The sequence below is a fragment of the Mustela nigripes genome, chromosome 2, assembly GCF_022355385.1.
Source record: "Mustela nigripes isolate SB6536 chromosome 2, MUSNIG.SB6536, whole genome shotgun sequence".
Classification (NCBI taxonomy): domain Eukaryota; kingdom Metazoa; phylum Chordata; class Mammalia; order Carnivora; family Mustelidae; genus Mustela; species Mustela nigripes.
In genome coordinates, this window is record NC_081558.1 from 106,812,020 (window position 1) to 106,884,108 (window position 72,089).

At 34.5% G+C, this 72,089-nt stretch overlaps 2 protein-coding genes across 2 annotated transcripts in view; one reads left to right on the forward strand and one right to left on the reverse strand.

The window, feature by feature from the left end:
* Positions 1-6,060, forward strand: part of UTS2B (urotensin 2B) — a 17,692-nt gene extending 11,632 nt beyond the window's left edge. The window contains 1 exon segment of the mRNA XM_059388021.1: positions 6,035-6,060. Coding sequence (XP_059244004.1) covers positions 6,035-6,060 — 26 coding nt within the window.
* Positions 6,061-13,189: 7,129 nt separating this feature from the next.
* On the reverse strand, positions 13,190-48,958 carry OSTN (osteocrin). Its single transcript, XM_059388022.1, has 4 exons — positions 48,884-48,958; positions 36,535-36,633; positions 34,061-34,275; positions 13,190-13,274 (listed from the first exon to the last, which is right to left on the reverse strand). Exons 2-4 carry the CDS (start codon positions 36,631-36,633, stop codon positions 13,190-13,192), a joined length of 399 nt encoding a protein of 132 aa, XP_059244005.1. The 5' UTR covers positions 48,884-48,958.
* Positions 48,959-72,089: the final 23,131 nt, after the last annotated feature.

Here is a 72,089-nt window from a genome sequence, read left to right on the forward strand (position 1 = left end):
GCGACTAGAGTATAAGATATTTTGAGAGAAAGAGGCCAATTTCACATAACTTTTATTGCAGTGTATTGTTATAATTGTTCTAGTTATTAGTTATTAGCTATTGTTATTAATCTCATTGTGCCCAGTTTATAAACTGAACTTTATTGTAGTATATATGCTTAGCAAAAAACATAGTATTTATAGCATTCTGCAGTATAGAAACTGCAATACTATCTGCAGTTTCAGACATCCACTGGGGGTCTTGAAACATGTCTCCCACAGATAAGGGGGGACTTCTTTAGTGATCTGAGTAGACCATTGAATATATTAATTTGAAGTTTAAGGAAGCAGCTCATATTGGAGATATAAATTTGACAGTTATCAGCATATCAATATTGCTTGTTATTGTGATCAAACCATCTAAGAAATGACTCTAGGTATAAAAGAGAAGACAGGGGCGCCTGGGTGGCTCAGTGGGTTGGGCTGCTGCCTTCGGCTCAGGTCATGATCTCAGGGTCCTGGGATCGAGTCCCGCATCGGGCTCTCTGCTCAGCAGGGAGCCTGCTTCCCTCTCTCTCTCTCTCTCTGCCTGCCTCTCCATCTACTTGTGATTTCTCTCTGTCAAATGAATAAATAAAATCTTAAAAAAAAAAAAAAGAGAAGACAGCTCAGGTGATTCCAAGGTTAGAGGTTGGGCAGAAGAGAGAATCAGCAAAGGAGGCTTAATAGAGTGGCTACCAAGGAAGAAAGTGACCAATAAAGAAGACTTCACAGTTTCTAGGAAGTAGTGTAAGTGTATTTAAAGCTATAATAGGCCCATTAGTTGATGACTTCAACTTTCCTTCTGAACAGCAATAAAAGATAATTAACAGCTTTGACAAGAATTGTTTTGTGGACTTTGGCTAAAGAGAATATGATAAAGCAATATTTTTATCATTTCTCTGGTACCACTGACAATAGACACCACTTTTGAGAAATCTTGTTCTAAAGGGTATAAAAAATTAGAATATTAGCTAGAGCACTTTGAAGTCTGATCAAAGAATCTTCTTTGTTTTTAAGCAAGGATATATTAAAATATATTTGTATGTAGTAGGAATAAAATAAATATTTGTGGTGATAAACATGAAGTAGATGCCCAGGTTAAGTCACAGAAACAACCCACCTTATAGTTAAAGTGTTGTTCTATTGTGTAACTAGAAGTTGTTCTACTATGAATTCCCTTGTGTGAAGGTAAAATGGACACAGAGATCCAGCTAATGCTAAAGTAAATTATACTTACCGGGAATATTATAATTTGCTTTAATCGTTTAATATATAATTGATAGACACCTGCCAAATTCACTAAGAATGGTGCTGTCTAATGTGATAAAATACAACATCTTTTCATGATAAAAACCCTTAACAATATTGGGTATTGAAGGAACATGCTGAACTTAGTAAAGGCCATATATAACCAACCCACAGCTAATATCATATTCAATGAAGAAAAATAGAAAGGGATTTCTCTGAGTTTGAGAACAAGACAAGGTTACCCACTCTCACTACTTCTATTAGGTATAGTACTGGAAGTCCCAGCTAGAGCAATTAGAAAAGACAAAGAAATAAAAGGCATCCAAATCAGGAAGGAAGAAGTAAAACTGTCACTAATTGCTGATGGTATGATCGTATGTATATAAAATCCTAAAAAGTCAATCAAAAACTTGTTGAAATTAATTAATGATTTCAATGAAGTGGCAGATTAAAGAATCAGCTTACAGAAATCAGTGGCATCCCCTTATGCTAATGATGAAGCATTGGGAAAAAAAATCCCAATCACAATAGCATCAAAAATAATAAAATACCTAGTTAATAAAATGTTATTGAATTAGAGTTGATATACAATATTATTTTAATTTCATGTATGCAGCATTATAATACAACATTAGGAAGTGGTCACCAAAATAAATCTACCTACCATCTGTTACCATATAAAGTGTTTAAATATTTTTAACTACATTCCTTATTTTGTACACTGTATCCCCATGTCTTACTTATTTTATAACTGGAAGTTTGTACATTTTAACTCCCTTCCTCTATTTCACTCCCTCCCCTCTAACAACTGCCAGATTATTCTCTGCATCTAAAAGTCAGTTTTTGTTTTCTTTTATTTATTCATTTGTTTTATTTTTTAGAGTCTACATATAAGTAAAATCATATGGTCTTTGTCTAACTTATTTTATTTGGCATAATACCGTTTAGGTCCATCCATGTTGTCATGAATGGCAAAATTTAATTTTTAATAGATATTCCATTGTGTGTGTGTATAATCAATCTTCTTTATTTATTCATCTATTGATGGACACAGGTTGTTTCTATATCTTTGCTATTGTAAATAAGGCTACAGTCAACATAGGAATGCATGTACCTTTTCAAATTACTGCTTCCATTTTCTTCAGTTAAATACTCAGAAGTAGAATTGTACCATATTGTAGTTCTATTTTTAATTTTTGAGGAACATCCATACTTTTTCAGTACTGGCTACACCATTTTGCATTCCCACCTATAGTGTACAAATATTCCTTTTTCTCCACATCTTTGCCAACAGTTGTTATTTATTTATTTATTTTGATAACAGCCATTCTGACAGGTATGAGGTGATATCTCATTGTGGTTTTGATTTGCATTTTTTGGATTATTAGTGATGTTGAACATCTCTTCATATATCTGTTGGCCATTTGTATTACTTCTTTGGAGAAATGTTTACTCAGGTCCTCTGCCCATTTACTTAGGAAAAAATTTAATCAAGGGAGTGAAGGATCTGCACAATGACAACTATAAAACTGTGCTGAAAGAAATCGAAGAAGACACAAACAAATGGGAAGAAATCTGTGCTCATGGACTGGAATAATAAATATTGTTAAAATGGCCATATTCCCCTTAGCCCTCTACAGGCTCAATGCAATCCTCACCAAAATATCAAAGGCATTCTTCGCAGAAATAGAAGAAAGAATCTAAAGTTTATGTGGAACCATAAAAGACACCAAATAGCCAAAAAATATTCTGAGCATAAAAGAACAAAACCTGATTTCAAATTACACTGTAAAGCCATAGTAATAAAAACTATGTGGTACTGACACAAAAATATACATATAGACCAATGAAACAGAACAGAAAGCCCAGAATTAAATCTCGGTATGTACAGTCAACTAATATTCAACAAGGGAGCCATGAACACCTCTGGGGGGAAGGATAGTCCTTCAACAAATAATGCTGGGAAAAACATGCAGAACAATGAAATTGGACCCTTATATCACATCACTCACAAAAATTCACTTGAAATGGATAAAAGACTTCAACATAGACTTGATAACATAAAACTCCTAGAAGAAAATATAGATCAGAGGCTTATAAATATTGGTCTCAGTAATGACTTTTTGCACATGACACCAAAAACACAAGCAACAAAAGGAAAAATTAACAAATGGGACCACATCAAACTCAAAAGTCCCTGCACAACAAAAGAAACAATGCAATGAAATGACAAATTATAGAATGGAAGGAAATTTTATTTTCTTGCAAATATGGAAGAAATGGAAGAAAATTTTGTCAAATTGTATATTGGATAAGAGGTTAATATCCAAAAAATATAAAGAATACAACTTAATAAAAAATATAACTTAATAACAACAGGAAACCCCTAAAAGCATCTAATTGAAAAATGGACAGAACTAGATTTTTTTTTCTAAAAAGGATATCAAAATACCCAAAAAAGCACATAAAAGATGTTCAACATCACTAATCAGCAGGAAATGCAAATCAGAACCACAGTGAAATGTCATCTCACACCTGTTAGTATGGCTATCGTCAAGAAGACAAGAGACACTGAGTGAAGTTGAGAACATGGTAAAAGGGAGCTCTTATACACTGTTGATAGGAATGTAAATTCATCCAACTGCTATGGAAAACAATATGAGAGTTCCTCAAAAAAGTAAAAATATATGTACCATATGATCCAGCAATTCCACTTCCAGGTGGATCAATGGATGAATGGATAAAATTTATATATATATATATTTTTTTTTTTCAGCCATGAGAAAGGAGGATATCCTGTCTTCTGCAACGACACAGATGACATCTGAGCCCATTATGGTAAGCAAGATAAGTCAGACAGAGAAAGACAAGAACCGTATGATATCACGTATACGTGGATCTAAAAAGGTGAAACGCATGAAAAAATGGAGTAAAATGGTGGTAATCAGTAGATCATGGAGGCAAGGGGCTTGGATAAGATTGATGGAGTTAAAGTATACAAACTTGTAATATACAGTAAATAAGTTACAGAAATCTAATGCACAATGCAATGAAAGGGGACAATAATATTGTACTCTAATGATGTAATCTGACATAGACTACTTCAATGGCAATCATATTACAAAACATAAATTTATCAAAGTAACACACTGTATACCTGTATACCTTAAATTTATGAAATATAATGTCAAATTTATTAAATTTTTTAAAAAGGAAGAAAAAAAAGTCTCCTTAGCTCTCACTCTGGTCTATTTACTTAGTTGTACTCCTAAGGACTTTAGTTTTTTGGATTCATAAGCTGATGTAGGATAGAAGCAGCTCATTTGAAGAAACCTGGGGATGGGAGGTGAAAAATAAACATATAGCTGTCTAACACATAGCATCCTGCTGAAAACAGGGTTACAAGAGTGAACCGGAGAGACGTCAAATGACACCAGAATGCTAGCAAGAAGTTTCCTTCAAACAGACTAAATATAGAATAGATAAGCATTGAAGAATTAAGCTCTACTGGGGATATCATTCATGACACTTCCTTTCATCCAGTTCCAGAAAGCTTCCCAAACTATATTCCATTGCATACTTAATCGAGCCACTCATGAGTAATTTTTGGATACGTGTGCATTTCTATTTTCCTGACAGATACTCAATGATATCTGAAGGGCCAGAAAAGGTAGTGATGGTAACTTTCCAAAGCACACTATAAAAAGAAGATTGGATTAATGGGCCAGGCTCCTCAGTTTAATGTCTGAAAATAAACTCCTTTCATAGGATTTGAATATGGTTTCATTTAAAGGAAGCTGTGGCTCTTGTAGAAATGAAAAGTAGACTCTGAGTGCTGTCACAACACTGGATGTGTAGGTGGTGATGAGCTTGAGGGTTACAGTTTACAGAGTGAATAGAGAGGGAGGGAAACCTGGCCAGCAGACAGACTTTTACCGTTTATTTCAAAGAGGATTTCAATGAGTATCTTTTTTTTTTTTTAAGTCTTTTTCATCAATAGTAAATCAAAAACCTGTCTCCCTGAGGTCTTAATTTTATAAACCACTTAGACTGAAGGAAATTAAAGAAATTTATAATGAGTCTATGAAGTTACTTTAAGTCAGGCGATTGGGAATAACCTACAGAAGATTTAAAATGACTCAGTCCTGCATTTGAAGATTAAAATAATGTTAGAATTGGTTTGATTTTTCTGAAGCATCATTTCTATGATCAGAATGTGAAGACTGAATGTGACAATTAAATTACTTAAATAACAAATGACCTGCAAAGTGAACGTTAAACTCTCTCCCTACTTTTCCTCCCCCAGTAAGTTGAAACATATTTATCACAGTTTTTACTCATGTGACTTTCTTTTTGGGATTTCAGTTACCCCAGATATAAAACAGAGGGTTGTATCTAATAGGACAACTGTATTACATGCATTATCTGAACTGTATTACACACATTATCATGTAGAAGAGTACTATCCAATAGAACTTTCTGTGATGAGGTGACTACTCTGTAATGCAGGGCTCATTATGGTAGTCACTGGCTACAAATTACTAATGAGTAATCTAAATGTGGCTAGTGTGATGGAGAAGGTGAATTTTCAGGTTTTATTTAATATTTATCAATTTATAGATTCCCATGAGGCTGATAACAACTGTATTGAATGTTCCTTTTACAAAACTCTCTCATGCTGAGGCACACATAACCTATTTTATTCAAATGTAATGTTTCATCAAATATCCTCCTAATAAAGAATGTATTTTGCTTTCTTTTTTAGCATGCTTTTGGAAATACTGTGTCTGAAGTTTTTTCCTCTGGATACAAAAAGAGAACACTAGAAAAAAAGAGATACAACCATTCCCTACTGCTTAAGGGTTATAGCTATTTTAAGCATAAAGAAACAGTGGCATTTATTCTGCCTGTTATATACTTGAGGTTTAAGGTGTGAACAATGACAAATCAGTTGCACTTTTGCCTGGCATGGGCTATCAAATGGCCTTGTAGCGCTCAAGTTGACAGTGTTGTATCTATTATTGTATGCTGTCTATAGATTCATCCTCTACATCTGATTTTGTCTGGTGATAACTATGTTATTGAATGAACAAAGTATTTTAAAAAGCATCTTGGAAATTAAAATAAATTATATTGTCTCAATTTATGGAAAAATATGCATCATTGTCCTTTCTCTTTCTTATGATTTTGCTAGCTATTATTTCTTTTCTGTTCATTTGGACAACTGTCACTGAAACTACTACAACCAAATGAATATATTACTAGCAGGCAGTAATATATGGTTTATTGGACTCTGAGAGAAAGTAATATTAGATGTCTCAGAGATAGATATTAAGAAAACTTTCTTACAAAGCAATTTGCCTTTTCATTTCTTAATTCTCTTCTTTGCCTCCACAGCATCATGAACTATTTGAGACACAGCATGTTTGGAAGAGATGACACTCATTGTGGTAAAAAATAAAACAAAGCAAAAACTCATTGGCTTTCTCTTGATTCTTTTTTTTTTTTTCTTCTTTTTCACATCTGTGCATCAAACTGCTCGTGCTTTCATCTGCACAAGCTTATTTAATCAACTCAAGGCTGGGAGTTCAACTTCAATCTTGTCTGTTAACTGTGATAGCACAGAAACATCGCCAAAGTAACTTGAAAGAATATTAAGGGCTAGAATAGATGGTCAGATGAGCCTATACACAGTTCCTTAATACACAGTATGGGGGAAATGCAGCTTGTCTACATAATTCTAATTTTGTGGTGCTTAAAGAGAAAACTATCTCATAAGAGAGGATGAACAATATTAAGTTAAAAAAAATAAAACAAACCAAGTTGAGTCATATCTCTATAGTGCTATTTATATACTTGTTAAGAGCCACTCAAATGTGCATAAATACCAGTTGCTCAGTAATATCTAATTATTCTTATATATTTACATTTGTTGTAAACACAAATATAATATTGTTATAAAGAAAGACAAAAACTCCTGTGTTCACCATCTCATGTTTATTAACTTTGGAACAGTTAAACAATATGCAGGCATTTTGAACCTTCAAGGGTAAGGTCACTCAAAAAAGCCTTTGCTACTTCTTCCTTTTAGAAGAATCCATTAAATCAACTTTTAATAGTTTGCTTTGAGAAATTTAATTCCCTAAAACTATCTGTAGATTAAAGGTGTTGCTAGACTTTTTGTAGTGAAGATTTTAAGACGATGTAACCAGGAAAGAAATACCTCATGAAAAATTAGTTATGTGATTGATGCCAGAACACGGAAATCCATGTTTACAATGTGTTCTGTGAGCTTCACAAATGAATGAGATGACTCATCATATCCTTAATCGAAATTATGTTTTAATTTCTTGCAGTGTTAAAAGAATGCCTTAGTTCAAACAAGGGTACTGTTGACTTATTTTCTACTTTGTATAAAATAGTGGTAAAAATTAAAATATAAAATTAAATGGTCTTAAGGGGAGAAAACATTTTTCTCATTTTGTTCATTGAAGACTTGAGTATATATTATGAGATAAATGCATTATAGATTAGAATAGAGTATAAATCCATATAGTGTGACCTCTGATTTTAATTAGACTGAATGCCATAACTATAACTTTATTAAAAAATAAAGATGAGAGGAAATCAATTTATTTAATTTGACTTTAAATCTTCACCATGATAAAATTTTAGGCTGAAGTAGGCTTTAATACCTTTTGTCATTGCAGGAAGCAGCAGCACCCAGTTGGATTAGAACCTTACAAATATCCAGATGGAGAAAAAGGGAAGAAAGAACTTCCAAGGAATATAACATATTTCTATAATTCAATAAAGTTTGGGGAAAAGTGTCAAGAGACATTCTAACTTCTTAAATAGTTTTCAAATAATGAGTTCTACAGGATATTTGTCCCTGTGCTCCTGCTAAGTTTATAGTTTATGAAAAACAGAATTAGTTAGCGCTCTCAAAATTCATTTCTCTTTGCTATAGCCCATCTATTACAGTTAACAGAATTGTTCATTTATTGTGTTTTTTTGTAAACTTAAATTTGAAGATTTTCAGTAGTTGGAAGAATTTTCCCCCAAACACATTATACTTTTCAATGCCTTATGAAACAGAGTATATGAAACCAATCAGTTTCTTGAGTGAGTCAGTACCATCAAGATGACGGCTTATTGTACTATGCCAAAAAGTACCATGCTAAAATTATATGTATTTAATTGCATTCCAGACTATTCTAGTGGTTTACTACTGAGTGATTCTTTGCTTTTCCCCAATAATTTCATCTGTTACTCCTGTGTTCTTTACAATCTGCTGTTCTCGTAATTAGCTGCTGCTGCTCTTAATTAACTACCAGTTGTAATTTAGAGAAAAGAAAAGTTGTTAGAGGACATGAGATCTCCAAACTTGACAAATGAATGATATCCTTCACTTCCTAATTTGGTCAATATGCTCTGACCTTCAAGTATTTTCTCAATTGTTTCGAAGAATAACATTGATGGGTTTAATTACTAGCTGGGTTTTTTTTTTTCCTTGCTTATAAATCATTCTTCTTTTATTTCTAGAACTGGAGCTATGTTTTATGTGCCGGAACCTCACTGAAATGTGAATATGCGAAGACAAGCCTAATTTCATAATCATTACCCAAGAGGCTCACTGACAAAGTATACAAAAGAAATCAAATATATAAGAGAACATACACAACATTGTCTTTCCTCATCTCTCAGTAATGAGCAAACAGACTGTACCTAAGTTGTACAGAAAAAAAAATCAGTCTTCAGTTATTATTCTTCAACTGCATAAATGTAAATGGTAAATGCATATAGAAAGCATTTCATGTATAGTGTGTTTTGACTGTTTCTTAGAAAAGCAAGGTTTGGAGCTAGGGAGCCATTCCCGTTAATTAAAATATATATTTAAAAAAATATCCATGCATTGAAGTGGTCTGCATAATTTAATTGAAGTTATAACAATACTGTGATATGACTGACTGAAGTTCTGACTGTGGAAAGATTTGCAGAAGGTCAGTTCTTTGAATGTTGAATCATTACTGAGTGTAAAGAACTTCACTGAAGCATCTTCCATGTTTCTGTGACATTTCACCGGAGAGGCTGTGTCTGTAAAAAGGAAAGTTGAAATTGTTACAGCTACGGGAAACTCCATAGATAAGGGGAATACCATCAACTTCAGTTGAGAAGAGCTGAAACTCTAAATGATGTTTCATTATAGATTTTTTTCCTGGGACATATTTTAATTGCAAAGACAATAGTGCAAAGTGATCATTTCAGATCAAAACACATTAAAAACACCATCTTCAATGTATAAGCCATTTGCTATTCTCAAGCCATGGTTCCTTTCTTTGGGTAACTGCTATATTCTATTTCTTTTCAGTTTTAAATCTTGGTTCAGGGATGTTGCCATGACATAAAAAGGAAATAAAGAAAATCTAACTATTACTTTGTTTATTGCTATAACACATTGATAATTTTATATATTTTGCTCTCCTTAAAGGAACCAAGTATAATGCTGGCATTTAAACATAATTTTTTCTGCTCTTCAAGAGTTCTGTTAATATGTTTGAATGATAGTGCGTCAATATTGGTCTAAAATTTAAAAAATTATCAGTATAATACATCAACATGTGCCTTGTATTATTAAAAATCTTAGCGCATATGGTAGCAAGAGGTAGCATAATTAGTAGTCCTATTTCTACCCAATTTCGTCAGGAAGGTATCCTGTTTTCAATTGTAGAGACTTAGAACTTGTTAACCGCGTTTAGACAAGCTGCAAAATCTTAGACAAAATCCCTCTCTGAATTTGAGTTGCTTAGAGCTGACACATATAAAAAAACTCAAAATTGTGGTCAAATACATTAATGATTTGAGGAAGACATTGTTGTAAATACAGGTTATCTTCTTTTCCAAAACACATATTGAGAAGAGGTTAACATTTGTTCTGAAAACGAGGTAACATACAGCAGCTGTATCTAGATCTAAACTCAAACCACACAAAACTTCCACGATTAGAACCAGTTTCACTTTTAGTGTGAAGACTTGTGAAACCCAGAAGGTGAAAACCCACAAATAAACCTTCTTTAAAAGAGTATACATTAACTCCCACAGAAGTGGAACAAAGATTTTCACAAAGTCTGACACACTGCTTCTGTTTGTTTTAGAAATGCGTAAGCCGAGAAGTTGGCATCCAGCAATGACAACTTAACCTCCCGAAGACCTTCTAGGTCATGAAGAGAATGCTGACTTAGAAGTCCAGAGACCTGGGCTCTGGATCTTGCCTGTCTGAGAGTGTAAAATGTTGAGCAAATCGTTTTCCTCTCACAGACCCAGTGTCCTCATTTATTAAAAAACAAAACAAAACAAAAGGGTAGGATTAAATGAGACTATGTTCTTGAATCTCTTAGTGATTTTATCAGTCATTAAGAATAAAAAACAGTGTATCAGAAAATGATTTTGAAAAGTTAAATGGAAATTAGACATATTTATTTATTTATTTTTATTATTCATAAACTGAAAACCTAAAACTTCGTATGAGAAAGTAAGAAAGCGTCTGAAAAACCTCGGTGACAGTGGCAGGAAATAATGACTAGAAACCTAATGGTTGATGGGTGCCCCCTGCAATGATCGACAAAGGGAAAGAAAAAAATACATGGTGTTAGGTTTTATTCTAAATCTATTATGTTGTGGTATGACTATCTTGAAACTTCAGTAATAAGGACAGTGGTTGTCATCATACTTACCAAAGCCTATTAGATGAAGGATATAATATATGAATTTGGATTTTGCCCATAGTGATCCAGGAGACATTATATTAATTCAAATACCTTGCCGTAGTTCAGTGGCTATCAGGAGTTTACATGGTCTGAAACTTCATATGAAAACGTAAATGAAAAGGAGTTTCCTGCATGTATTTTTTTAAATCATAACCTGTTTTGATTTAATTCAGAAATACTAGAATGGTGATAATCCAGGGTATCCAAGGTGGTAGAGTTCCTATGGAAACTAATCAAACCTAATTGTTTTAATCTCAGTGTCAGAATGTTCTCAACACATCAAGAAACTGGAGGATTGTGATCCTGATTTCAAGGAATTACTCAGTTTTTAATAACAATTAATTAGATCCTACTCAAATATAATGTGGTGATTTTTAACAATACTAAAGAGTAACCATACTTGGTATATCTCTAGACAAAAAGAAAGTTCAGTCCGCATTTTGAAGATGGCACTACTCAAAATACATTGTTCTTCACATACTAAGTAAGTCCTCTTATATCTGTGGACATTCAGTAACTTCATAACTTCATTGATCAAGAGCTCCATGGTGAAAAAAAATTCTTCTAACTAAGTCATTCTGAGAATAAGAAAGTTGAAGTAAAATATTCACTTCTCACTGTGGTTTAGGGCATTTGATGAAGAGAACAAACAGGCATGACCTAAACTGAGAGGTTCAGGGTTAATGTGATGTTTTGGGGGACTCTGCATCCTTGGTCAAAGGATCATCTGGAGAGAAATAAAAAGCATGAAAGTCATGCTTGAAACTGTCAAAACAGTTCCCGTTTGTCTCATCTGCCTGGGATGGAGGATGCATCCTCTTGTAAGCTTTACTGAGAAAAAATACATTGCCTAGATTTTATGTTTAGCATTTCATGTTTAAAATATATAATATGGGGGTGCCTGGGTGGCTCAGTGGGTTAAGCCTCTGTCTTTGGCTCAGGTCATGATCCCAGGGTCCTGAGATCGAGCCTTGCATCCGGCTCTCTGCTCAGCGGGGAGCCTGCTTCCCCCTCTCTCTCTACCTGACTCTCTGACTACTTGTGATCTCTCTCTGTGACAAATTAAAAAAAAATCTAAAATATATAATATGTATGGCTAAATATACTTTTAAAAATATAAACTCAGAATTTGACCTTTCTGGATTTAAATGCTACTTATGTCACTAGCTATATGGCATTGTGAGTTAATATATCTACGCTTTCTATTATTGTATAATACTAATATTATATAATATAGTATAATAATAATGATGATTATTGAATATTTACATGTCAGACACTATTCTAAATGTTTAATACGTATCAATGCATTTAGTTCTCTGGACAATGTAGTGTGATGGAACTTCATTATTATCATCCGTTTATGGAGGGGAATTTTAGAATTTAACCAAGGTCCCACGGCTAACAGGTAGAACAACCGGGATTTGACCCACAACACTGGCCTCTCCTGCTGTCACCTTTACCCCTTAGACTGTACTACTTCTCAAGATACTGGAGACAGCAACAGGATCTACTTTAGGGAAAAGGTGTGTGCCCAATACACATCTAATTTAATTCTCACGATACTAGTGTGTTACTATTTAAATGAACAAGATGTAGAGAAATAAGATATGGAAACAAGATAATGAACAAATGAGTGACAGAGCCAGGATTTGGAGTAGGTGTTATGATTCCATGACCAATACTCTTCTTGCTACACCATTCTCTCTCCTGTGTTCTGTGTTTTCATAAATCTGGGAATGTAGTTATTGGCAACAAAATGCTGTGTGACACTGAAATGTGTCTTCCTTATAATAGAGGGGTTACTACACAGTTATGTGCATGTATGAAGGTGATTAAAACATCAGTTAGAATTTTAACCATTGTTCATATATTAGTATCCCCTAATTGTATAAGAATCTGTGGGGATAATTGAATCTTCTTTTTAATGGTGAAGTAGATCTAGGACATTCCTTTGCTTTTTAAATGTCATTTAAGTTACTTGCATCAATATACTAATTGAGTACAGAAAAGCTGAAACAGTGAATTTATAAGCTAGGAAATTAAAAGGGCAATTTATAAATCAAGATGGATCAATGAACTCATTGTGAAATGTTAATCAGAAGCTTGAATATACTGTTACATACCCAAATTGTACTCATGGTTAGAATCAATTAGCCTCTGGAATTTGAGAGACGGCTTCCACCAATCCGATCCACAGGAATACCAAATCGTCTTTTTGGATGATCTACTACTTTCCTGAAACAAACCAAGGAGATTATTTTTAAGCTAAACTCTAAGTTATCAATTAATGAGTTTTGCTCTTTTATTTCTTGCAGATTTAGGTGTTTTATTTGGGAGTTGGAATACACATGATAGTTTTCATTCACTACCACCCACTATGTGCCAGACAGTATCTCTTATTCTTTGGATATCGGTCAAAGTGGGTCTAACTGCCTCCATTTTATATCTGAGGAATCTGAAGCTTTGAGAAATTAAGTTACTTATCCAAAATCAAACAGTGCAGATGAAAAGCGGGGTCTTATTAGCATACCAATCTGTTAAGTGTTTAGCTTGGGTAAGTCCCTTTCTCTCTTCAAATGTTGGTGTATTCCTCTGGTGATGGATGACAACTACACTAGCTCAGTGGTTTTCCCCAATCTCTGACTCAAAATGGTTCTTCTTGGCAAGAATGGTGGTGGGGGAGGAGAAAGTGCTGATGCCAAGACTGACTGTAGACGAAGTGTGCTTCTCAGGTCTTCACTTGGATTTTACCCAGGGAAGCTTTGTACACAATGGTCTCTGTCTGTCACATATTCTCTGTGTCAAATATTATTTGGAAAAAATTAGTTTCATTATTAAGATGGGAGGATTTCTGGCTTTTATGTTTTGTAAAATCTCCCTTTAGAAAGAAGAAACATATTCTTTTGATTTGCTATCGTCATCCCTTTGTTCTACCAAGTCAAAATCCTAGTGTTCTCAGATGAGTGATGATTTGATGTAAATAGGTAGAGGGGAAAAAAACTCTCATTTTTACTGACACCAAGTTTTTACCTTAACTACCAGGTCTAATCAGTGTTCCTCATATCACTATTAGGTAAATAATTGATTTAAAAGCTTTGAGAAATATAGAGAATAATGGAAACATGGAATATTTTTATTACTGTATCTTACACATAGAACATTCCAGAAACACAGTTTGACTGTACTCAAACTAATAAATTTGATGGTTATTAATATTTACTTAATGCTTTATATATGTCAGGCACTGTGCTTAGTACTGTGTATACAATGATGATAAAAATAGGCAAGAACCTGATTTGGAACTTATCCCTCAATGATACTGCAGGAACCAGGCACAGGGTCATGTTATGTGTTTTATTTGTTTGATTGTTTGTTTTTACTTAATTCAGCGTTCTTTTCTGTTGATTCATATCCATCTGCCTTTACAGGCTGGCTCTTGGTTTTGCAAGTCAATGCAGATAGCATCATATATATGATTTTATAAGGCTGTCTGTTAAACAACAGTTTGATCAATAGAGGAAAATCCAGGAAAAAAATATTTAGTGTTTATCCTTAACTTAGTCATACCTCTGCTACTCTTCACATTTCTTTTTTTTTAATTTTTTAAAATTTATTTATTTGACAGAGAGAGATCACAAGTAGGCAGAGAGGCAGGCAGAGAGAGAGAGGAGGAAGCAGGCTCCCCGATGAGCAGAGAGCTGGATGTGGGCCTCGATTCCAGGACTCCAAGATCATGACCTGAGCGGAAGGCAGAGGCTTAACCCAGTGAGCCACCCAGGTGCTCCTACTCTTCACATTTCTGAAAAACATACCCTCTTCAGTGAGGTCCATCATTTGTACTTCTGGATTTTTGGATACGATATGCACTACAAATTTTTCAACTTGATAATCAAAGGGGATTAGTAAAATTAGTGTAAAATAAATGTGTAAACCTGGTGATTCACAGACCTGTACCCCTGGGGATAAAAATATATGTTTATAAAAAATAAAAAATTAAATGTTGATGAGACAGAGGAAATATGTATATCACCAGTGCTTAAGTATGCTGATGTAATTATAAATAATTATTACTGGAAAAAGAAAAAAACTCATATTTTTTTATTTTTATTCATATAATTTATAGACTTTTATTTTAAACAGTTATTTTCTTTGTGGTAGTAAGAATAAGGTCTCCTCAAGGATGTCCACTCCATAATCCACAGAATCCACAAGTATGTCACCTTACACAGCAAAAGAGACTTTACCGATAGAATTAAAAAGGACCTTGAGATGAAAAGATTATGCTGGGTTGTCTAGGTAGGTCCAATCTAGTCCAGTCTCTGTAACAGTGGAAGATGACTGAAGAAGAGTGGGTTGGTTGGAGAGCTGCACTCTGAGAAGGACTTAACCCACCATCCCTGGCCTTGAGGATGAAGGAAAGAATCAAGAACCAAGGAATGGTAGGTAGGAGCGCCAGGGTGGCTCAGTCAGTTTGGCCTCTGACTCTTGATTTCTGCTCAGGTCATGATCTCAGGGTTCCTGTGTCTGTTCTGCCCTCAGTGGGCAGTTGCTTGAGAATTCTCTCTCTCCCTTTCCTTCAGCCCCTTCCCCTCTTCTTGTATATGCTCTCTCTCTCAAATAAATAAATCTTAAAAAAAAAAAAAAAAGGAATGCTGTGACTGCTAGAAGTTCTCAAAAGAGAACCAAAACAGATGGAATCCTGTCCTATAACCAAAACAGACTGAAGTCTTCCAACAACCTGAATGAGTAGGAACTGGATCCTCCTCTAGAACCTCCAAGGAGAGCAGCCCAGTGACCTCTTGACTTCTTCCATAGCTAGCTGGCAAATCAGGCAAAAGAAAGCACAGAGCAGCTAGCAGGGACAATTTTAGAGGCTACAAAGTGCCTAACAATCAATCACATGGCTGTCCCTAATTGGAAAGGAGAAAAGTTGTATAGATTGGTATATGGCGACTGCCATATACCATATTGGTATATGGACGTCCGGCCTATAGAATTGTGAGACAGTATACCACATCTTCTTGATCCATTCATCTGTTGATGGTATATATACACAATGGAATACTATGCAGCCATCAAAAGAAATGAAATCTTGCCATTTGCGACAACATGAATGGAAATAGAGTGTATCATGCTTAGCGAAATAAGTCAAGCAGAGAAAGACAACTATCATATGATCTCCCTGATATGAGGAAGTGGTGATGCAACATGGGGGCTTAAGTGGGTACGAGAAGAATCAATGAAACAAAATGGGATTGGGAGGGAGACAAACCATAAGTGACTCTTAATCTCACAAAACAAACTGAGGGTTGCTGGGGGGAAGGGGGTTGGGAGAAGAGGGGTGGGGTTATGGACATTGGGGAGGGTATGTGCTTTGATGAGTGCTATGAAGTGTGTAAACCTGGTTATTCACAGACCTGTACCCCTGGGGATAAAAATATATGTTTATAAAAAATAAAAAATAAATTAAAAAAAGAATTGTGAGACAGTAAATTTGTGTTGTTCTAAGTCCAGAAGCTTAAGGTAATTTATTACCATAGCAATAACTTATGAATATATCTGTGTAATTTAGAGCTTACGTCTGAGGGTAACATTGTTGATATATATTTTTAAAAAATCAGACTTGATAGGATTTTTTATTCTTTGAACCTTTCAATTCCTATACTGACTACCTCCATCGTAAGTCCAGGAAAAGGGTAAGATAGAAGCCGCCTCAGGGTGGAGGAGAGTGCTCAGGAGAAGTTCCAGACAAGTAAGAAGAGGAAGTGAGAAACCAACCCCTTTGGGTGTTTCAAGGACTGGTGTGAAGGGGAAGGAAATGCAGCTGGGATAAAGAGTAGTGCCGCACATGTGAACTAACCTCCCAAAGCACCTGCGGGTTGGATGGTGGCAGGAACAGTCACACTTCTGCTTCTTTAGAGGAAAGTATGATGGTCTCATGCATCATTATAAATTAGAACAGAACATTTACTGGTTAAGAGTACTAATGCACACTAATGAGGTACTACATCTTGGCTAATTGAATGTAAATAAAAAAAGAGTACCAATGCATTTTTTTCAAAAATAAAGGTAAAATAAATGAAAACAGCATTTTTTCATTCTTTTCTACAATGGATCTTTTTTGCTCAAGCAACTAAGAGGCAGCTGTAGTGGTGGAAAGCAAAATAAATTCTTTTTTCCCTCCTTTTTCCCTCATTCTATCTTCCTTCCATTGATCCCCCCAAATTTGATTAAGAACCAGGATATGAAAGACAGATTCTACCTGATTCTTCTACTGTAAGCATTTGTAGGACCGTTGTCATTCTGATCTTCTCTTTCTTTTTTGATGAGATTTAGATAATACCTGCTCTGCCTATCTTTCAGGCCAGTTTGTTTATTTAACACTTATTCCTTAAGTAAATTTGATTGCTTTATGCACAATCATTGATATTTTTTCTCTGTACTGGGGATACAGTGGTGAATAAGACATACATTACCTGATAAAAGCTAATGAGGTAACACACCTGAAATCATTCTACACATTTTAACCGATTCTACTATTATTTCCTAACAGTCCTGTCCACTGGTTTTAAAACTATTTGTAGTTTATTATGTCTACAAACAAAGGCTTTATAAAAGGGTTCAGTACCTAAAATGTTCAGTGAAGAGCCGTCCCTATAAAGAAATGCCCCACCTTCTCCTATATTGTGGACTCTGTAAGAGCTTCCAGAAACACTTAAGAGTGCTTAGAGCAGAGTTTGAAAACCACTGGTCACGTGGATATGAACGTTTTTGTCCTAACCATAGATCCATAATTACTTTGATTCATTTTCTAAAATTTGGGACTGGTTTCAAATGCTCACATGTATCTTGATATCAAATAAGAAAAGTAAATAAACAAATAAATGTGAAAAGCGATTCAGAATTTAAAATATTTAGCACTAATACAAAATGAAAACAATTATTCCTGTAAAGCAGTTAAAAAAAAAAAAAAAGACCATAGCTCTGTAAGTTAAATAATTTCTATGCAGTCTCCATCCATTTAGAAGTAAAATGGCATACTAGTACTTATCTTAAGGTTTTTGCTGATATGAAATATATATCACAGTCCTATACTCTGTAACACATACCCTTATAGGAATAAACAGTGTGTAAAACATAAATGTTAAGACAGTGAAATATTCTTAAGACCAAAGGGGAAAACTACTTTCTGACTATCTAGTCCCTCTTGTGACAAAATAATGGTATGACATGGCTTATATTATATATCAATGTTACCTTTTACATTTTAAAAGATTCTGAAATAGGTTAAGGATACAAAATACCTGCCAAACTAATAAAGAGAATGCATTGGTTATTTCAAATACTACCTTAAACTTTCCACTTAAATATACTTCTTGTGTTGATAGGATTTTTTAAGCATTTATATCCTTTGATAACCCCTGAAAAAATTCTTACATTCTAAAACAAGAGTTAGGAAATGTGTATTTAAATGTTTTATTGAGAATCACGTCACACATACAAAATAGCCTATAGATTTATCTATGATCAGTTAAATGAAAAATGAAATGAACATTCCTTTGGCACCAGATGAAGAAATAGAATATTAGCGACACTATAGAACTCTCCAGTGTTCTTGCTCCCAAATTGTATCCCTTTTATGCCTCAGTCCCAGAAGTAATCTGTAGACTGAATTCTGGTCTAATTATCTATCCCCTTGCTTTTCCTTATAATCTCTATGTATCATTCAAAACTCTCTTGTTTTAGTGTAAATGGTTCTGTAATTTTATTTTTTAAAAAACCATGTATGAATTCTTCTTGACTTCTTTCAGCAAGTATTTTGTTTTGATATTTGTCCATGTTGACATATACAGTTGCATTTCTTTATTTTCTCCGCTATATGATATTTTATTGTATTTATATACAATACCTTATTTAGACATTTTGCCATAGAGGGAAATTTGAGTTATTTTCTTTTATGGTGTTAAATATTCTTCAGATGAAAATTTTCTTAGGGTTGCCTTTAGTGCACATTTAAGGATTTCTCTCAAGTGTGTTTTTAGAAGTACAATCGTCAGCTATGCCTACACTTAATTATATTACATTGTGCCAGACTGTTCCAAAGTTGTACCAATTTACATATCCAAGAGCAGAGTATGGCAGTTCCTATTGTTTCAAATCTAGGCCAGCCCTTGCAATGTGCGGTTTTTGTTTTTCCTTCCCTTCCCCTATGTTCATCTGTTTTGTTTCTTAAATTCCACAATTGTGTGAGATCATATGAAATTTGCCTTCCTCTAATTTACTTCGATTAGTGTAATACCCTCTAGGTCCAATCACATTGCTGCAAATGGCAAAATCTCAAGCATTTGTAATTTTGTCTCACTGTGGTTTTAATTTGCTGTTTCTGAATAAGTTTCTCCTCTTCTCCTTTGTTTACTGATTACTTGGATTTCTTCTTTTGGAAGTGTCTGTTCAAGTCTGTTGCCTGTTTTCTATTGTTTAGTTTTTGTGTTGTTTTGTTCTGTGCTTTGTTTTTTTAGAAGTGAGAGAGGGAGAAACATGGTGGGGGACAGCAGCAGGCAAGGAAGAGACTCTTAAGCTGCTTCCACGCCCAGGGCTCAATTTCAGGACCCTAAAATCACGACTTGAGCCAAAATCAAAATTGGGATACTTCACAAAATGAGCCACCCAGTTACCCTCGTTAGTTTATCTTTTAAATTTTGATTTGTAGGAGAGTTACAAATACTCAGAATGTTAGATTTTGTCAGTTACATGCAAATATCCTTGTCCATTTGTGGTTACTCTTTATTGTGTCTTTTATGAAAATCTTCACTATTTTTAAATTTATTGGTATTTTTACTTTTTGTTTATTAATGACTTCTGCTCTAATGTTATGAGGATATTCTCCTATTTCATACTAAATTCTTTTTGTAGTTTTGTTTTTCACATTTATGTTCTTAATTCTTTTGAAATTGTATTTTTATTTATGGAATGAAACAAAGGTCTTTTTTATATTCATATTCAATTATTTATAAATGTTAGATTCAGCTTATTAAGTCTCATGGAATATCCTTTTGCAATTTTACTTTGGATTGTTTTGAATCTAAGGTATAAACAGGTCTGGAGAGATTTGAAATCTTAATGCTATCGAATCTTTCTATCTAAGATCTTTTCTTTAGGTTATCTGTCATGCCTTCTCAAGAATAATTGCAATTTTCTTCATAAAGACTTTCCATAGTTTATTGGATTTGTTGTTGTTGTGACACCATTTAAAAACATGTGCTGTAGGTTTTTTAATAGGTGTCCTTTACTTGGTTAAAAAAAAAAGTTTCCTTATATTTCTATTATTAGTTTATCAGTGATTTTGATCATGAATAGATGCTTAATTTTATTGAGTGCTTTTTCTGCATCTATTGAGTGATGTGGCTTTATTTCTTCAATCTATTAACGTTGTTAATTGACCTTCCAAAGCAAATCAACCTTATATTGTGTTTTTGTGATGAATTGGACAGGATAATGCTGTATTCTTCTTTTAATACATTACTTGAATTGTTTTGTTAATTTTTTTTGTAGGAATTTGTATCTGCTCTCATTAATGAAATTGTCCTATAATTTTTTTTCTTGTTCTCTCCATATACGGTTTTGGTGATCAGATAATGCATTCTCATGAAGTGAGTTGAGAATTGCACCTTCTTTTTTGGTTATCTTATTGTTATTTAATTATATCATGGTGTGAAAATATGTTGCATATGGTAACCAGAACTTTAAAAATTTTAAGGCTTATTTTGTGGACTGGAACTTCATTGATTTTAATAGTTATTTCATGTGAATGTAAATTTTTTTCCCCAATTGTTGGTTACAACTACAACTTTTACTGATCCTGCTTATGATTTTGAGTTCCAAGGAAAGAAACCTAAGAATCAGAGTGTGGAGAATGTTCCTTAAAAACAACAGTCTGATTTGCCAGTACATCTTAAATGGGCAATAAAATACTAGGCCCTGTCAACAAGGGCCTGCCCCTCCAGCAGCTTTGAGTAATATGTGGAAAGGGAAGATACGGTAATGGTTAATAGAGGATGTTCTTTTAAGTAGTTCAGTAATTTATTTTATTTTATATTTTTAAAGATTTCATTTATTTATCTGAGAGAGAGATAGAGGGAGGACAAACTCAGGAGAAGGGCAGAGGGAGAGGGATTAGCAAGCTCCCTGCTGAGCAGGGAGCCCAACACAGGGCTTGATCCCGAGACCGTGGGATCATGAGCTGAGCTGAATGCAGATGTTTAACTGACTGAGTCACCCAAGCGCCCCTTAAATAGTTCCATAATCTAGATTAGTAAAACATATTATTAAATTATTATACTATAAGCTTAGATGAGTACAGTAGCCAGGCTCCAACACGAACCCCAATAATATCACTATAATACAGTTTCCCTCTATACCGAGCAGGGTTGACCTCTGTAGCCAGCAGTATATTGTGACTGATGTGTGACTCCAAAGCTAAGTCATGAAAATATTGTAGCTTGCCCTGCTATTTTGGATCACTTACATTAGCGAAGTCATCTGCCTTTTCCAGAAGACACTCTAAGAGCCCTATAGAGAGGTTTATGTAGCAATTAACTAAAAGCCTCCTGCCAACTGCCCATGAAGAACTAAGACTTCCTGCCATCAGCCATGTTGAGTGGGTCATTTTGGAAATGATTAATCCAGCCCTGGTATACCCTCCAGATGACTGCAGCCCTGGCCAGCTTCTTCACGGAAACCCTTAGAGAGACCTTAAGCCAGATTCATTCAGACAAAAGTTTTCTGGATTCTGATGCACAGAAATTATGTGAGAACATCAATGTTGATTAGTGTTTTAAGATATCTAATACTGTGAAATTCGAAATGCTCTGGAATTCCACAAGAGAAGAGATCACATCTAGTTTGGGGGTTCCTGGAAGAATTTATGGAAAATGTGGAAACAGTAAAACAAATGATGGTCCCAATCTTGGTTATTGCAATTTATAATTAAGGCATAGAATTAAGTAATGACTGAACGAGGGGGCACCTGGCTGGCTCAGTTAGAAGAACATATGACTCTAGATTTCAGCGTCTTGAGTTCAAGCCACGCACTAGAGATAGAGATTACTTAAATAAATACATAAACTTAAATAAATACATTACTTAAATAAATACATAAACAACTCCAAAGAGTTGTGTTTAAAACAGAAAATTAGCCTTTTAAATTCAATTCCAGAATATCAGGATGAGGGACCACAATAAGTCTGAATGATGATGTAGTTTTTAGGGGCCAATATACAATGTCCCCTCCACCACAGAGTCCACATTCAGAAACAATAAAGAAATAAGCTATGATCAATGTATGAGAATCATGATGTCATTTTTATTAGTGATCCGACTGAACATAGGATGTGGCTTTACCACTTGCATTTGAAAGGGCTTCTTTCTATTTCCTGCATGGATTAGACCAATTTATATCACTAGTCATGGTTATCATGTAGCAACAGGAAGAAAGGCAATCAATGAAATATGCTTGACTCTTCCACAATAACTTGCTTGTTAGATAAATGACTGCTTTCTCTTCCAGAAGGGAGTGAATCAAGGGTAAGACAAGAAGTTAGTCTTTCCCTACCTGGAGTTCCTGTACATGTAAATTTGTGGCTTAATAAATGGGATCTGTTTAGGAAGATGGAAGAAAGTGCTACTCTTTGCTTAGCAGAAAGTTGATGTATGACTTGGAATTCTATTTCAAAGTAGTAATTCAATTTTAAATGGATTCTGTTAAATTTATGGTGATGGTGCTTACTAAGCATAATGTCACCTTCTAAAGTATTATCCCAAGGAATGGGTGGAAACAAACCATGAGCACTGGAATAAATAACGAGATTGAGGTTTTTGTAAGGTAACATAGGCATGCTTGATTTGGAAATTGCCGTAAAGCACTAGGATAAGGCGTAGGGGGTCTTCATTTGCTTGGCTCATGAACCTCTGTGAAGGTCTAATGAAACTTTCAGAACTTCTACCCAGCAAATAGATTTACACAAAAATATCTTCTAGAATCTTCTTTTGGGGATGGGAGTAGATAAGGTACACATCAAAGCCTATCCATGGAATCAATATTGCTGAGAATCAATATTGGAGAAGGTTTTAAACTCATTCAGATACTAGTTAGGGTAGGGAGCAAAGGCAAAGGGACAATCTCAGTCTGTGGTATTGAGCTGCAGTGATGAGAGGCCAGCAACAGAGAACAGTTATGAACAATGGCCCTGGATCATTATGCTTGAGAGCATCTTCTATTACATAGCCAGGCTTTTCAAGTAGGAGGAAGGAAGTAGGGAAATGACACAACATTCTTTGAATCATTTTCTTGAATTTCTTCTCTGAAATGGAGCCCATTTTGAACTATATCTTTTGGGCATCACCAAATAAGAGCTGGAAAGGAATAGCAAAAACCATAAGATTTCTAGATTGGCTTACGTCTGTAGCATTGCTTCTCAATTAATTAGGAAGGAATGTGAAATGTTAGGATTTTTATCTTTAATCTTTGAGACTGTCATCAAGAAGGGCAATCATATCTGACATGAAACTGCATTTGCAATTCTCAACTGTACTCTGAATTTAATGTCTGGCTTAGGATAGAAACCCATCTATCATTGGTATAAATTTTCTAAAACTATTTATTTAATGCATACATTCTAAGTGAACCTTGCTGTTCCAGTTCTTGGATAGGTACCTTTTTTTTTTTTTTTTTAAAGATTTTATTTATTTATTTGACAGACAGAGATCACAAGTAGGCAGAGAAGCAGGCAGAGAGAGATGAGGAAGCAGGCTACCCGCTGAGCAGAGAGCCCGATGCGGGGCTCGATCCCATGACCCTGGGATCATGACCTGAGCCGAAGGCAGAGGCTTTAACCCACTGAGCCACCCAGGCGCCCCGGATAGGTGCCTTTTTGATGCAGAACTTTAATTTCTTCATCAGAAGAACTATTTATCTGGAAAGTCAATGGACTTGGACTTAAACATCTAACATTCTAGCTGATAATCTCAGGAAAATCATTTTTTCTGCCTGAAAATATGCAAATAAAATGAGGATAATAATATCTTCTTAGGGAGTTATAGGGATTAGAAAAAAAATATATACCAGGATGTTAAAATGGGATTTTTTTTCTATCTTAGTTTTGGCTGTGACCTCAAAAAGCTGAGGAAAAACAGAAGTAGGTGGCAAGCATTTCTTCTTGCATTCCAAAGTGAAACACTAGACTCTTGCAGTTGTTGAAAAGGGGTTTCCTAAATACTGATTATCCCAAATTGAATCCAATAAGAGGATAGATGTAGATAGAGTAGGTGAAGAAGGAGAATTTCTGTGGAATGAATTATTGGAGAACAGCGATAATTTTCCTCCTCTTTCCTCTTCTAGGGTGTGGGGGAGACTTCGAAAAAACAATTTAGATGCCTTGACATATGCCCATGGAAGAGGGCAGGCCTGAAAGAACAGCGTCAGTGAAATCTCAAGGGCAAGAAGCTGTGAGAGTTCGCTCCAGACAAGAATGAAGAGATGGAAAAAAAAAAAAAAAAAAAAAAAAAGAATGAAGAGATGGTAACATAAGGAACCATTTCAGTTTGTGACTGGAACCAAAGCAGTGGGTTTTCTGTGGAGCAGAGGCAGAGCAAGCTTGTGGATAGAGTTGGCCTTATGTTCACTATAAAAAACACCTTCCCTGAGGGCCTTGCTGCCAGGGGTGATGGTGAGGTGACCTCATCAGGGTGCTGGTGGTGATGTCATTTGAAGAAGTTGGGAAGGGAAGATGAGGATGAGGGGCAAACTGACCTACCAGGGGAGAGCATTGCAAGAAGGAAGGATATTTATATGGATGTTCCTGATGGGGGTTATGTGATGACTGCTCCTCCCCCCAAAATAGCCCATGATAAGGAATCAGCTTTGAACATTTACTGAGGCCAGAGAGCAGTAAAGCCAGGGTATTAGTCTCATTCGAGTCAGAGTTTTCTTTACCTCTCTGCACTGCCATCCTCAAGACCAGGGAAGCAGGAGGCAGCCCACTGTCCTAGGGGAAGGGGCAAGAAGAAATTGACTACAAGCAACCCCCTTCCCATTGCAACCTCACAACTTGAATGGGACCTAAGCAGGGAAGAAGAGAAACTTTAATTATATTTATGGTTTGGGCTAAGATGTAAGAATAGTTATTTGAATGATTGATATATGGTTGTTTTGTAATAAAAACGGCAAGAGGGGTCTTTCTTATTTCAGTGGGACCAGTGGAGCCATAGTACCTGCCCTTATTTTTATCTAAGAGGTAGGAAGCAGCTCCTACTGAATGGGTTAGAATGCATGTAGGTGGGGATTAAAACTGTTTTTCTGAGTATGTCTCATGGAGTCCTTCTCTTTGAAGTAAGTGGTTATAATAACAGTGTACTGGAGCAAAGTTTATTGACCTGAATCTGTACAATGTGCATAATTACAATGAATGTAATTACACTTCCGTCTCGCTTGCCAGAGTCAATCTCTGCCTTTTCTCATTTGACTTTTAGTCCAGGAGGCTAACCTGTTTGGAAAAGATAAAAATTCCTCTGGTCTCTGGCTTCAGTTTGGGTCAGGCAATGGGCAACCTTGGAAAGAGACTAGAAGAACAGAGGAAGTGAGATCGGGATAATTCCCCCTGCCGCCCGCCTTGCCAAGTCACGTCCCCCAGTGAAGGTCACTCCTTCTCTCAACCCATTTAACTGTTCAGGACTGTCTCTTGGACTTCTGCAAACCTCTCTTCCTTGTCTCTTTAGACCCAGGTCTCAGGCTGTTGCACCTTCTATTACAATTCCCCTCTACTCAGTCTTTTGTAAAAAATCCTGTTGTGAGCAAACTCTTCTCAAATTTTCCTTTTTTAAATGTGCTGCCTGTTTCCTGCAGAAATCCTAACTGACAAAATAATGCTGACCTCAAGATATTAATGAGAGAATTCAAGCAGTAAGAGTTATGAAGATGTTTATAGTAAGTAAATACAAATAATGAGTATTGTTTTCTTTTCCACAAGGTATTCTCAGCATTGCATGAAGGAGTGAGGGAAAAAAGTTTTTAGAGAAATTCCAGGCCAGTTATTAGCATCCTCCAATATTAAAAGGCCATTCATATAGTAGATGCTATTTTGCCCGGGATATAATCAGAGCTGATCATTTTATTTGCATAAATGAGAAAACCATTCATTAACTGCAGGCTTTAAACAAATGAACTGAATGAGGAAAATACTTTGGACTTCAAAGCATGGTTAACTTTGCCCTGAGAATTAATTTGCACATCCATTTGATTAAGAAGCTGGTGTCAAATTGAGATAGAAAAAAAGTTAAGCACCATACAAAATAGGAACCAATAGGTGGTTCCTTGCATCATTTTAATATGATCTGAAATAGACTTTGTTCTGTTTTATCTTTTTCATGATTGTTTTTGTTTTTATTTTCCCCCAACAATTCATCTTTCCATTTCCATCTCTTAGGAAGTTTTTCAAAAACAAAGTGTAAAATTTTCTTTTCTGAATACTTTACAGTAATTGAAAATAAAATAATGTGTGTCATTTGCTTGAATGTTAGAGTTTTTAAATATGGAATTGTATGCCAATATAATTCAGGGATCCATACGTGTGATGCGAAAATGTTACATCTTTGGTTTCATTACCCTCTAACTGAAATATAGCAATTCCTTCACTTATGAATGCAGGGAACAAATCACAATAATATCAGGAGTACCTAGACCTTTGTTACAAATAGAAATCACGGATATATTCAGATTTCATTTGTTGTAGATATTTTGAAATTGCTTTTATGTTCAGCACTACTTGAAATGATTGTTTTTTGGACTTGTCTCTTAGAACTTATTATTCTATGGATTAACAAGTAAGCATATATGTTATTATATACTAATTAACTTTACATTTTTTGATAATTCTATTTCTATATATTGGTAATCTTTGAATTCTTTTTTTTTAATGAATATTATCCACTTAAGAACAATAATATGAGAAGTAGTCCATAGGTTTCACCAAGCTACCAAAGTGGTCCATGACCCAAAGAAGTTTATGAGTCCCTGGATTAGGGGATGGATGAAATCTTGGGGCTTCAGTATGAAAATGGATCTTGGACCTATGCTCTTCCGTGGGTGATTACGAGAAAGTAGAGAATGCATGCCTGAGAAGGATAAAATTTGAAGGGATACACATGAAAACCATGGATGTTTAAAAGCCACAAAGAAAGTGTGAACACTCATGCAAACTCATGTTAAAGTAATATGATAATTCTTAATTTTGTGAAAATTCCAAAAATAAATAGGGAAGAGGTTAAAGGTCCCTGTATTAGTGGACCAAGGCAATTGTCTCAAATATGATAACAGAGCAGCAAATAACCTTACATATGACTCTCCCGAGCAAAATTGCTATAATTTTTATGCACTTTTTATAAATTGGTGTAAAACTCTAACCTATGTCTTTTTATACAAAATATGGAAAAATACATATTTTTGTCCTGTCACTTTATTATACACATTTCAATGATACAAAGATGTTTTTGTAACAGATGATTGAAATTTTAATCTTCAATCTTGAGTTATCATTATGTCTTGAAAAACCTAAAATTGTTTTCCAATTAAAACTCAAGAAGGTGTAGAGAAATATTTTATGCAAGAATATATTTATTTTCCATTATTTCCCACCTTCCTAATATACAAACCAAATTTAATATTTACTTTGAGGCCAAGAATGGAACCCTTATTAAAAAAAAATAAATCTTGTAAAAAACTTCCCACAAGATGTGCCCTTTGAATTTAATTTGAAAGATTAAAACGAGCTATTGAAAATAAAAATATAAAATGCAAAAGTAACTTATATCTACATAAGAAAATTATTAATATGTATACATCATTCTAAATAAATTCTAAATAGAACAATCCTGACATTGGAGCTCACCTTTGTTGCTATGCCAGTGAGTACAGAAAAGCCTAGTCTCTGTATTCTAATTTCAGAGGTGAAGCAAGATTAAACAGTCTAGCTTAAGGGAAATCCTCAATTTTTCAAGCTCATGGGGAAACTACTGTGCAAATGTATTAGTTCTACTTAACTCATTTCTAACTTCTGGAAGTAGTCAGAAGTAAAGGTAGAACAAAAAGGTAGAACAAATTGAAAACTACGATATTTGACCTTCTAAGATCATCAGTTACTCAACTAAAATCCTTTCTTGCTTTATACACATTGGATGTAGCAGTCATTGTCTAGCTTCAGAGATACTGATCGAGTTTATATGGGTTTTCCATAGTTTTGAAATGGCAGTTTTTGAACATGGCTTTTGAACACAGCTTTCCTGTGGGACCCCAAATCTCCTTCCCAAGTTCACTTCTTATCCTGCTTCTTATCTGTATCTGATACTAAGCCCACACCATGCTATTAAGCCCTTGCAAGAATGTGCCTCACAAGAACATTCAAGCCTGTGAACCATCTCTTTGATGAGTTCCTCTCCACAGAATAGTCGTTCTTAATCCACTTAACCTTTCAAAAGCAGTACTAGTTATTTCAGTCAAAATTTATTATTATTGCTGAATATGAAAAACTATCTTTTTTTTCTTCTAGAAAATTATTGAAAAACACACATCATCTACTCAAATAGTGCTTCCCTCTGTTCTATTTGTTCCCACTGAACTTTCATTAGATTAATATATATATTATAATCTCTCATTCTGTCCTCCATCTCTTTTGATATATTCTTCTTATATGATGAATTCATTCACTGTTTGGCCAGATCTAATCTGCTATTTCTCTCATTGCATAGTGTTTTGTTTTTCTCCTTCATTTTATCATGGGATATTTCAGACATCTGCCAAATAGAATTGTATAAAAAGCTCCCAAATATCCCTCATTCTACGTCAACAGTCATCAGTTAGGCAAATCTTGCTTCCTCCTTTCCATTTTCATTCCTATACTATTTTGAAGCAAGTCCAAGGTAAATACTTTCAATTAAACTTTTAAATGAGAATCTCTCTCATTTTTAATGTGACCACAGTACCATTTTCATATTTAAAATTACACTATAATTACTTCAAGTTGTCAAATAGCCCTTCTTCACATTCACAATTGTGTCTTACAAAATTATTATTATTTTTTTAATGTGACTGGTTAATAAATGCTTTATTCTGCTTTAATCTTTAGGATGTCCTTTCCCCTCCATCCCTTTCTTTTTCTTCAAAACCTTGTAATTCATTTATTGAAGAAACTGTATTATTCATCTTGCAATTTCGTATAGTCTGACTCTTGCTGACTCCTTACAGTGTCTCTGAAGAGAAAACGAGTGAGGGGAGGGGCGGAAGCACAAGCAGACTCCCCACTGAGTGAGGAGCCATGGTGGCTCCCTCAATCCCAGGGCCCTGAGATCCTGACTTAAGCAAAATCAGACACTTAACCAACTGAGCCGCCCAAGTGCTCCCAACTTGTCATTTGTAAATAAACATAGTTTTACTTCTTTCTTTGCAATTCTTATGTCTCCAAATGTTTTCTCCTATCTTAACGCATTTTTGAATTGTAGCAAAAATAATAGGTATGATTTTCCTATTCCTCACTTTAAACTTCCAGTATATGTCACCATTAGGTTAGACATTGGCTTTGGGTTGAGTTATACACATACACACATACACACACCATATTAAGGAACTATCTGTCAGTTCTCATTTTGTGGTACTTTAAAAAATATAATAAATGTTAGATTTTGTCAAATGCCTTTTCTGCGGATTCTTTTTAGCGGATTCTGTTTATTAACTTCATATCTATAGTTTTTGCATTGATATTTATATATGAGATGAGCCTAAAATTTCATTTTTAAAGTGTAATGTTGTGATTTAGGGATTAATATTATATTTATATCAGGAAATGTACTTGGAAAGTTTACTTGGTTTACTAAGATCTGAAAAGGGAAAATAACCTTAGGGGTATTTGATAACTTAAGATTTGGTAAAATTCTTCCATGGAAATATTTAGGTCTGCTTTCTCTTAGCAAGCTCTTAAAAAAAAAAAAAATCTCCATGATAATTAAGCTATTTATCTTTTTGGGAGTCAATGTTTTTATAAATGATATTTTTCCAAAATTTTATCCTTTTTGTCCAGGTCTTCAATTTATTTATATACAGTTGAGCAAAGTTGTTCTCTTTTTTAAAGATTCTCTATTTTGGTTTTTCCATCTTGTCATTTCTAATTTTGTGAATTTGCTTTCTACTTTTTTCTTAATTGGATTAGGTTAACTAGTGGCTTATATTTTTCTTGATTTAAGAAACATGGCTTTACATTTGATTTCTTTTATCCTGTGTTTTGCTTCACAAACTTTGATTTCAACTTTTGTCATTGTTCCTAGTTTCTGCTCTTTTTTTTTCTCCCCTGGCTTTTCTTGACTTATTTTGTTGTTCTTTCTAGATTTTTTTGTGTGTCATTTGCTTTATCTTAACTTTTTATTTTTATCGGTATAATAATGGTTTTTATCTGGTATTTTCTTTATCAGCCCCTAATGTTACATTTTCATTATTATTATTTTCAATAAAGTATGTAATTTTATTTTGTATTCTTCTTTGACTCAACCGCTATTTAACGATACAGTTTATACTTCCTAGATAAAAGCGCTTCTTGTTTTCTGGTTTTGTTACTAAGTTCTAGTTTATTATATTTCAGTTAGTGAATGATTTTTTAGTGTATCTGTTCTTTAGAATTTCTAGAAGGTTTATCATCTCAGATACAGTAAATTTTGTAAATACATCATACGTACTTGAGAAGAATCTATATTTTTTTATTATTGAAATTCAGGTTTCAAAGTATATTTACAAATTCTATTTTAAGGATTACATTATATATGTCTTCTATAAATTTTAAATATATAATCTGCCTTGGATTTTAAGAAATGAATTAAGTATATTTTTAATATGTTTCTATTTTTCTAGCACTCCCTGCAGTTTCTCTTTGATAAATATTGGTGCAATCTTTTAAATTTTTTAATTTAATTTATTGTTTATTTATAATCTATTTTAATTTAATTTTCCTGATACAATTTGTCCATTCTTTTATTGCCAGCTTTTCTAAATATCTTTATTTGTAGTTCTATATTTTAAACACAGAAAAGTGTTGGGTTTACTTTATCAGACAATCTGAAAATACTGGCATTTTAATAGGCTAGTTATATCTATTTACATTTATTAATATAATCAGTATTTTTTGGACTCTATCATATTTTAAGTGTTATATTTATATATGTTATATATAATATGTTATATGTTATTTATATATGTTATATATATATATAATATGTTATATTTATATATGCTGATATTTTATATGAAGTTTTTCATATGTCATTTTTATGCTTTTATAGGAAAGTTTTGTTTTTTGTTCTAATGATTTTTATACTGATATTTTATATGAAAACCTTGGTCTTTGTTCTTTTCAGTTGTTTTCTTTTATTCTTTAGTAAAATATTCAGTAAGTTTAGTTTGTAATCTTTTTCTTTCCTTCTTCTCCATGTCTCCAAGCAACTATTTGTAGTGATAACTATGATTCCCAGTTAGTAACCATGAAACAATCAAGACTCATTCTAAATTGTAAATGTTCTCACTATTGTTCCTTAACTGTTAGAAATTTGATGGAACTGTGTTGCCAGATGGATCTGTGTAATCATAGCATGCTGTACTCTTCTTTGCAATTGTCATTTCACTTTAATTCCTCAGTTACACTCACCCCAATTCTTATAATGGTATCTCTCCAGTCATTTCGTTCAAGAAACTCATCTAGCAGCTTTCTCAAGAAGTGCTCATGGGAACAATATTCCCTAATTTTTAAATGCTTATAACAGCTTATTCATAGCCTTTATTTGTGAAAATCTGTTTACATGGTTATTAAATGCTTGCCAATCTCCCTTTTTTCTTACAAACTGAGCTATGTCAGATAGATTATATCTCCTAATATGGTCTCCCCTTATGATTGTAAGAAGTTGTAAGGATGAAACCTCAGTGTAGATGATACGTATTTATGATATTAATGCTTGTGTACTTGGTAAATATGCTATGTATTTATGCTATTATAAATTTATATTTAAATATTTACATATAAGATCTACATGTTGACTTTTCAGTTATTTAATAGACCCAGGAGTCAAAGAAATCACATTTATTAGAAGACACAATATTTTTTCCTCTAAAATTCCACTGATTCCTTGGAATTGTCTTGCCTTCTTTAGATACTGTACCTATAAACATATCTCTTCTTGCTTTGCATTATAATTCATTAAAATATTTTGATATTTCTTATTGGAGTGTGATTTCTTTGAGAGAAAGAGATTACACTTTCCTCCTGTTTTTCCACCAGAGCCCAACACAATGCCTAGATTAATAAGTGGATCTGATTTGTATGTGTTTAATTGAAACAGGGCCTGAATTTCAAAATACAGGCAAAGGATTATTTTTCAAGTATAGGTGTGATAAATTATAGTCTCCAAGTGGTGATTTTATTTCCTCAGGTAGATTGGAGACTCTCAAAAGAGAAATCAAGCAAATTGCATCCAGTATGAGGAATCTTGGAGCCCAGAGAAGTCAAGGGACTATGAACACACCATGGCAAGTCCCAGAGCTCCAAGTAAGAGGGGAGACTGGGGCGAAGACATGGACGCAAGTGCATGACAAAATGGGGTGCCAGATGTTGGAATTCTTTGTAGGGTTTGCTGAGGAGTTTTCTTTCATCTTGTAAACAATAGGAACATTTCACCAAAAGATTATAGTGTTAAATGATCCCCCTGGTAGCAGAGCAGAGGATACATTGGTGCTAAAGAGGTAATCATGATGGTAGAAGTGGAGATGAAGAAAGACTGGATGACAAAACAAATGTGAAAAAGAAAATGTAGGCCAGAATTAGGAAAGCCTTAAAGGGAAAATATATTTTGGAGATATTTGAAATACAAAGCAAATAGGATATGAAGAATTTCATGAAAAATGGGATGTTTAAAGTAAGCAAAAGGATTCCTAGTAAATTCCTCAGATTCCTGGCCTTGGTCGTTGGGTGGTCTCTTGTGCCTTTGCTAATATCAAATGTATGGCATTAGGAACAAAGACTAAGGAGGCAGAAGATGAATCAAGATCAAAACAACTGCTTTAAGTTGCTGATAGTTACACAATGATTAAAGGGAGATTTAATTACTCTAATTCTATTATAATAACAGCTTACAAAGTACTCATTTGAGTTTTTATAGAGGTTAAATAATTATCCCCGTTTTACAGATGAATAGGCTGAGGATCACAGAGAGTAAGATTTTTATACAAGTCATATGGCTAGAAATGATCAGAAATTTGATTTAAATGCACATTTTCTGACTCCAAGTCCTGAGAGAACTTCACTACGTCTCAGTATTTGAGAGTGGGCTCATTCACATATTTGACAGCTTTGTATCATAGGTGAAAATAGAAATGGAATTTTGGTTACCTCTGTTAAATTGAGGACTCGAGTGGCTATAACATTTATCCCATAATACACACATTTCCCCCTCATCTCCCAATGCGGTAACGTCTTATAATAACTATTTCACATTGGCATGCAATGGAAGCTTCCTTAGGAAGGTATGACAAAATATTAATGCATACTGTAGCAGTCATTTTCCTTCCTAAACCATTATTTTCAAAATCATACTTTTAAATTCACAAGTTAGCTAAAATCCTGTCAAATATGTTTACCTACAAAGTTTTCATTATATTTTTAATGTGGAATTCCGTTTCTGAAGTTATAGCAGAAGAATTAAAAAATAAAAATATTCGGGGCACCTGGGTGGCTCAGTGGGTTAAAAACCTCTGCCCTCGGGTCATGGTCCCCGGGGTCCTGGGTTCGAGCCCCATGTTGGGCTCTCTGCTCTGTGGGGAGTCTGCTTCTTCCTCTCTCTCTGCCTGCTTGTGATCTCTGTCTGTCAAATAAATAAATAAAATCTTAAAAAAATAAAAAAAATAAAAATAAATAAAAATATTCTTCATCCAAGAGTTCACTTACCTCTGTTTACCTTTATGATCGACAGAGCCAGCAGAGAGTCTGTCCAGGGGAGACCCAAAACCCGAGAAGCTCCTTTTCTTCTTTGTTTCAATTACATCATTCTCCAAAGACACAAGTTCATCAAGAAGCAAGAGTTTTGCTGCCAGATTAGTAGCTGATTTCTCTTTCCTGACTGTGGATGGTGACTGCACATTTATGACTCCAGAATCAAAAGCCTATAGGGCAAGAAAGGTGATTCCATTTGTTCAGGAAAAATCCTCAAAATGTATATCATCTGCATTTGGGTTTTGCTATCTTTAGCTGACATGCCTGTCATGAAACTTGATTTTTTGTAGATTTATGTCCCAAGAAAAAACTTCTGAGGACAAAAATGTGTTCAGATGAGGTATATCTAAACACAGTTAAAACAACACACATAGACACAGATGCACACACCCACGCAAACACCCAAGAGAAAGGGAAAAACCACAGACCTGCCTCTAAAATTTAGTACATTAACTAATCATTCTTTTAGATTCTTTCCCAGTAACAGCTGCATTTTTCCTTAACATTCCCATAGCACTTTACCTCTCTTTCATCATTGTATACATTACATTTTCCCTTATATTAGATTAGTTACAATATATTTGTATTACTTATTAGATTGTGAGTAACCTGAGGGCAATACCTATGTCTAATTAATCTTTTAAGCCAGTATTTTGCTCACAGTTAGTACTCAGTAAATTTCTGAATATTTACTGAATGAATTTTGAAAATGCAAATGTCAGTTATCTTTCACCAGTAATTCACACCTTATTGATTCAAGCCATTAAGTACCCACTGTGTACCAGGTTCTGCATTAGACCTGAGGGATACAAAAATGAACAAAATCCAGGCTCTGCCCTTAGGAAGCTTACCATCTCTCCATGTGATGTATTACCAAACGTTAATGAGTGTCTACAGTGAGTCAGAACTATCCCAACGACTGTCCTCCCACATAAAATTTCTTGTTTGTTACAGATATTGCCACTTCGCACTTCATTCAGGACATAAAAGTGTAGGTGTCACTTATGAAGTCTGTTTTTTTCCTTTTCTAAGCCTGATCACAGCATTAAAAAAAAAAGTTCCTATTAACGGTCTCTAGTCATTGTGGAGTCTGGGGGCTCTTGCTTCTTTCCTAAGAAAGTGAGAATATGGCCCTGTGGGAAGAAACTTGCTCCAGGGACCTCCTCCCTGCTTCCCTGTTAGTCACATTCCTCCTCGAGCCAGACTCTTAGTCTTGGCAAGACTCTTTTTCTTCACTTCCTGTCTTTCTTCTTGGATTATTTCTTCCATTCTATTTTTATGTTCTTCATTTTCCCCAGTAAAATGAAAGAGTGGCATTTCCAGACCTTTTCATCATGGGCTTCAGCAACTCTCTTGTGAAATACATACAGTCTGACACGGAGACCCAAAGCGATGGAGTCTAATGTTCCCTAAACCAATCAAACTTGTGCTAAGTCTGGTCAGTTCTTCCCAGTAAACCTCTCTTGCTCTTTCTGATTCCCTTCAGTAGTGAGTCATATGAGCTCCCCTTTGCTGCTTAGTGCATGTACACTCTTAATGACCTCATAACCTGCTTCTCTACCCCATCGTCCCTTTTCTCTTTTGCCGGAAGCTAATTATCCCCAACACACTCTCATCCAGTAGAACGAAAATCAGAAATCTCGCATAGCTCTTGTTATTTAAAATGTAGACTCCACAGGGTCCACAAACTCCTCTTAAAACCTCAACGTCTATCACTCTCCTACCTATGCTTGACAACAATGAAATTGGGGAAGGGAAAGACGCTGTAGTCATGAGAAAGAAACTTTAAAGAGCAGCAGACAACTTTCAAAGAGCAAAGATGGGAGATCTTTTATTATCTCTCAGCACATCCTCCAAAATGTCTGCTTCCATTCTTCTAACTCCTGCACATAGAAAATCGAGTTTGATCCCTTTTAAAGATAATCTTAATCCTCTGGGGGTAAAATCATGGAACTCAAGTAAAACACACTTCAGATTCTTACTTGTTTTTTGTGAAATACAGAGAACACTTTCTAACAAGATCAAATGAGCCAAATTAACATTTCTCTGTCTAGAGAAGTCCGGGTATTTATTTTTCTTTGTACTTTAGTCATGGCAGCAAGAAAACATTTGTATAGTCATACAAAGTTTGGCCAAAGCAACTGATTTAATTAAATATATGGTTGAAATGATCATGAATTTTCTTGTAATGCTTTTTCATTCACGGAATACACATCTTTATTGCTTCCAGCTTATTTTTTGATATTCAGATAACTGGCCTTCACTGAATTTATAGGGAGGACAAATCAATAGAATAAAAATGTATCTATTTCCTTGATTTTGTGTTATCAAGGCATCTCTCTATTTGTCAGCAACACCTACTTCTGACACTAGTAGAAATGGCTTATGTTCATAAAAAATACATGGTCCCTTAAGCTAATTTTCATTACCTCTGTTGCTACATCCACTGAGTGTACTTTTCCTGAACTCCACAGCATCAACGTCACAGCCAGAATAAAATGTGCGTTTGCCAATCTCCAGTCCGGCATCTGAGGGTCACATACATCAGGTCAACATTTATTACTTTGGCATATAAAGATAGAAAACAAAAGCTCCAGTAAAGCTTGTTAGTTGCAGGTGATAAACCAAATTATTCAGCTTCTAGGTGCTGGAGTACATCTCTGCAAAACTTAAATAATACTTAATAGAAACTGTCAGTCTCCTGGAATGAATTCTATTAAGGCTTCATTTCCATGGAAACCTAGGCTGGGGTTGTATAACTATAATCATAATTTGAACTAGCCAAAGTCTGAGAAATCTGGTTTGTATAATCTTATTCTTTAACTAATCCAAGGATTATAACCTCATATATCCAGGGGAAATGTATGAAATTGACCAGGTATTAGAAAATAAGGTCCAGTGAGGTCTGTGTGAATCTGAGAAAATGCACTGTGTCTAAAAGCATTTACATTCACAAATTCAAAAACACCACATATCCAATAGGCAAATATATTTATGTTCTTGTGTTATATAAGGATTTTTTAGATTCAAACGGTTCAAAAAGGAATATATTTTCAACATAATATATAAATGAGAGATTACCATTTGAAATACTTAAAAACTGATATGTACAATTTTAAAAATAAGAGTGAATTAACGATTAATTAAAAACAGGACAAAGTTATGAATAGGTTTTTCATGGAAAAGAAAATAACCTCATGGAAAAATAAGCATCCAAAAAGACATCATCCAAAATCACATACAATTATTTAATGCAAAAAAAGAGAGACATACATCAGATTGGCAAAAATTCAAAGTGAACGTTGTGAATGTTAAAATGGTGTTTGGAAACAGAAAAACACAAGTGATGCTGGTGGGGTTGGAAATGAATGCAATCATTTGGAAAAAATTAGACAATATCCAGAAAAGTTGAAAATAATAATGTTCTACTTATAACCTATTTATTTTACTTCTTGATATATACTCCAAAGGAACTCTTACATGTTTTTATGGAGCTATATATATATCTCTACCTATATCTCTATCTATCTATCGATAGATGATAGTTAGATAGATAAAAACTAAGTCCCGGGGCACCTGGGTGGCCCAGATATCTATATCTATATCTATAGATCTATATCTATAGATATATCTATATCTCTATCTATAGATATCTATCTATATCTCTATAGATAGATAGATAGATGATAGATAGATATAAATCTATAGATATATTTTAAAGCAGTTATGTCTAAATAACACATTTGTTACTTCCGTGTACTAATCACAAAGATATGTAATCCATACATTTATGATTTTTTATATTAAAAATCACTATATAGATAATTAAAGTGAATCTATGGTCTATATTGGGTCTGCTAGATGCCAGTTTGACTGCTGGAAAGGGGAGGCGTTGCCCTGTTTAGGGAAGATCGCAGGCTGTGGGTTACAATACAATAGGCTTGACGTCACCACTTGGTACATGGTATGGAAAAAGTCTCCCCCCACAACCTGCCAACCAGGTCATACATTATGAATTAGAAGTTTCAGGAAACTTTTATTTCCAAAAAAAAAAGTCATTTGGAAAGCTGCTGGGATCAAAAAGGATGGGCTGCTTAGATGGATCTGAGGAACTGGATTTGAGTCTCCTTGTGGCTTTAGTATTAGTGGTATTGGATGAGCGATACTTCATCTAACTGAGCTTTGTTTTTAGTATTCATGAAGCAAAGAGTAATTCTCACCTCCAAAGAACTTTGATAGGATTCTACTGATTTGTGTAAACTTCTTTAGCTCGTAATATATTTATCATTTTAAGTGAAAGAACACTGATGAGGTATTACTAAGTATTTCTTTAGTAACTACATTTGCTTTGGTGTGACCCAAGATTTTTTTATGACTTCCTTATAATTCTGTTACTGTGAAATCTCATTGTAGATTTGGCAATAAAATGTTGTAACATTGTAAATTTGTTGTAAACAAAAATTGTTGTAAAATTGTAAAATGTTGTAACATTGTAGCAATAAAGACTATCTGCTAGAATATAGACAAATAAGTGTTTTCTTATAGACAGGGTTGCATCTGTGTGAACCGTCTCTATTAAAGTTTAAAATAAAAATGTATTTTAGCGATGTTGATAACATTTATCAAACATAATTTCAGTTTTCATGTTATGTTGTCTAAACTTAGTTCTTCAGTATGCCACCAATAAATATTTTGGGCTCTTGTAATGTCAATCACTAGTTACTTCTCTATATGCCACCCTTTCTAGAAGGGTGCAGTAAATTCTCTGTTCTCTTTCAGACAAATTGATAAATGAGCTGAGTATTCTTATAAGTATCAAAAAGTAATAAATCATGTAGATGACTCTATATTGAGAGAGTAGAAAAATAACAAGAAAGAATACAACAGTTATCTGGTAAAAAGATGAACAAAAAGTGCATTACCTATTCTTTAGAACATGTGTCACAGAATTATATTTTTTTCCCTTCTGATTATGCTGATGTCTCTTTAACTTTCTTCAATGTAAAGGAAGATCTATCAAAACTTTAACTATTTTAAAAATGATTTCATATTTCTGGCATATCTTTATTTCTTAAAAATAGCTCTTTCATTCAAAGATAAAGTACAATTGTGATGTTTTCCTCCCTCAATTTTTTTTATCACGTTGAAAACAGTTTACAAAGTGTAAAACTGCCCAGTTTTATAAGCCTTGCCATGCGGATTTCCTTTAACTATTTTTATGTATGTTTCACAAACCAGGTTTCTCTTCATTTCTTCAATATTATAAATGGCACAGGATGATGGACATTTATAATATTGATGATTATGTTTGAGGCATATATTTTTGTGCTTGGGTGTATACAGGAAAAAAGTTGTAATGTATCATCTTACAGATAACCACATCCTGATTATTTGGATAGGGGGATGTAAAAATAAGTGCCGAGTTTAAATACACACATTTAATGGTTTAAACCCATGCCTGTAGCCAGTTAACCAAAAGGCCAAGTTCCTAAATATGGCAGTTGGTACACTAATGAAAACAAACACCCTGGCACCTGCCACACAAAAGACATTTGATTAACTCGTTGAAACTTGATTGCCACAAAATTAGAAACAGAGGAAATTATAGGGAGGGAAGGGAAAGAGTAGGTTCAGCTCCATTTCCCTATTTTGTTGATACTGGATAAATATAGCCTATGATTTAAAATCTAGTTGGCCCCATGTACACTCCAAATCACAGAAAGAACACTGAAGGATGTTCATTATAGGAATACACCAGAGTGACGATGTTTGCAAAGTTTTCAGGACATCAGTAATTTGGATTGAGTGATTTTTGAATAATATTCCTCTGGCTAGTGAGGAGCTTCAACAGAGACAGTGGGCATGGAATCTGCCTTACAGAATTAGGCACTACTTCTACTTGTTGTTAGCCAACTGGTTTACTATGTTCTTGCATTTTCACTTTTTAAATAATATTGCTGAATAATTCAAATATTCACGTTGTGTAACTTCTTAACCTTTGTTTTAAAGACCTTTCCACATGTCAGAATTATAACCCAAAGGGATCCTCCAAACTCTAGCTGGAATGGCAGTGAGGAGAGCAAGGTTGTTGGTGTGTGTGTGCGTGTGTGTGTGTGTGTGCGTGAGAAGTTTTGTCATTTAAGTTTTGGAAGCAACGCATATTGTATACCCCTTAGAGGAACATTGAACATGCATACTGGCATATTAAAGGCTCTGAAAGTACAGTAGCAAAGAAATTATTTAATTATATTTATTCTAGAATTAAATGAGAATTCTGTTAAAATGAGGAAAGATGTTTGCATTGTTAAGAATCAGTGAGGTAAAAAAAAAAAAAAAAAGAATCAGTGAGGTAGGGGCGCCTGGGTGGCTCAGTGGGTTAAAGCCTCCACCTCCGGCTCAGTTCATGATCCCAGGGTCCTGGGATCGAGCCCCACATCGGACTCTCTGCTCAACAGGGAGCCTGCTTCCTCCTCTCTCTCTGCTTGCCTCTCTGCCTCTTTGTGATCTCTGTCTGTCAAATAAATAAATAAATATTAAAAAAAAAAAGAATCAATGAGGTAATGAGTCATTATTCTTACTAAAAGAAATCTCTCATGGGCAGAAAAGAAAGAAAAGATCAAGAACTACAGATCTAAAAGAGAGAGCAAACAGGAATGAGAGGAGGTGATAGAGTAAGAAGTTAAACTGAAAAGAGAAAGAGTGTGAGCCAATATCCGATTGCATGCAATTTATTTTATTTTATTTTATTTTATTTTTTAATTAATTTTTTATTTTTTATAAACATATATTTTTATCCCCAGGGGTACAGGTCTGTGAATCACCAGGTTTACATTTTTAAACACACTTTTAAACTATCTGTCTTGAAGGTTGGTGTTGAAAAAACACAAACTCCTCTGGTGATTTAGAAGATTTCCCTTCAATCTGAGACCTTGTCATTAATGTCTGACTAATGGATGGTAGATCTATTAGAAAGTCTCAAGAGTACTGAGTTTGGGAATTTTTAGTTTACTCCAGTAACTTTTGGGATTTTTAAATTTACCCTAGTTACTTGATTGGAAATACTCAAAATAGACTTTACTGCACCCTTTTTTCAACAAAAAACTAAAAATAAAGGGCTTAAAGATAAAGGATAAAAGACTTACAAAGTAATTAAAACTTTATATTTTTTAAATGTGATTTAATAGGACATGTAAAGTGTCCCTGTTCCGACACTATGAAATGACCCTATGTGCCTTGCCCCCACCCCCTCCACACACACACTACTCACTGTCTTCTTAGAAAGTGATGGTGGGTATCTAAGCAATCGGTGTCAGCTTGGCTCTGAGTAAATCTATAAAACAGTAAGTTCAGTGTGCCCGGCACCAAGCTCCATAAGTCACCCAGGTCTTCTTATTAACAAAGGAAAGCTTCAGGAAGAGTAGATAACAGAGTGACTTTTTTTTTTTTTTTTTTTTTTTTTTTTGTTAATTTCAAAAGAGGACCTAATAGGGACAATGCTTAACACAAAGTTCTTGTGGCTCACTGTCAATAGAAAGACCTGCTCCAGGTCTGGAGAGACTCAGGCTCTGCCTTGACTTGACCATATCGCTTAGGCAAACCCTTTCCTTTCTAGGCTGAGTGAAATGTGCTTGGTCTAAATGACTTCTAATGTTGCTTCCAACTTTTTAAAAGTCTGTTGGTGTATCTGGCTCTTTTCTGGTGTAAATGCAGACATTATACATAATGATAACAGTTGGTGCAGCTTTATCTAGAAAGGCCTTTCTTCTGTCCCTCAAATCAGCCAGTCTATGCATAAGATTGTCTCTAGGTTTCGACATGAACATGTTCCTCTTGAATTTAAAGTATTTCCAGCTGGAAAGGGGGAGGGCCTCCAAAGTTTTCATTTTAAGATGTCATTTATAGTAAAAAAAAAAAAAATCCCATTTTATGCATGTATTTTAGGAGGAAAAAAAATGCTGTGAATTATATTATGACATGCTATCAAGTGTAAGACTCATTCCAATTTCTGAGATGTTAAAATGTGCATCAGAATGGATGAAATATGATACATCTAATGTACTTTCAAACGCTTAAGTGTTTTTTTTAATCATGCTTAAGTCATTATGCTGAGTATTTTTAAAAATATAACTCTTTCAGTCAATAAATAAGTATTCAATAACATCAGAAAAATATTTCTGTGATGATGAGGAAAAAGCTCAGAATTAGATTTGAAGGATAGAGAGAGGTGTCTTTGTTGTGTTATATATTGGTTTGGTGACCCTGAACAAGATGCTTAAATTGTCAAAATTATCTAATAAAACTCACTTTATGAATTCATATTTCAATTTCAGTTAATTGAAAATTATTTAATTAAATTACAAATAGCATAAATGTTACAGAGGTGGTTTTTAGGATTGTCACATATAGCAATAAGTGCCTTTAATCGTATATTTAATATTATTTACTGAAAATGTATAAAGATATAATTATTTATTTAAAAAACCCTTATCACTTTTATTCTTATTTTATGATAGGTAAAAAATTTTCAATGGGAATTTTAAATTGTCCATGAATAGCTTTGCAAACTATAAGATAATGTGAAAAAATTAATTATAGGGTATCAAGAGGGTTATAATTAGGCTGAAGGTAGATCTTTGAAGCCAAATCCTTCCAGGGAACATAAAGCTTGTACTCAACAACCCAATAGGGAACTGAAAATTTGGGAGCATTCATAAAGACAACCTGCAACACTTATTTTAAACAATCCAGAGGTGCAACATTTATGTTAAACAACCAAGAGCCATTTTACAGTTTGACATAATACAGATAATTCTGGTATTTCAATGAGTGGCGATATTTGAACAGAATGTTAAGAAGGCTGCTACTAGTTTTCTTTGAAGAGTGGAATAGCCAGGTGTTTGAGACACTTGTTAGCTGGAAGGCAGAGACTCAGACCAGATGAGCTGGAGGTCTCTTCCTTCCTGTAGCTTCAATTCCCCTGCCTCTGGCCAATTTAGCCCCACAAACAAGAGAACCCAGTGTAGCTGTGGCACTTAGAACTTTAGGAGTGGGGAATTGCTTTTGAATCCTCATAAATAAAAGACTTAAAATCACTAAAGATTTTTGCCCAAAAACAATTTGAATTAGTATGAATGAATGAAATAGTATAAACATATATAATCTATATCATCCTCACAAATATATATCAGAGAAAAATGCTCATGTTGCTGAGAAGTTTATTTAAAATTCTTTCTGTAAAATTTGTTATTTTCAGTAAATTGTGTGGTGGGTATTTTGCTTTCTGTTTCCAGTATGATCCTGAAAGAAAGACGCAAATTGAGACAGCAGTTTAACATTTCCTTTTTTGTTTGTTCGTTTTTAATTAAAATATCAGGAACATGTTCTTTCTCATTTTTCATTGCTTTTCAGTCACCAATAGTAAGTTTTCCAAAATCACAGAGCCGGTTAGAAGAGCCAGAAAAGCAACTTACGTTTTCAGATTCTCAGTTTCATGCTCCTTCAAGTATAAACGATTTGTAAAAGTCTAAAACATTTTTCCATCTCCAAAACAAACTGCTTATAAAGTAAATTTTACTTATAAAGTAAAATGTTTATGAATGACGTGTTCTTCATGTGGCAGGCACCTGCATTTTAAAAGGACTTTCTCTGAATGCTGTGAATCAAGAAGAATGACAATTTACTTACTACTATACATGTGTTAATTGATTTTACTCTATTTGGCACCCTTTTCATCCTTTTGTTTTTTTGACACTATAACCTTCGAAAATTTCAGAATTCTGTTGTTAAATTTCTTTTTTGCTTAGTTAGAATTCTTAATCATACTACTAATCTCTTTCTTGCAAAAATTTAAGAAGGAAATCTATAATGACACTTTAAAGGAAGGAAGATTGCATCACTAAAAAGCTCAGGTAAATATATTTAACAAGGTATTTAGATTTAACATGATGTGCTGAATGAATGAATGAATGAAGTAGCTTCATGTGGGAGGTAAATAGGAATGCAGAGCAGATATTAACATTCCAGCTTTATTAATATGGAAACTAAGGCTTGGATAAGGGAAGAAATTTGCCCAAATTGCACAATCACAGTAATATGTGGTGAAGTTCATGCCAGAATTCCAGTAAGTCCAGTAAGTCCATTAATGTTTCACATCTCAGATTCTCATTCTAACAAAAGGGACGTGAATCAATATTCTCCAATAATTTTCCCAGCTGTGTTTAAGATTTCTCCTTATCAAAACTTAATTTGTGCTTAGATCCCTGAATTAATGCAAGTTTCTTGAAATAAAATGATTGCACCGGAAATAGAAAAAAATTTTAGTGTGTGATTATATACAATTCTGCTAAGGGGATTTGTGGTTTAATTCTAATGCTTTATAATGAGAAAAACAAGAGTCGTTAAAATTATGGATGATCTGGTAGAGTTGTACATAAACGTGCTGCTTGGTCATTTGATACATGGGGAATTTTTTATCTGTCATGAAAAGACTTTCAACGGATAAATGTGATTAAAGATGGCACACATGAGCCTCAGGATATTGTGGAACATTACCACCTCTTTATCTTTTACCCCATTTTGTACCTATGTGTAATATTTAATTAAAATATTAACTAACAATTTAATTACATCAAACTAACCAATATAATCAATTAAAAAATACTGTCTAAAATGTACATGAAGGGCAAAAATATAATTATTACCATATTCCAAAGGATGCACTTATTAGGTATATACTATATATCAAGCTCCAGAAATATAAAAGTGAGTAAGACACCCTCCCTGCCTTCTAGCTGCTCCCAGCCTTGTCAAAGTAGAGACCCCTGGACTGCGAGCTCTGCCCTGGAATTTCTTCCTGCAACACCGGACTCTTCCTTGAATGTTTCCATTTCTTTCTAGTACAATTGTTGTAAGTAACCATTTTTAAACATTTGCATAGCACTTTATTATTTTGAAATGAATTTATCTCCTTTCATCACCACATCAATCATGCTTGATCTATATGAAAAATACTATAATTGTACTTTTTAAAATAGATGTAATAAGATAAGCTGAGTTACTTTAGAATACTGGTAGTTACTTTAGAATACTGGTATCCTAATTCCTTGTCCAGCGTGTACACTTTCTTTTTTTTAAATATTTTATTTATTTATTTGTCGGAAGGAGAGAGTGCACAAAGCGGGGCAGGGGGTAGGCAGAAGGAGAAGGGGACTCCCCACTGAGCAGTGGACTCCCCACTGAGGAGGCAGCCTGAGGCTAGACTGGATCCCAGGGCGGGGATCATGACCTGAGCTGAGGATACACATTCAACTGACAGCTACTCAGGCGTCCTATATATATACTTTCTAACACAATGAAGTCAATTAGTAGAAAGAGGTCGGTCCTTAAGTTACATAGATATGGTTATGATTCTTGACTGGGCATGCTACTTAGCTTCTCTATCTTAATATTTTCATCAGGAAAATGGGGCACAGATTTACTCTGTGGTTTTATTATAAGGATTACAAATAGTACAAGTGACTAGCACAGATTAATTATGTAAAAATAATAGCTATCATTATCTTGATAGTGCCTTCTAAATCTGGCCACTTAACAAAATATGTCCATGCTACTTTTTTGTTATGAAAAATATTTTCTTTATCCTTGTTCATTTTAAGAAACAAAGTTACTTGAAATCTAGAATTACGACAAGATGGTAGAAAATAAATTTTTAACAAAGTAATACTGAATGAGGGAAGAAATTTCACCAGCGTTATAAATGACAACCATTCCAGCATTTGGTGTTACAGAATATTATGCATTATCATTAATTTCAGCAATAATATTTTAATGAAATGTATCTGTGAAAATATTAGCATACAACAGAATATCATAACGAGATGAAAACAAAGGGAATTAACTCAGTTATACTCAAAACATAATTATTCAATTTCTAATTACAGTAACAAAAGTAAATTTTTAATTGAATTTTAATATAATTTTATATGATACATATTTTTGTTTTATAGTTCATAAGAAATCTTTATTGACTTTTTAAAAAAATTCTATGTTGTTAAGATGATGATTTTTGTGGTTTTTGTGATATTGATATTATAGCATAGTTATCTGTGTCATGAAAGCAAACCCATTATGGATATTATGGGAATGAAGGATCTTATCATTGGAACCAGACTTCGCAGGGAAGAGCTGGGAAGGAATGGACCACAGAGAAGACAGAGGAAGAGAGCATGCCTCCTAGAGCTCTGGTGTAGATAGACAAGTCAGCATTCACAGGGAAATGCAACCACCAAAGTGGTCCCATGGGAACCACAGTTCTGACTTGGTAGGTCAACAGCCAGGTTGCCATTAGTTGCATGGATGATATTTTAAAAGTTCATTTTTTTAAGGACAACTGGGTGCTCCATTGGTTAAATGTCTGCCTCCTGCTTAGTTCATGATCCCAAGGTCCTGGAATCGAGCCCCACATTGAGTGCCTTGCTCAGAGGGGAGCCTGCTTCTCCCTCTCCCATCTGTCTGCCACTTCCCTGCTTGTGCGCTCTCTCTGTCAAATAAATGTAAAAAAAAATTTAAAAAATAAAAAGAAATAAAAGTGGCTTTTCTACATGGTTACAGCCTTATGTGTCATGGGAACATAGAATTTCAGAAGGGAGGGGATGCTCTTTGGAAACTGTTGAATTTAACACTCTCAACAATGAGAGAGCAAGGCTCAGAGGCAGTTAAGTTGGCCAAGAGGGAAGAGATGAAGGTAAGATTTAAGATGGACAAAAAAGAGGAGGGAGCATGGTGAAGCTTAGTGGAGGAACTCTTCCTGTGGGAGCAGCATCCTGTGGAGAACTGAGTTGTTGAGACACTGAAAAGGGTAAGGCTGGGCGATAGCCAGTTCAAGCCAACCAAGGCACTGGGCAATTACTGGCAGGTGATGCTAACTACTGCTTCAGAGAGGTACCCTGACAACTATCTGGCAAAAGAAGAGGGAAGGCTCAGTTAAAAGAGACCTCCAAAGGAGAGAGAACTCAGCTACAGAGAAGTTGGCCTATGTAGAGAGGTATCCAGGGCTAAGAAAGAACTTAGGGCTCACCTTTATTACCTCCCAGTATCCAGGGGAAAAGAAGCACTGGGAAGGCTGAGTCAAAGGTGCTGAAGTCAGGACTGGGATTAGAAGTCTGTTTCCTAACCCCAAAACTATGTTCCTCTGAGGCCAGCAGAGTCTCGAAGCACAAGTTGTCCAGTAGGTAGAGATGCCAGTAGATGAAATACAGGCAAGAAGATTAAATTGAGTGGTATGTAAAGATGAAGCCCAAGATACTGTGAAACTGAGGCTTCATTCTCTATTATAGGAAAACAGGATGATGTGGGAGCTTCCCTTGGTCATTCTCCCACTCAATAGCTCTGGTACTTCCAGCTCTTTTGTCTCTTTCCTTAGTTAACAGGATATTATTGAGCCCAGCTCTGGGCTTAAGTCTTGCCTGAAGTTATAAACCACATAGTGACAAAGTTGGGACAGTGTTTTGGTACTGCTTACTTTGAGTTCTATTCCTTTGGGACAAGTTCAATTAATCTAATTTTATTAATCAAAAGTTCAAGTCATTGAAAGTATTTGAATAAGAAGTTAAAATTATATTTCTGAGGACCCTAAATCTAGTCTGCTAAATATATCTGCTTCTCTACTACCCATGATTTGTTATATAGGAATCACTTCAAAACTCTAAGAAAAAAAGGGGAGAAAAAAATGTCAACTTCAAATGCTTTATTGAATGATACCAAAGTGCAATTCACTTACAAAGAGGAGACTTGAATTCATAACCTCGGGAGAGTTTCTTTAGAAAAATTCCATAAGAGTGATAAAGAGTAGTATTACAGTAAAATGACACACACTGTGCCTGAAGTTTTTGGGGAGACCTCTCGATTTGTAGCTTATATGGGCATTAAAATCATCATAAATTATTGTTAAAATTATTTAACTTCTAGAAAGGTAACTTAGAAACAAATAATTACCACATTCCTAAACCTATAGTCTATCATTGTAATTTGAAGGAACAATATTTTGCATTGGCAAAACTGAATTAATTGAGTATACACTAATCCCACAGATCAAAACTTGAAATAAAGTTTTAAATTTGTTGTTAAACACAGCTCAAATATATGTGTCAGATTAACTCTCAATTCAATCATTCAATAGCAAAAGCACTTCAAATACAAAAGGGTAGACATGATTTCAGTCCACTCTAAACTGTTATTACTATCATGCTTGTGTATTTGAGTTTCACAAGAAGAAAAACAGAGGATACTTTAGGTTTGAAGAATATAGAATATTGACTTTATAATTTGATTAATTTAGGGCTATATCTTAAGCTCCAACTTTGATAGAAATAAAGATGAGAGAAACCTTTCTTTTCTACCTAGGCTTTTAAAAGTAGACCACTTTTATACATTTAAACATTTACTAAATTGGACATCTTCAATGAAAGAAAACTTAAGACTATTAGCATATATAGAGAATCATTATCTTGAGTTGTCCTTCTTTTTGTTTTGAAATGGTAAAGAAAAGCAATGAATAATCTAATAAATAACAAATGTCTGAACAATTAGCTCCTCCTTAATTTTGTATTAAAAATTATCTTCTTAGATTTTCTACTCATTTTAGAGAGGGAAATATTACCAAAAACATTCAAAATCAAGATATAATCAAAACATTTAAGAAGTATGTGAAAATAAAAAAAAAACTAGCTCAAAGAAAAAAAAAACCTTAAATTTTTCTCATAGCTTTTAAATTTAACTTACCTTGTGAAAAATCAGGAGATTCTAACTTTAAATCCTCTCTGTGCAGTTTCTCCCAAACTCAGCCCTGATGGTGAGCTTTCTCTGAGTTTTTATAGTTTCAGTTATACACCCCTTACTCCAATCCCTGCCTTTGCTTTCTCTTACATCATTTCTAGATTTTCCACTGAACATTTTCCCAAGCCTCTCTTCAATCTCTCCCCCACTCTCTTATTTTATTTCTCTCAGTCTTTCCCTTTCCCTCTCCTACTCTTCTCCATATTTATTTTATCTATTGCTTTGATCACAGTATCTAAGTAGCACAGGATCTTGGGTTCTGGAAAATTTAAGTATACATTTATTATCGTGTTCAGCCCTAGACACATCACTTCTCCCTGAGGTTTTAGTCTAGCTTGGATAATTACAAATCATATTTGGGAACCAAAAATGCACTCGGATTTGTCAGAAAGAAACTCACTAGGGTATTTCAAAGTAAGATTTAGGGAGATTATAATCAGAAACCCAAACTGATTTACTGGTGTATTTTTTGGACTTTTAAATGCAATGATCATCTATGGAAATGGTGAGTGGTTTCAGCCTCGGTCAGGTGCACAGTGCTGTGTCAGTGAAACTGACAGCGACTTCAGAATTAACATTGCTATACTGGGAAGGTTGTCACTAACAAACCTATAAATACTGAACTGTGACATGTGGGCTATAAATGCAGATGTTGTAATCATTCTTATCTTTCCCAGCTCTCCAGTATTTTAATTTCCTTTTCACCAAAACATTCCTGCCTCTGTCTGAAAGTTTTCTACTTTCCCATTTCCTACTAAGCACATTTGCAACCTTACCCACACAGATTGTAAAAAGATAAGTTATTAAGTCCTAGAGGTATTATGCTGTTAGATCATTATTAGCATATTTGATTCAATGCTAGGTCTCCATCTGACAGAAAAGGAAACTGAGGCTAGATACATTAAGTGACTTTATAAGGCCACAGCTAGGAACTAGTAGTAGAACCAGATTTCAAATACATATCTTAATTCCATATCCAGTGCTTGTTCCGCAGCTTCATCCTGTCTCACTTTTTAAAAAGCTAGAAAAGGAATCCAAGCCAGATTATGTTTTGTGCAAATAGAAATAAAATTGCTCTTTTTGGTTTTGCTTTAAAAGCCATTTAAAATACTAGTCACCGGTGTAGAAACTATTACATGGTTAATTTGGATCTAGATGGGGAACTGACCAGAGCACACTGAATTGGTGGGACAGTGAAATACTTTTTTTTTTTTTTTTTTTTTGAAGGGTTTCCAGGGATAACATATGTCTCAACAAGCTTGAAATTTGAGTAGTTGGCAGTGATAGTTCACAAGTCAAGATAAAAATACAGCCTAATTGTGGACCCTTGTTTAAACATTACTGCCATAAAACGATTATGTGAGCTTGAATCCACATGATGGAAAACTCTCAGTATAGATTTAACGGATGCATCATAATGCTACAAGAAGCCAATATTCTTGACGTACCTTCTACCCTTATTTGAAATGCCTCTCTCAGCTTGCTGACAAGTGATATCTGCGGCTGATTTATTCCAGATCTGTCCCTGCTTAGACAGTCCAAAGATTCCACCCTATTTGTGGATTTTGTTGACCTAATTCAAAAGTTTGACTTAACTGTTCTGCAGTAGTAGAAATAGCAAGTTTATTCCAGGAACATAACCATGGTACATTTAAGCCATTTATACAGGGTTCTGCACATTATATATCCCTATGTAAATTGCTTATAAATTTATACATGATAGGGAAATTCTGTTACCTTGAAAGACAGCATAGAAACAGGAGCATATGAAGAAACTGAAAGAGAATATGCATCCAGGGATAGAGGGGAAAGACTAAGATGAGAAAGGGAGAAAATATTAATGAAAAAATTTCAGCTAGTGTATCATTATTTAATTTGTATAAAAACCTTGCCAAAGAGGTATTACTATTCATATTTAACAGACAAAAGAAACTAACGCTCAAATATGTGAAATGCATAGCCCAAGGGCTCACAGCTACAAAATGATGGAATCAGGAGTTGAACCTCACCTCTGTATCCGTCAGGATTGTGACAGTAAAGGGATGGCATGTTGAAATGGAATACTTTGAGGAGAATTTAATGTGGGCAAGGTGTAGAGGAATCAAAGACGATAGCAGAGTACACAGAACCAATAACAGCAGGTATCCCTAGTCTTGAAGGCTTAAAGGTAAGTAGACGGATATGGGTAGACAAAGTTGTTTGGTAGAAATGTGACCTTTCCTCAAGGGACACAGCCAGTCAGGAGCAAACTACAGGGGAGGGAACTTAAGAAATAAACACCAGAATTTCACTCTGCTTTCTCAGTATAATCTCCTGTTTTGTTTACCTTCAGTCAAACCCAAATGGAAAAGGGATTGAATGGGGGTAGATGAAAGAACCAGCACATTATTTAACCTCAAAACTGTCTTAAAAGACATTCAAAATGAGTTCCTTTGTGAAGAGCAGCGTGACTGCAAAAGCCTGAATTAAAACCTGATACTTCTTAACATTTTTTGCAAGTCGAGTTTATTGAGATGCGATTTATACACACAAAATCTGACCTTTTAAAATGTGCAGTTTTAGGAGTTTTGACAAATGTAAACATTATGTAACCTCCACTAAAATCAAGATATAGACTTTGTCTATATGACCCCCACCAAATCTCCTTTCTGTCTCTTTACAGTCATACTGATACCCAACCTCCAGGTCCTGGTCACCACCGATTTGATTCTGTCCCTGTAATTTTGCCTTTTCGAGAAGGCTGTAGGAAATTATACAGTGTGTAGTCATTGGTGTCTGGCTTATTTCAGTTAGAATAAAGCTTCTGTGATTTATCCATGCTGCTAAATGTATCAACACATTTTTCTTCTTAACAAGAGTGTGTGCTATTGGATTGGGTGTACCACAATTTACTTATTCATTCATGAGCTGGTGAAAATTTGGGTAGTTTCCACTTTGGGGTGATTATGAATAAAGTTGCCGTAAACATTAATGTAGAAGTCCTTGAGTTGTTGATATTTATGTTTTCATTTCACCTGGACAACCTGGACAAATACAGATACTGGATTCCTAAATCATGTTGGGAGTGTATGTTTAACTTCATAGGAAATAGTGAACCTGATTTCCAAAGTGGTTCTATCGTTTTCATTCTTTTTTTTTTTTTAATTTTTTTTTTTTTATAAACATATATTTTTATCGTTTTCATTCTTACGAGATATGTGTGAGAGTTGCATTTGCTCAGCACCCTTGCTACCATCCGATATTCATTGCCATTTTCAAAAATTAAGCCATTGTAATAAATGCATCCTGGTATCTCACTGGGTTTTCATTTGTATTTTCTTAATGACTAATGCTGCTGAGAATCTTTTCATGTACTTATTTCCTATTTGTATATTCCTGAATGTTCAAATCTTTTGCTTAATATTCAGTTGTAAGAGTTCTTGAGCTATCTGGACACAAAAATTTTATAAGATTTGTTTCGCAATTTTTTTCACTCTGTGACTTTTCTTTTCATTGTCATGACATTTTCTCCCACAGAGTAGGTATTTTTAATTTGATAAAGTCCAATTAAGCATTTTTAATTGATCATGCTTTTTGTGTTCTAAGAAATCATTCTGATCCCTTTTATGTAGAGCTTTAATTTCCCCTGGCAATTTTTTAATTTTTAAAAGCATATAAATCTTGCACATATTTTGTTATATTTATTCCTGTTTAGTTTTTTTATTGAGGTATAATTGACATATATTAGTTTCAAGTGTGCAATGTAATGATTTGATATTTGTGTACAGTATGAAATGATCACAATAGTTATTATTGATCTCCACACAAAATCACAATTTTTTTGTTTTGATGAGATTTTCAAGAGTTACTTTCTTGGCAACTTCCAAATATGCAGTACAATACTATTAACTATAGTCCCCTGCTGTATATTACATCCCCATAACTTATTTATTTTATAACTAGAAGTTTGTACCTCTTGACCCTTTGACCTGCTTTACCAGTTTTATCCACCTTCAACCCCTTACTCCCTAGTGAATTATAACCTTGATTCTACTTGGTCATGACATATTATCCTTTTCTGGATTTGATGTGATACTACTTTTTAAGGATCTTTATTGATGAGGGGTATATGTCCTTTATCTTATTAAAATATATTTTTCAAGTTTGGTAACAATTCTCATAAAATGATTGGGAAGAACTACATGCTGCCTTAGTCCATTCAGACTGCTGTAACACAAATAATCGTAGACTAGGTGGCTTAACCAGCAAACATTAGTTTCCATGTTCTGGGAAATCCAAGATTAAGGGGTCTGCAGATTTGGTGTCTGGTGGGTACCTAATTTCTGGTTCCTAAATTGTGGTCTTCTTTTTTTTTTTAAGATTTATTTATTTATTTATTTGACAGAGAGAAATCACAAGCAGGCAGAGAGGCAGGCAGAGAGAGGAGGAAGGGAAGCAGGCTCCCCACTGAGCAGAGAGCCAGATGCAGGGCTTGATCCCAGGACCCTGAGATCATGGCCTGAGCTGAAGGCAGCGGCTTTAACCCACTGGGCCACCCAGGTGCCCCTAAATTGTCTTCGTAACGTGTCCTCCCATGACAGCAAGAGTGAGAAAGCTCTCTGGAAGCTCCCTGATAAAGACAATATTTCATTCATGAGGGCTCTACTTTCATGACCCAATCACCTCCCAAAGGCTCCACCTTCAAATAACATCACATTGGGGGTTAGAGTTTCAATACACGAATTTTTCAGGGACATAGACAATCAGTCAATAACAACCTTCATCTATTTGCTGGAAGAGTTTGTGTGAGATTTATATTATTTCCTACTGAAATGTTTGGTAGAATTCTCCAAGTGAGGATATCTGTGCCAATAGATGCCTTCGTGGGAAGGATTTTAAGTAAAATTTCGAATTCTTTAATAAGTATAGGACTAATCATTGTAACTAATTTTCCTAAGTGTACTCTCTTGGCTTTCATCTTCCAAATAATATATTCATTTCATGAAATTATTGAAGTTATTTATACTTCTTTTTTCCTTTTGATATTTGTGCAATCTGTGGTGATGTTCCCCTATTTGATTCTTAACTCTGGTATTCTTTTTATTTTTATTTTGTCAGTCTTTTTTTTTAAATTAGTCATTCTAAAATTCTATAAATTTTATTTATCTATTAAAAGAATCATAATTTGGTCATTTTATTTTAATGATTGCTACTTTGTATTGTTTTCTTCCTTTTTCCTAATTTGTGTTTAATTTGCTCATCATTTTCAATTTTCTTAATATGGATGATTAGATTATTGAATATAGATACTTATTTTCTTCTAACATAGGCATGTAGTACAATATATTTTCCTCTAGGCACTGCTCTAGTTATAGCCTATACATTTTGATATGCTTTGTTTTCATGTTTTATGTAATTCAGAATATTTTCTAATTTTCTTTAAAATTTTGACTACTGATTTTTTAGAATGTATGTCAGTTAATTTCAAAATATTTGCTTATTTTCATTTTTTTTAGTTATTGACTGCTAGTTTGTTTTCTATTAAGGAAATGTATTTTGCATTATTTTAAGTCCTCTGAATTTGTCAAGATTTGTCTAATCGCCAGTAATATAATTGTTGGCCTTGGTGAGGGTTCGTGTGTACTTTAAAAGAATGTATAGGGGACGCCTGGGTGGCTCAGTTGGTTAAGCGGCTGCCTTCGGCTCAGGTCATGATCCCAGCATCCTGGGATCGAGCCCCACATCGGGTTCTCTGCTACGCAGGCAGCCGGCTACCTCCTCTTTCTCTCTGCCTGCTTCTGCCTACTTGTGGTCTCTGTCTGTCGAATAAACGAATAAAATCTTTAAAAAAAAAGTATTTTGTTTTGTTTCATCTGTTCCCTGTTGCCTCTCATTCTGCCTTATTTTGGATTATAATTTACACCTCTTGTTAATTATTTACATTGTTGCTACAGGCTTACAATTTGCATCATTATGTTGCTACAGTCTTCCTCAAATGTTTTTCCACTTCATACATAATGTAACAATCTTTCAGCAGTAGCCTTCCTCTTTATCCTCTCATTCTTTAGGGTATTACTGTCATGCATCTTAATTTTACCTGTTATGAGCCCCACAATTTTTTTTCTTTTTTTGTTTTGTACAGTTAATTATTTTTAATGATTTTTACAATGTTTAAAAATTCATATTAACTATATTTACTGTTGTTGATGCTGCTCTGTGTGTGTTTAGATTTACAGTTCCATGCAGTTCCATTTTCTTTTTGCTTGAAGAACTTCCTTTAACATTTCTTATAGCATTTTGTCCAAGGAAGTGCTTAATTCATTTTTATTTTTAAATGTTACTATTGCTCAGGATAGAATTCTGAGGTGATTGCTTTTCTTCTTTCAGTACTTTAATGTTCATGTTCTATTTTCTTTTGGATTGTATCATGTCTGATGAAAAGTCTACTATCATCTGTTTGTCTATGATGTGTTTGATTATAGTTTTATTTATATTTATCCTGAAGGTCTCCGAGTTTCTGGTTGGTTTCTTTCATTAAATTAGGGAGAAAGTTGACCATTATCTCTTCAAATATTTATTTTGTTCCATTCTCTTTTCTTCTGTTATTCTAGTTACACATATATTAGATCCTTTGACATCTTCTATCTCCTGGAACGTCTGAATTTTTTTTTTTAATTCTTTTTCTTCTCTGTACTTCAGTAAAAATATTTTCTATAGATCTAACTTCAAATTTGTTTACTGTTTCCTATGCTGAATCCAGTCCCTGATACTTTTTGTTTTTAATTTTAGCATGTCATAGGCCTAGCAAATAAATGAGGATTTCGCTATGGCTTAAGCTTCTAAGAAATAAATTCTCATGTAGCCTACATATTTACTTAAAAATATTAAAATATCATTTTTTAACCACTTTTATGGTGACCGCTTCCTTAGGTGTTCTACCAAAGGTTAAATAATTTGTGCACCCTCTTTTCTCTAAGAGGGGCTGTAACTATTTGGAATATCTACCCCTGGTTGTCTATTGACCTCGGGCTCCTGATGCACTGAAAAAAACTGTGGTTTTATTTGATGTTGGGAAAGTGACATTGTCATGTGGCTTCCTATATGCTAAGTGGAAACACAAGTCTTCTTCCTTACATTCTTTGTGTGTTTTGCAGTATAGGAATATTTTGATAATCTCTTTCTGTTTATTTTTTCTAACAATATTGTTTTTATTATCATCCCAATTTTGTGGAGATGCAGACAAGATGCATGTTTTTGTCGAAATGCAGACAAGATGCATGCAAGATTGCATGAGAGAGGCAAAGCATGTCTTCCAGCTAGGTTCTTCCTTTTCTACTGCATTTACCATCTGTATAAAGCGTGCCTGTAACAAAATTCGTAAGTGGGAGAACTGCTTTCACGAGCTTCTCATATTTCCATTGATATTTATCTTGAAGTGAACTCCAGCAAGTCACATTTTCATTTCATATCATCTGCAGGGTCAGAAGACTGAACGCTACCTCTGCCCCCTGTAGAACTCTCCGTGTCACTCTGGTTTGTCTAAATTTTTGATTTATTCCACACCTAGGGCACACTGCACCCATATACTTTCTGTATAGTCTTCTACAACAGTCGAGAGCTTTACAGACCCCCTTTGAGGAAAGCACATTAACTTTATTTTATAGGGCTAAAACTTCAATTGGTCTGATTGGCTGTATTTCAAAATAGTTTTTACAGCCACACCATTTGCTGAGGCTGATGGAGTACCTTTGCTGTTTGGTACTCTGCTCATTACACCCTTCCCCATTAAGATCCCTCCCACCGGTTATGTTAATTACAGGATTCTGTCTGCTAGCAATTCTGTCTTCTAGCAGTTCAGACCACTAACTTAGTCAATTTAAGGACATGGAAATGCTGGGACACCAGAAATCCACTAGAAGACCAACTAATATATATACTAGTTTTCTCTCTCTCTCTCATGCACACACAGTACCTAAACATAGAATGATATAATGACCTGTCAGCATATTGCACTTCAGTATTTACAAGTTGTTATGTAATTTATATTACTGCTATTATAACTGTTCTCTTATGGATATGACAATACTCCTAGATAATAGGCAATTATTGTTATTAACACCATTATACACTTGAAAAAAAACTTGAAGTTTAAAGAATTATATTTACCTGTTGCATTAATATTCAGGTAGTTTTGCTGGGTTTGTGGAAGTCCTGACCCTGTTCTCAAGGCACCTATATTTGAATGGAGAAGACAAAATTGAAATTCAGATAACTCCAGGATGGTCTCCATATTACTTTGCGAATAATTCAGCTCTTTTTTTTTTTTTTTTTTTTTTTTTTTTAGCTTATTTACACTATTTTTATAAGGTAATTCCCTAAAGGGTCACCTGATACTCTGGAACATTTTCCAACATTATATGAAATGTTTTTCTCATGTTTTCTCATGTTGAGTCAGGCATTCTTTCTCTAAAAGTTATAGACAATTATAGGGGTAGACACTAATTAATAAGAATAATTTATTGATTATCTTTTTGATATAGACATTATGTTTTTGAGGTCATTATAAAATCAACATTAACTGAAAACTTACTATGTGACAGTGTTGTTTTTAAATCTCCACTTCTATACGGTGAAGGAGACATTATGATTATCTTCATTTTACAGAAGAAACCAAAACTTAGCTGAAGTCAAGAAACTAGTTAATAGTAAAGACAAGATTTCAGTCAAACTTTTCTAATTGTAAAGTTTTTGTTTCTAACAACTACTCTGTAGTGTCTCTCTATGTCATCCTAAAGAATACCTTAACAAGGTAGGTATTATCCAAAATTAAATCATGGGGAAACTTGGTTTGGAATATGTTCAAAGTCCTACAGGTATAAATGTGAGACTTGGGATTTGTGTGTCTGGAAGACTACTCCAAAACCTTTCCTCTAAACCCTACTCAAGACGGTTTTCCACTGCACTACACCAATGACACTGTACAACACCAATGATAGCTCTGGGCATCCCAGCCTTTCCTGTTATGCATCTATTTAGGCCATCAACTTCCATCACTGTGAAGAGGTAATGTCTCTGTGAATTATGCATCCCTCAAACTTGTTTCTATGAATGCACACTGGGAAGGATCCCCAGACGTATCAAAATAAGTAAATTTTGTTCAGTATTTACACTGGGACCTCTCAAGAAAGTAGGAAGTGTCACCCATAAAGTGATCCAATTCTTGAAGTAACTAGTAAAACAAGGCTTTACCCTAAGTAAACATACCCAGTGTAAATAAGCACTATGATATAGATGCCTAAAAGTGTTAAGAAAATTTTTAAACGTGGATATGATATCTAAAGGATGGAGGTAATAGTCTTATTCTATGTTGGTAAGATTGTACCATACTTTAACAGAGATACAAAGAAAGTAGAATGTTCTAATGGGGGCCCACCATACGGTTGGATCTAAGGATCATTAGAAGTATGGATTTTTTAATGAAACAAGATGGGATTGGGAGGGAGACAAACCATAAGTGACTCTTAATCTCACAAAACAAACTGAGGGTTGCTGGGGGGAGGGGGTTTGGGAGAAGGGGGTGTGATTATGGACATTGGGGAGGGTATGTGATTTGGTGAGTGCTGTGAAGTGTGTAAACCTGGTGATTCACAGACCTGTACCCCTGGGGATAAAAATATATGTTTATAAAAAATAAAAAATTAAAAAAAAAAAGAAGTATGGATTTTTTTAGGACAAATAAATCTAAAAAAAAAATCATTATAATTATCTTGAATAGAAAATACAGGAAGATAGATTTGAATTCAGTAGGGAACAATGGATTATTTATCAGTAACATTTTTATTTAATACTTTTTGACAATAAAACTATTCCTTTCAAAAAACAGCCCCCACATCAAAAGCTACTTGGAAGAAACGGAAATATCAGATGTGCTGAAGAAAGGATTATCATATCAAAAGGGAGGTGAGATTAGGAAGTTTCTTCTAAGCTTTATGATTCAATAAACAAAAATGAAAAATGAATATATACTTATGTTTAAATAGATGAGAGAAAGGCTTGTTTAGATAATCTTCTATATAGTGATCAAAATTTAGGGCGCCTGGGTGGCTTAGTGGGTTAAGCCGCTGCCTTCGGCTCAGGTCATGATCTCAGGGTCCTGGGATCGAGTCCCACATCGGGCTATCTGCTCAGCAGGGAGCCTGCTTCCTCTTCTCTCTCTGCCTGCCTCTCTGCCTACTTGTGATCTCTGTCTGTCAAATAAATAAATAAAATCTTTAAAAAAAAAAATTTATACATATGAGAGGTACCTGAGTGACTCACTTGGTTCAACTCTTGATTTTGGCTTTGATTTAAACTTATGTTTAAATAGATGAGAGAAAGGCTTGCTTAGATAATCTTCTATGTAGTGATCAAAATTCATACATATGAGAGGTACCTGAGTGACTCACTTGGTTCAACTCTTGATTTTGGCTCAGGTCATGATCTCAGGATCACGAGATTGAGCCTCACGTCAGGCTCTGCATTCAATGGGGAATCTACTTGAGATTCTCTCTCCCCTCCTCCCCCTACCCCCTGCTCACACATGCTCTCTCTCTCTAATAAATAAATACAATCTTTATATGTATATATTATATATATATATATGAGAGATATATATCTCATATATATATATGAAAGTTTTAAAATATAAAACACATAACCTAGGGGTACCTGGGTGGCTCAGTGGGTCAAAGCCTCTGTCTTCAGCTTGGGTCATGATCCCAGGGTCCTGGGATCGAGCCCCGCATTGGGCTCTCTGCTCAGTGGGGAGTGTGCTTCCCCCCTCTCTCTGCCTGCCTCTCTGTCTACTTGTGATCTCTGTCAAATAAATACATAAAAATTAAAAAAAAAACGAGTTAGTAAAGATAATGTTTTCCTTTCAACTTTTTTTTAGCAAGTCAAAATTTATATCTGAATGCTATATGTATTTTTATATTTTCATATAATTAATACTTCTTTGGCAATACTTTCTTATTCAAAGCCTACTCTCTTGCTATCCATTCTTCCTCTTAAATGCGTAAGTACCCACACTAGCATTTACAATGTCTTTAAGATTTTGTGTACTATAGGTGAACAGATATTCATCAGAGGCAAGCAAACTACCTTTTTCTTCATGCAGAATCTTCATGTCCCACAGCCTTCTGCAAAACTGGACTTCTGATGGCCAGGCATGATTTAATTTAGAAGTATCCCACAGTTTTTCCCTTTGTGGTTTAAAAGTCAGATACTCATTGGAACAATGACCCCCTGGCACCATTTTTGCCTCCATGACCTGGTGTAATTGGGATTCAGAAGTGCCAACTGGATCTTTACTATCCTAAACTGGTTTTGAACAAGTATCACATTTTTGAATTCCTGGGTTCTTTATCAGTGAAATAAGGAGCTTATTCAAATGATCGCTAAGTACTTTTCCAGTCTTCCAGACTCCCATTTACTAAATGAGGCAATTGCCTATTTGACCCTGTGTCTACATCATCTACACTGTTGTCAGCTTTCATTTCCATAAATATTTCTGGAGAATCTTCTATGTATCAGGTCCCAAGAAAGTCATCATGCAGGAAAAAGAGTTTGTAAAACATAGTCCTTGTCTTCCAGGAACTTAAGGTCTTACAGAGAAGAGGTTAATTTTAAAAAAATAGTGACATTTCAATGCAATTGGTACTATACAAATGGTATGACCAAAAGACTTTATGGAAGCCTACTTTAAACATGATTTGAGAGGTTTACCTTCTGTCATATTGTTTTAGTTGCCAGGATGCCTGAAGAGTGGCTGACGGATCTCACCATAACATTAAATATGTGAGCACATGTGTTTTGTATAAGGAGGTATCTTACCATTCACAGGCCAACATTAGAGAAGTGACCTTTAAGGTCCACACTTAAAATCATAAATGCACAAAAGTAACTTTTTTTTTTTACATCCAACATTCACATCTTCTTTCAGTTTCCATGAATGTATATAAGAAAAAAGCAGTTATCAAAGTGCAGGCTTAAAATTATCTTACCTACAGCAATCACCATGAATTATTTCCTCTAGTAGGTATCATACATGCTTGTTTCTCTATATTTCTTAGAATATAAAAGAATGCTGTTTTTTTCACTTCACATTGAGTCTCTGTTTCAGCATTTACACTGACTGCTCATTACCTGAAATAAACTCTCACTCATTTGTCTGCCAAGTTACTAGAATTCACTGACCTGCCAAACGGAATCAAAACCAGATACCTCTCATTAAAATGTATATTTTAGCCATGAATCTAATTATAAATGTGGGTATGGTAATATGAAGTTGAATGTGAAGTTGGGGTTTAATTTTGTGCGGAGTTAACAAATAGAAGTTCTGTGGGTGTGAGCAAAGCCATCCTTTTCACAGTCTGCCCCATGATACTCTCTAGTTTCATCGGGCCATCTCAGAGCAGCAGTGGGGTGTTGCTATTGTGTTAATTTTTCCTTCATGTTTAAAGCCTAGCATGAAATAGCAACAAAAATGCATTAAATTATTGGAAAAGATTTCATTATTTTATAAAAGAAACAGAATGAACTAAAAAATCACAGAAAAAGAGAAACATTGAAGTTCAAATATTGAAGTACTTAATTGCTTAATTAAAAATTATAAAGGATAAGGTGTTTTAAAACTTAATAAGTCACTGTTCAAAGACTCCGAGTTCATTAAGCAACAAAACTCCCAATAAATTGTTTCCCTTAATTATTTTATTTGCAGCTTCTTTGGCTTAATGATATTAGGTAATTAGGACATATTGAAACTTTTCTCATTGAGGAAAAAGCACCTATTTCATTTTTTATTATTTGTGATTAACTGATCTAAACAACTAGATAGGCCTGCATTCCTATGAAGGTAGGAATGAAGACGGGTGATATTTATGTGAAGGTAAAGGAAATTGGAACAAAGAATGGGCCACATTACTAAAATGTGAGATCTAATAATAACAATACCTGCTAACATTCACTCAGTGCTTCCTCAGTGCCAGCCCTCTTGTCTAATCTTCACGGTAATTCTAAGAAGCAGGCATTATTATTAACCATAAGTTTAAAAAGAAGTGACTTAGGCAGAAGTGCTTCCATGACTTAAGATAGGTCACCCAAGTGGAAGTGATAGCGGTGGGTTTTCAACCTGATGTGTTCAGAGCCCACCATTCCAACTATATACCATGTGCCTTCTGAATATAAGTAATTTCTGTTCACCCTTTAATTAGAGCTAGTGACCTTGACTTACACACCTCTCTTTTCATTCTTTCTTTTCTTTTGTTTTTTCCCCTGGAACCTTGCTAGGTAAAGAAAGTATTTGGGAAAATTCAGAGAAAGCGTATGGAACAAGTTATACTAACCACATGTCTATTAAAAAAAGAAGAAACTTTTCTCTTTAGAAGTAGGGCTAGGTAGATTAAGAAAGGAATAATCAGATGCAGGGCTATAGACTCTGGCCCAGCCTTTGTTCCCTTAGTCCAGAGAATTCCAGATCCCAGGGAGAAGGCTCCCTGTGAACTAGGGATTTAGAATGCAATGCTATTGATGTATCAAACTATTCTGAAATGTCTTTTGGAAATGTTTTTCTAGATCTAATGACTTAAAATTAAAGTACTATCCATTTATAAATGCAAGCCAAATTGATTTATTTAACTCTATTTTTTGAGTTGATTTTAAAATATTGATTCTGGATACCTAGTACACAATTTTGTACTTAAATTCAAGAGCATTATAAATGAATTAAAGATGAAAAGCAGTACAATTCTATTATCATCTCATCTGATTTAGACAATCTTTAGAAATTAGCTTTCATTTTCTCAAAGGCCTCATTTTCTCTTCCTTATCAACTCATTATTATTGGGGCAGAGAGAAAACTTTGATTTTCCAAATGTTTCTCTTCAGAGAGGTTTATCTCTGCTATTAGGAGATTTGCATCTAGGGACCTTGTGGACAGACCAGATAGACTTCAGCTACTATTTGAAAACTAGAGTTTTAAAAGTATGCATCATTCATATCCTCTGGTGTAAAGGGATGGCTGCTCTTTCATTTCAGTCTCTATCAGATACTCCTGATATACAAACCTGACCAAACCTGTGTTTGGCTTACTGGAGTTATTTTTTATCCATTTCAGGAACATTTGTAGACCACTTCCTTTCTACAAATTCCTTTCTATACTTCTTTTCCTGTTCACTCCATGACTTTGATGCTTAGTTTTTCTGGTTTCTCAAACCAGTTAGTTTTATATACTGACTCCTACTGATCACCTCATCATTTAATTTGACTATCTGATTTTTAAAATTTCCATTTGATTTAATATTTGATGCATAGCTTCTGACATCTGTTCTCTATTTCCAAGCTATGTCCCCACTTCTGAGCTCTATTTCAGAACACATCCTAATAGGAATTGCTTTTCATTCAGAATACTCCTCCTGACCAGGGGTAGAAATTACTATTTTCCTTTATGAAGATGAAGTGAGATATGGAGAGAAAGTAGGGAAATTGTGATTAGAAAAAGAAATATTCATAGAAATGATATGAAAGTATAATTTACTAAGTATTAAATTAGAATTATAGACTTTAATTAGAATAATTAAATTTCATTCAATTCCATAATTAGTTTATTTTCAAAGACACTCTTCTCATTTCCTATTGCATAGATTTTTTCAAAGAGGAATGAAGTATGATTGTTTTGCATTCAGATTTGGCTAAATTTCAGGAAGAAATGGAAAACATGAGCTAATTTCTATCTTTACAGGTTTTGCTGCTGTCTGTGGACATACTATCTGGGGACATAAATTATAAACCAGTGTTTTATATTATTGTTTGAATTCTGATGATTAATGTGTATTGGTCATATGACAAAACTTGCTCAGAATTTAGCTTCCATTTTTGGGACACATGTCTTTTGGATACTTGTTAACTAAAATAGAACATCTCAATATTTTCCAAATAAACTAGACCCTCAAGGTAATCTTTCTAAATAGTACATGATACCCTTATGTTAAATATCCTTTCTTCCCCATCTTTCAACTGTTACTTAGCTTCCAAAGACCACAAAAATGATAACTCTTCTGCAAACCCTTTCCTAATCTCTCCAGTTGGGTTAATTTTTCTTTCTGTGACATTCCATAATACATGTGCCCTTTCCTTCACTATTAATTTAAAATTTGATTGCATCTCAGATTCTCCCACTGGACTGTAAGGTCTTTGACAGTAACAATAGCACATAATCACCTTCGCTTCTAGCATAGAGGTCTAGCTTGATATCTGACTTGTGTTGGGCAGTGGTAAGTTTTCCTTTACCTGAGCTGACAATTTGTTTTAGCTTTATCAGGATCATATGGCCTCTTCAGAAATTTCATCTCATGAGCCCTTTTTGGTTATTTGCAAAAATATTCTTAGATTTTAAAATTTTTGTTAGAAATACCAGTTCCTTTTTGAAAGCTGATTGCTGGTTTATGTCTTAATAATCTCATTAAACTTCATGAGCATCCATATTAACTGAACAGTCTTATTTTCTTGTTCTAGCTGTTCACTTTTTGCATTTCAAATAACTCTCATCAGATTACTGCACTAGATATGTTCTCTGCAACACACACACACACACACACACACACACACACAGACATTTGGGCAAATTTCTTGTAGAAAGGGACACTAATGCCTATTGTGTAATGCTGTAGGGATGATTAAATTTAATAATGTATGTAAAGCAAGTGTAAATGCTTAATATGTATTCAATAAATGTTGACCATCATTATAGTTTCACATTCGATTGAATTTTATAAAATAGTGATATTTCAAAGTGTTTATGATCATTATTACAATTTTTCAGTTGAGAACTTATGACAAACAGATGTTAAGTGACAGCCTCCAAATCCATATCAGGTACACTCTAGGGGTTGTGCTGAACCTCTAATTCTCAGATAATTGGCACATTGGAGAATATCAGCACACTAACATGAAGAGAGATTAATAGTAGATCTTTTTCAGAAGTATTTGGAGGTTCAGATAGGACTGAGCAGTGATATAAGTGAAGATACTCTGATGCTAGAGGTTTTGACAGTTGAGGAAGTTCTCAGGAGCCCCTTAAGACATGACAGAGAACACAGTGACAGGTTGCTGTGTTGGGTATCTGTGAAAGTCTTCTGTTTCAACCAAGAGATGGCCCATGTAGATTGATACAAATCTTTGAACAAAGCCATTGTAACAGAAATTATGAAAGATTTTTTTTTTTCATTAGTAAATTTATTTTTATTTATTTTTTTTAATATAATTTTTTATTTTTTATAAACATGTATTTTTATCCCCAGTGGTACAGGTCTGTGAATCACCAGGTTTACACACTTCACAGCAGCCATCAAAAGAAATTATGAAAGATTTTAAAATGGTAAACAGTCCTCTGTGTCTGAAACATAACAAAACGCCTATATATTAGTGGGATGAGGTATTAGAGCAGAGAAGATCCAGAAGGCAGATAAACTCATTTAACAAGTTATCATTTTTCTCAATTATGTTCCAGAACTGGACTAAATAACAGAGGCCTAAAGAGGCAAGACATGCTACTCCTGTGCTTGAAAAACTCATTCTCAGACAGGAGATTGAAAAACAAGTTAAGTGGGCTACAGTAACTTCAGTGGGAACATACAGGAAGGAAGTAACCTAGTTGCCTCTGCCTGGGGGAGATATTTGAATTAAGATTTGAAGAATGTGTGAAAATACTAAGTGATGAGGAAACACTGTATGTAAAGTCATTCATGGATTAAAATGTGTGCTCTGGGAAAAGTGAATATTAAATTGGGGCCAGAATACATAGTAATTAGGGATGTCCTTTTAATCTTAGATATGGAAAATTTTAAAAATCTGAATAACGAGGTGATAGTTTCATATTTAAAATACACTAAGTACAGCTCTTCTATCAAGTCCAGATTTAACACATATTCACCTTATGCCTGTTATCAGAGCATATTGGCATAGACCTGGGTTTTCAAACGAACATATGAACTATTTAATAATCACAGTTTTCTTGTTTTCATTGAGCTATTATATTTATTCTGTTCTGAAGTACGGAGATTAGAGAAGTATGAGCTATATATAGTCAGAAGAACTAAAAACTTCTGTAACTAGAACAGACATTTGCTTATTGGCATAGGTACACTGAAGGATGTCCTCTCCTCACATTACCAACATGTCAGGATTTTTAACAGATGTTATTAGGACACCACAGTAATGCAGAGATGTATGTAAGCTGAGAGCATAATCACTATGAGGACTGAAGGCTGATGATTTGACTGTGTTGAAATTACTCGGTGTCCCTCTAATTTGTCACATGACTTAATGTTTAACTCCGTTATATGGTTTTCAAATCTGGGTTCTTGATGATTTCTTTTCTTTTTCTTTTCATGAAGTGGATGATGATTTGTAAACTGACTCTTTAGGTTCCTAAACCACTGAGCATTTTAAAAATTAGTTTCCATGAAATAGAAGTGGTTTCAAAGGAAGTCTTGGCTCAAGTAGCTTCTGTTTGGGGATTTTGACTGCCAGGATATCCATTCAAAGAAAGATGGTGATTTCTAAATTATTCTATTTTTACTTTGATATCCTCCCTATAACTCTACAGTTTTCTCCATGTTGCTTCCCAGGATTTCCCTCCTGTTTATCCTCAGGATATGTTACCATTAGCAACAGCTATTACTGGGCCCTTCTTTTCCATTGGTTTCCAAATCTTGGTGTAAAAGTGGAAAAAACATCCAAATATAATTGCTTAAGGAAATAGTTCCACACATATTACCAAGGGTAATCTTTTCTAATCTTTTTTTTTTTTAACATGTTGATATATGAAAAGCAGGTGAGAATCAGTAAATGTAAACTAAGCCAAAACAATGAACCTTAAAAATATGGAGACAACATTGGATTTTTCACTTAATTTGTTAATTCAGTCCATTGCTATGCAAACTTGAACAACAAATATTAGCTGAATGCCTATTTGTGCTAGGCACTGTGTTAAGTGCTTACAAAATGACTAGAAAATCAGAATAACAATTCTGTCTCAGAAATTCACCAGCTAGAGGGAGAAACACTTAAGATTATTTTTTGGTAATAGCAAAATTCACATGACAAATGTTAAATCTCCATTTTTGGGAGTGGAAAAACAAACTTAATTTTTATGCCTTAGGGACTCACTGTAACTATAGATTTTAGATATGTTTAAGACATGTCTGGAAGTTTAAGAGTAGGGGCTCACCTGGAATTTCTTTGCATGAGAAACCAAAAAACTTTATGGGAATGAACTCTGAGTAGCAGAGTAGGTTAAGGTACATAAAAAATGTATTCTCATTAAAAAAAAAAAAGTTCATAGATCATTGGAAGAGGGGATTTTTCTTCAGCCCTTCTCTTGTGGACATGTCCTTGAGTCCTAATGAGAACAGAAAAAAAAAAAAAAAGATGTGAGTCTCTAACTTTCTGTTAAAGGCATGTGGTGTATAGCATGCATGTAAAAAATAATGGTGGTGGTGGACACAGTAGTTTAACTGGGCAACGCCCTCCAGTAATGGAGAGTAAAAGTGAGGGAAGATGCTATGCTTTGGCATATATATTGGCAACTCTGACTACAGCATAGACATCATACCATCTTCTGTCTAGGCATCAGCAATTTTGGCGTGGGCACTAGTGCACTAGCTGCCTTCGTAGTGCCTCTCTGGCTTCTGGTGATTTCAACATTCTCAGCAGCCCTTTCCTTTACATTGGTCTGGAGAAGTACAGGAGAAAAATGGCAGATAATACTGAGAGGAATTATTTGTGAGCAAATGTTTGACATGTTTTGGGAACAGAAAAATAAGTTGTTAGAATTTGAAGGGATCTAGAAGTACTTACAATACTGGCTAAAAACAGAATAGAGAGCATCATTTGGTATTGTTATTTTAATACCAACTGGAGCCCATTTTAAATTTCTTATTTTAGGTAACTTTTCTCTAGAGAAAAAATGGTCTACAATTAAAGCAATATTTATTCTAAACATGCTTCCAACTCACTCTTCTATATCCTCTAGACAGCATCCTATTATCAACTTTGATCAGTAAGAAGCAGCTAGCCTGTGTCTCAAAAATTTAGCCCTCTGATAGAAAAATGCCTTTACTGAATCTGATATAATCTTATGACAAATGTTAATTGAGTCTATTTTTAAAAGACCCATACAAGACACTTATGTACGTTCTGTAAACTTGTACTTCCATACAGGTGCCAGTGTCCCACTTCCTGTTTCTCAGTTTCACACCTACCCTTCTTTGCCCTGCTGGATTGTGGGGATCTTGGGAGATAGAGAATGTAAACCTTCATCAACAAAGGGCACAGGAGTGAAATGCAAGGTGATGGAGGCAGGAAGACTCTCTCTATTGGATCCCTACCTGTTCTCTATTATGATTACTATTCAGTGAGAGAGAATTAGTTCCATCCTCAGCCCTACTTCCTTAGAATCAATCACTTGCAAGCAGCTCGGGCCTGCCATACCCATTGTCTGCAATATGATTCTTTTATTAGTTAATTACCCTCTACAGATGGAAAATCCTTCATATTAATTTTTCCCTGTTTAAATGACTGATATGATATTTACCTTGATTGGCCCTTGATTGATAATATGCCTTTTTCTATCTTATTATTGAAAGTAACAAAAATGGGCACCTGGGTGGCTCAGTCAGTTAAGCATCTGCCTTTGGCTCAGGTCATGATCCTAGGGTCTTGAGATCGAGTCCCACATAAGGCTCTTCTTAGAAGGAGCCTGCTTCTCCCTCTGTACCTCCCCCTGCTTGTGAATGCTTGCTTTCTCTCTTTCTCTGACAAATAAGTAAATAAAATCTTAAAAAAAATTTTTTTTAAAGTAAAGCTACTAGAACTCACAGTAATTCAGTAATGTGGCAAGATACAAACTCAATGCACAGAAGTCAGTTGCTTTCTTATACACTAACAATGAAAATATAGAAAGGGAAATTAGAGAATTGATTCCATTTACTATAGCACCAAGAACCATAAGATATCTGGAATAAACCTGACCAAAGAGATAAAGGATCTGGCTCAAGAAACTACAGAACACTCATGAAAGAAATTGAAGAAGACACAAAAAGATCGAAAAGCATTCCATGCTCGTGGATTGGAAGAATAAACATTGTTAAAATGTCTGTACTGCCCAGAGCAATCGATACTTCCAATGTCATCCCGATCAAAATTCCACCAACATTTTTCAAAGTGTGGGAGTAAACAATCCAAAATTTGTTTGGAACCATAAAAGACCCTGAATTGATAAGGAAATGTTGAAAAAGAAAAAGAAAGCTGGGGGCAGCATGTTGCTTGACTTTAAGCTTTACTACAAAGGTGTGATCACCAAGACAGCATGGTACTTACACAAAAACAGACACATAGACCAATGGAACACAGTAGAGAGGCCAAATATGGATCCTCAACTCTATAGTCAAATAATCTTCGACAAAGCAGAAAAGATATCCAGTGGAGAAAAGATGGTCTCTTCAATAAATGGTGCTGGGAAAATTGAACTGCTATATAGAGAGGAATGAAACTCGACCATTCTCTCACACTGCACACAAAGATTAAACTCAAAATAGATGAAAGACCTCAATGTGAGGCAGGTATCTATCAAAATCCTTGAGGAGAGCATAGGCAGTAACCTCTTCAGCATCTGCCACAGCAACTTCTTTCAAGTTATGTCTCCAAAGGCAAAGGAAACAAAAGCTAAAGTGAACTTTTGGGACTTCAACAAGATCAAAAGCTTCTGCACAACAAAGGAAACAGTCAATAAAACAAAGAGGCAACCCACAGAATGGGAGAGATATTTGCAAAAACACTACAGACAAAGGGTTGATATCCAAGATCTATAAAGAACTCCTCAAACTCAACACCCAAAAAACAGATAATCATGTCAAAAAATGGGCAGAAGACCTGAACAGACACTTCTCCAAAGAAGACATGGAAATGGCTAACAGACACAGGAAAAAATGTTCATCATCATTAGCCATCAGAGAAATCAAATCAAAACCACATTGAGATGCCAGCTTACACCAGTTAGAATGACCAAAATTAACAGGACAGGAAACAACAAGTGTTGAAGAGGATGTAGAGAAAGGGGACCTCTCATACACTGTTAGTGGGAATGCAAGTTGGTGCAGCCAACTTTGGAAAACAGTGTGGAGATTCCTTAAGAAATTAAAAATAGAGCGACCCTATGACCCTGCAATTGCACTACTGGGTATTTACCCCAAAGATACAGATGTAGTGAAAAGAAGGGCCCTCTGTACCCCAATGTTCATAGCAGCAATGGCCACAATCACCAAACTGGAAAGAGCAAAGATGCCCTTCAATAGACCAACGGATAAAGAAGATGTGGTCCATATATACAATGGAATATTACACAGCAGTCAGAAAGGATGAATACCCAACTTTTGTATCAACATGGACAGGACTGGAGGAGACGATGCTGAGTGAAATAATTCAAGCAGATTATCATATAGTTTATGATAATTATATAAATTATCTAAATTATCATATAGTTTCACTTGTGGAGCATAAGGAATAACACAGAGGATGTTAGGAGAAGGAAAGGAGAAGTGAGTTGGTATAAATCAGAGGGGGAGATGAAGCATGAGAGACTGTGGACTCTGAGAAACAAACTCAGAGTGGGGGTATTGGTGAGCCTGGTGATGGGTATTAAAAAGGGCATGTATTGCATGGAACACTGGGTGTGGTGCATAAACAATGAATCTTGGAACACTGAAAACAATAAAATTAAATTAAGATGTTAAAAAAATGGGAATATACTTGTAAAGAAAAAAAGAAAGGAACAGAAATATAAAAATGGCAAACATCAGTTCTAAAAATAGTTACTTTTCCCTTTATTATATAATAAAAATCCATGTTTTACTTTTTATTTTGGTGTACAGGAAACTCAGAGAATACAATATACATTATTAGAAAATAATGGAATCCTTATACTAGAGTTAGCAATTTTTTTTTTCTATAAAGAGCCAGAGAGTAAAGAATTTGGCTTTGTGGGTCATATGGTGTCTGTTGCTGTTGTAGTGCTAAACTGCTGTTGTGCTGCTTAACCAACCAAAATAAAACAAAAATTAAGGGGAGTGATTATGTTCCAGTAAAACTTCATTTACAAAAACAGGCATCTGGCCAGATTTGGCCTTCAGACAGTCGTTTGCCAACTACTTCTTTAGACAATAATGTCAGAACACTGATACACAGTAAAAATATCACATACTAAAAATATGATCTGTGAAATGTATTATTCTTATTTTAAAGCCATAGCATTATAGAAAAAAATGTAAAGAGTTGAATTGACCTTCAGGCTTATCTAAAATGATTTTTTATTTAGAAAGGGTACAAATTTGGTAGACAGAGTCTTTAGATATGAAATCAGACTTTGAATATGACCTCTGTCATTTTCTACTTGTGAACCCATGAGTAGTTCAATTTCTCTCTGTAAACTTTATTTTCTTCTAATACAACATGGAGATATTAATATTTTACCTTAAAAGTATATGATAATGGTGAATGTGACACAATAATTTAATGAATTCCTGGTTTTGGAGTACATTATTTTGGGCAGAGGAAGCAAAAAGAGAAACAAAATGAAACTTAGAAGGCTACTTTTGATGGAAATAATAGTGATTTGGGGAATAAAACTGAAGCATGAGGATAGTTTATATAAAGACCCAACTAAGTCATGTAGTATATTATAAAGTCTACTGTTTTAGCAGTTGTTAAATATTATATCCTTTAAATAATTGCTTACTATTAATTTAGAGGAGGGATCTGGGCCAAAGAAGAGAGGACAGCTGCTGTTATATCCAGTCTAGCTACCCAAAATAGACTACTTTAAAAAAGAAGAGGCTGAGTTACCTTTATTTGTCAAGTCCCAGTTCTGCCATTATGAATGATTATAGGAGTTATAAAGTTAACTTCAATTAGAGAACATAATGTTTACTCATACTCCAATTCTTAATTATGTATACACATATATTTATGTGTGCTTGTATATGCATATACAATTATGCTTTCTTATATATAATCATGCAAATATTATAATATAAAATAAATATGTAATGTGTAACACATATATGGAGAAAAATATAAAGAA

Excerpts from the sequence above, each read along its gene's own strand:
- OSTN (XM_059388022.1), bottom strand. The coding sequence starts at position 36,633 with ATGCCGGACTGGAGATTGGCAAACGCACATTTTATTCTGGCTGTGACG. Across the intron at positions 34,276-36,534 it reads CAGTGGATGTAGCAACAGAG|GCTTTTGATTCTGGAGTCAT; the intron begins GTAATGAAAATT and ends CTTGCCCTATAG. Across the intron at positions 13,275-34,060 it reads GATCATAAAGGTAAACAGAG|GAAAGTAGTAGATCATCCAA; the intron begins GTAAGTGAACTC and ends GGTTTGTTTCAG.